At 43.2% G+C, this 71,706-nt stretch overlaps 2 protein-coding genes and 2 long non-coding RNA genes across 7 annotated transcripts in view; 3 read left to right on the plus strand and 1 right to left on the minus strand.

Annotated features, from left to right (window-relative positions):
* The first annotated feature begins 889 nt into the window (after nt 1-889).
* SLC26A4 (solute carrier family 26 member 4) lies at nt 890-29,883 on the plus strand. The gene is made up of 21 exons (XM_081211573.1): nt 890-1,143; nt 2,010-2,183; nt 2,347-2,486; nt 2,881-2,991; nt 4,620-4,804; nt 6,097-6,261; nt 7,727-7,879; nt 8,415-8,497; nt 9,642-9,789; nt 11,706-11,819; nt 14,359-14,436; nt 14,639-14,734; nt 16,835-16,941; nt 19,229-19,298; nt 19,966-20,058; nt 20,823-20,918; nt 22,740-22,970; nt 23,653-23,707; nt 25,724-25,869; nt 27,189-27,269; nt 27,839-29,883. Exons 2-21 carry the CDS (start codon nt 2,023-2,025, stop codon nt 27,860-27,862), a joined length of 2,337 nt encoding a protein of 778 aa, XP_081067699.1. The 5' UTR covers nt 890-1,143; nt 2,010-2,022; the 3' UTR covers nt 27,863-29,883.
* Nucleotides 29,884-35,160: 5,277 nt separating this feature from the next.
* Nucleotides 35,161-35,987, plus strand: LOC308596690. The gene is made up of 2 exons (XR_014012657.1): nt 35,161-35,372; nt 35,619-35,987. It is a non-coding gene; the product is annotated as an uncharacterized lncRNA (long non-coding RNA).
* A 1,649-nt stretch (nt 35,988-37,636) lies between these two features.
* COG5 (component of oligomeric golgi complex 5) overlaps nt 37,637-71,706 on the plus strand; it is a 172,810-nt gene continuing 138,740 nt past the window's right edge. For all 4 annotated transcript variants that reach the window (XM_081211547.1, XM_081211548.1, XM_081211549.1 and 1 more), the window contains exons 1-6: nt 37,637-37,795; nt 38,312-38,451; nt 40,988-41,045; nt 57,570-57,624; nt 57,710-57,779; nt 61,495-61,615. In XM_081211547.1, coding sequence (XP_081067673.1) covers nt 37,717-37,795; nt 38,312-38,451; nt 40,988-41,045; nt 57,570-57,624; nt 57,710-57,779; nt 61,495-61,615 — 523 coding nt within the window. In that variant the 5' untranslated portion in view covers nt 37,637-37,716. The remainder of the gene's footprint in view (nt 37,796-38,311; nt 38,452-40,987; nt 41,046-57,569; nt 57,625-57,709; nt 57,780-61,494; nt 61,616-71,706) is intronic.
* The window catches only part of LOC308596066, a 4,868-nt gene continuing 2,057 nt past the window's right edge, over nt 68,896-71,706 (minus strand). Inside the window, exon 2 of the long non-coding RNA XR_014012298.1 lies at nt 68,896-69,367. This is a non-coding gene — a long non-coding RNA (uncharacterized lncRNA). The remainder of the gene's footprint in view (nt 69,368-71,706) is intronic.

The raw sequence follows: 71,706 nt of genomic DNA on the forward strand, positions 1-71,706 counted from the left end.
ATTCTACATGGTCACTAGGGGAGGTTGTTTGGCCAAAATGAAGTGGCGCAGGGATTTTCATAGAGGAGTCCCTCCTAGACTTGCGGGTGTCTGATTTGCAGTGGCTCAAAACTTAAGGTGGGGTGTGCACCTGCTTCTTAGTGGCAAAGCTTATTTTGGATTTTGACTGAAGATCCTTTTTGTGGACCTCAAAGGGGACATGGAGATAATATGGCACCACTAAGAGTATCTTGAGATATAAAGGCCAGGGCCTTTATAGAATTGACATTTAGGTTCCTGCTTAAAACTCCCCAATTCACTCACACTTTCTGTCAGGTGATCCCAGGGGTGCCACGTTGAATAAAATATGGGGCCTCAGGTAATCCACATAGTCACATGATGTGGCAAAATGTCCTTCAATTTTGGGGCCCCTGATTCCCTCAATTGGGGGGGGGTAAAGGGACCTTGGCCCCTAGGAGTTGGTCCCTATGGATCCAGCTATCTCAGTGTATTAATCTCACCTAGTGATCTGTGATGTGTTTTGTTCTTATTTTATGAACACACTTTTGTTGTTGATTTTACGCTGTTCGCTGCCTTGGTTTTTTTATTTTTGCAAATGAATGAATGAATGAATGAATGAATATGGGCCAGCCCAGAGCTTAACTCTGGAACGCATCAGGGGCAGAGAAAGTCATGTCCCTGAAACTGCCCCTTCAGCTCCGCTTCAGAGGTTCATGGGGTTGAGAATGGGAAACAGGTAACGGGAGGGAGGCAGGCAGGGAGGCGGCTCTGTTTGCCTGTAAATAAAGGCTAAGCGGCTGAGGCTGGGCTGGCTGTATAAAGGCTGCGGGCGGGTCCCACGCCTTGGCCAAAGCTGGGGCTCTGGGGGCGAGCGCAGGTGAGGAGAAGGAGGTGCGCTCGCGTATTTCTTTCAAAGGCACGAAGAAGAAGAAGAAGAAGAAGAAGAAGAAGAAGAAGAAGAAGAAGAAGAAGAAGAAGAAGAAGAAGAAGAAGAAGAAGAAGAAGAAGAAGAAGTTCTGAGGTTCTTCGGCGCTTCAGGACCCGGACAGCGGCGCTGCCTTGGCGCGCAAGAGCGGGCTGAGGCGAAGAGGCAGCTACCTGTGGCGAGCGGTGGGAACGGAGCGCGCGGGAGCAGCTGACGCGGTTAGCGCGGATTTGGCGGGACGCGAAGGGGAGCGAACGGAGCGCGCGGGGCGGAGGCCGTGGTGGTCTGCGGTTGGACTACAACTCCCGTCATACCCAGCTAGCGAAAGCAGCGGTCAGGGATGATGGGAACTGTAGTCCCAAAGCAGCTGGAGACTCCAGTTAGGGGGAGACGGGGCTAGGCTAGACTGTGGCGCACAGAGAGGGAGGGAGGCTAGCGCAGGCTGACACGCAAGAAAGGGGCTGGGGAGATGAAAGAGAGAAAGAGAGAAAGAGAGAAAGAGAGAAAGAGAGAAAGAAAGAAAGAAAGAAAGAAAGAAAGAAAGAAAGAAAGAAAGAAAGAAAGAAAGAAAGGGGTGGGGGAGCTTAAATCCTAAATAGACAAAACAGAATTTCCTTCCCCCCTGGCCCTTTCCTTAAAGGAAGAGGCGCCAGAATATCGTCAGAATGGCTCACCCGTGTCTCTCCATGTGGGGAAGTTGCTCAGGCTGTTCTCCCCACACACACAGAGGCGCAGAATGTTCTGGCTTTTAGGAAAGAAAATAAAAAGAAGCAGAGGCCACAGTGATCAGATTGAGGAGTTCTTTTTTGGGGGTCTTTTTTGGGGGGGTCAGACAGCATTCAGAGCAAAATAATGGGGCTCCCTTGACCAGAAAGAAGGGAGAAGCTGGCTGGAGGCTCCCTGAAGAGGAGCTCTCTGAAGCTCCATCCCCTGGAAGATGCTTGTGTGGCCAGAGGCCGGCTTCACCTGGCTCTCCCAGGTGTGGGCGAAGTTTGCAGGGCATGCTGTCCTTGATGGCTGGCTGCCTCTGGAGACCGTGTGCTTAGGGGACGCTGTCCTTCTCCTTCATTGTTTCCACCTGTAGGCAGGGCAGGGACATGGCCGCAGGTGGTGGCGGTGGAGGCGATGGAGCCCTCCCGGATCTCAGTCGCTATGTGGTGTCCCGGCCCGTGTACAACGAGCCTACCTTTCAAGAGGAGAATGAGAGGAAATTGGTGGTGCCCAAAACACTCCGGGAACGAGTCCAGAAAACGTGCAGGTGACTGACCGGCTGCCATAGATCACGGTTTGGTGGCGGGGGGCAGGGGCAGGTGACACCTAAAAACTGAAAGAATCCTGGATCGAAGGAGGGTGGGCCATGGCAGGGGAGCGGGTGCGTTTCACAGTACGACTCGAGCAATTTAACATTTTGTCCTTGGCAGCTGTTCAAGAAGAAAAGCCATTCAGGTAGCCAAGACCTTGTTCCCTATTTTGGAATGGCTGCCTAAGTACAGAGTGAAGGAATGGCTCATCAGCGATATAATTTCCGGTGTCAGTACTGGACTTGTGGCTACTTTACAAGGTAAGAGAGATCCAGTCTTTCTCCTACTATTATTACGGGGTGAGGGGGGTGGGGATTCGAATGTGATGAAGTTGCCTAAACTCTGTCTTGCAGTTGTGGGTCACCGCCCTGATTTACTTAACCATTTTTTAAAAGACTCGTCAGCAATCTGGAAAAGTTCAGAGCTGCAACTTCATTTGGAGCAAAATAAGTTAGGATCCAGCTGAAAATCTGGCTAACTTGGAAATCGTGGGCTGCAAAACACGAACGGCTCCTATTTGTACATGGAACTTTGTTTAAGATGTGGAATACAGACGTCAATAATACCTGTGTAGAAAGGTACTACTTGATGTAGATATCAAAAGAGTCGATTGTAAGATTAGTCAATACAATACTTTATTTTCTATCGTTTCAGGCTTGGCATATGCACTACTGGTTGCAGTTCCTGTCGGATATGGTCTCTACTCTGCTTTTTTCCCCATCCTGACATACTTCTTCTTGGGAACATCAAGACACATCTCAGTTGGTAATTATATATTTGTCATGTTACTATCGGTCAACTATTAATTACAGAATGTCAAACTTATTCAAAGGTATTGGAATATCTCAGGCAGTAGTTTTAGTGGAACCAGTTTACTAATATACTTTTATGGTGGCATCTTCTTATTGTGTTTGAGTAGACCTTTATACTTATCCATATTTTTCCACAATGTGTAGAATTGTAGACTTGCAAGGGACCACAAGGGTCATCCAGTCCAACCCCCAAAATGCAGAAATATTTTTGCCCAATGTGGGGCTCGAACTTACAAACCTGAGATTGAGAGTCTCATGCGCTACCAACTGAGCTATCTTTCTGCCATGACTACTGGAAATAGCTTTGATGCCTACATTATATGTATGTAATCTCTTATTTTGCTAGTACTGCTCCTTAACAGAGTTTTTTTTACAAGACATCAGGTTCAATGCCAGTTTTGATTCACTTAGGTTCGCACAGGTCCAAATGCAATAGTTAAGCACTTTAAACTCAGCACGATGACTTCAGCGTATTAATTGCTAATTCTATATGACAGACAGCTGTGACAATAATGCAGAAAATACACACACTCAGGGACTCTAGTTTATGATGTGTATGACAATCTGGATCTTAAATCATTTTTTTCTGTGGTAGCTTTGGGTGATAGACAATGTTAGCCATTCTCTGAGTAGTAGTAGTAATAATAATAATAATAATAATAATAATAATAATAATAATAATAATAATAATAATAATAATTTATTATTTGTACCCTGCCCATCTGGCTGGGTTTCCCCAGCCACTCTGGGCAGCTTCCAACAAAGATTAGAAATACATTTAAATGTCACGCATTAAAAACTTTCCTGATGCCTTCAGATGTCTTCTGAATGTCGGGTAGTTGTTTATCTCTTTGACATCTGATGGGAGGGTGTTCAACAGGGTGGGCGCCACTACCGAGAAAGCCCTCTGCCTGGTTCCCTGTAGCTTTGCTTCTCGCAATGAGGGTACTGCCAGAAGGCCCTTGGCACTGGACCTCAGTGTCCATGCAGAATGATGGGGATGGAGACGCTCCTTCAGGTATACTGAGTAGACCCATTGAAATCAATTGACAACTCGAGTCCATTAATTTCAAGGGGTCTGCACTGTGTATGGCTAACACTGAGCAGCACCCTGATTGTTTAAACTGACAAAACATCACCATCATCATCATTTATTATTTATACCCTGCCCATCTGGCTGGGTTTCCCCAGCCACTCTGGGCCGCTCCCATACACATACAGCATTAAACATTAAAACATTAAACATTAAAAACTTCCCTAAACAGGGCTGCCTTCAGATGTCTTTTAAAAGTAGGATAGTTGCTTATTTCCTTGGCATCTGATGGGAGGGCGTTCCACAGGGCAGGCGCCACTACTGAGAAGGCCCTCTGCCTGGTTCCCTGTAACTCCGCTTCTCGTGAGAAAACCGCCAGAAGGCCTTCAGCTCTGGATCTCATGAAACAGTGGTTTTATTATTGCTTTGGATGTTTAGTATAATTTAGTGCTTCTACATTTTAAGCTAATTTTGTTGTTTTATTGTTAGCCGTTTGAAGCACGCTGTTAAGAAATGCTGTGTAAAATATATAAAATTATTCCCAACAGGACCTTTCCCAGTGGTCAGTTTGATGGTGGGCTCAGTAGTACTGAGCATGGCGCCTGACGAAAAATTCCACATGGTCAGCAGCAACATGACAGGGCTGAACCAAACAGTTATAGATATCGCATCAAGAGATGCCGAGAGAGTGATTATTGCCAGCACCATCACTTTTTTGGTTGGCATTCTCCAGGTAAAGCGGATTGGATAAAACTGTCTCAAATGTTGCTGCTTTTATACTTTATGAAAGAACTGATGAATAGAAGAAACAGCTTCATGCTAAACACTCACTATTTCCCTCAACTAGAGCCAAAATGTACTCAAATAATAAAGTAGAATGCAAGTTTGCTTGCCTCACATTTATTGTTCTGCACAGTTTGGGAATGCCAAGCATTTGTATCCTTTTATGTCATGGGATTCGCAGGTGGCGCTGTGGGTTAAACCACAGAGCCTAGGACTTGCCAGTCAGAAGGTCGGCGGTTCGAATCCCCGCGACGGGGTGAACTCCCGTTGCTCGGTCCCTGCTCCTGCCAACCTAGCAGTTCGAAAGCACGTCAAAGTGCAAGTAGATAAATAGGTTCCACTCTGGCGGGAAGGTAAACAGTGTTTCTGTGCGCTGCTCTGGTTCACCAGAAGCGGCTTAGTCATGCTGGCCACATGACCCGGAAGCTGTATGCCGGCTCCCTTGGCCAATAAAGCGAGATGAGTGCCGCAACCCCAGAGTCGGCCACGACTGGACCTAATGGTCAGAGGTCCTTTTACGTTTACCTATGTCATGGGATTAAAGCCTTGCATTTTGTATCTTGTCTCCTGCAGCCAGAAAAAAATGGCTATTTAGTCTTCTTGCATTTCATTTTAAAGGTGGGAAAGCCAGACCATTAAACGAGAAAAGAACTATTGAAAATCTATTTAAAAACAACAAGCAAGGCCTTCATGTAAATCCATACAGCTGGTCACCCTGGTACTTAAGTCCTACACAAGTTGAGACCAGGATACGTGGAGGAATCTTTTCACCAGCTTGCCCATGTACTGAGATGATAACTGGAGGCTCTCCTCTGGGTGACCCAATGAGCAGAGGTGCGGTGGGTTAAAACTGGGAGCAGGGCCTTCTCAGTTGTGGCACCCCATTTTGGGGAGTCTTTCTGCCTGGCACCCACTTGATTGTCTTTGGTGCCACATGAAAACCTTAATATTTTCCTAGACTTTCAATTTTTAAATGGCGAGAACATTCCATGCTGCTAGTTTTATTTAATGTTTTAATTTTTTTGGCTGTTTATTTAGTGCTCATTCTTACTGGTTTTATACAACAGAATACAAATAAATAAATAAATTGCATAAACTGGAGCTAAGAGATTAAAACAGACAAAAGAAGAGTCTTGATCACTCTATGTTAGGTGGCTAAATCCTGAATTTTGTTAGAATCGTGGGCTATTCTAATGCTTTCTAACTGTTCATAAAACTATTCCGTGCTTCTTCTTTTTCCAGCTAGTGTTCGGATTTCTTCAGATTGGTTTTATCGTGAGATATCTTGCTGATCCACTGGTCGGGGGTTTTACAACAGCTGCAGCATTTCAAGTGTTCGTTTCACAGCTGAAGATAGTCTTAAATGTCCCAACCCAAAACTACAATGGGGTCCTTTCCATAATCTATGTAAGTGTGTCTTGCTGAGCTGGGGGTTGCGCTTGACCTGATGAAACAGCTGCTATAGATGACAGTTGAGGGAGGAGACTGTTGGAGCTAGCGTTTCAGCCAAGTGGATGTTAATTTAGCCATTAGATCACTGTATGCATTTATATACAAGTGGAGCCGGCAACAAAATGCTGCAGCATGGAGTTCTTCAGCCAGCCATATCTTCTTTCAGGGTGCTCCACTACATCCCCCCTCCCTCCCGTTTTCTATGCCTCCTGCAACAGCTGGTCATCATTCTGTGACCAGTGAGCCTACTCAATCCTCCTTGGCTGTTTTGGGTTTAGTTTTGGTTTTGCTCTCTTGAGTTTTCCCTTGAATATTTTTTCTTCTACTTCAGACTTTAGGATTTCCCAAACATGTTGATATGTTTTTGGCTACACAGCCATTTGTTTTTTTTGGACCTGAGTTTGCTGTTACCTGATACAAGTGGGACTTACAGCACAATGTTGCATTTTGGAGCACTTGTCTTTGGGATTCTGGTCAACCTGCCATGCCCACTTTGCCCCCTGCCAGCTGAGCATGCTCAATCCTCATTGAACAGTTTTATGGGGTTCTCCATCTTACATTCCCCCCCCCTCCTAATTTTCTTTTGTACTTCTGCAAGCCTTGGGCTTCCCCGCAATACACTGGTACCTCGGGTTAAGTACTTAATTCGTTCCAGAGGTCCATACTTAACCTGAAACTGTTTTTAACCTGAAGCACCACTTTAGCTAATGGGGCCTCCTGCTGCCGCCGCACTGCCGGAACCCGATTTCTGTTCTTATCCTGAAGCAAAGTTATTAACCTGAAGCACTATTTCTGGCTTAGTGGAGTGTGTAACCTGAAGCGTATGTAACCCGAGGTACCACTGTACTGTGATACCACTTGCTTGTGCTTTGGTCTCACCCAAACACAAAGAATGAGTTTGCTATTCGTATATAAGGTGATAAACACACTCATATAAACACAAGAGATTCACAGCACAATCACATACTTGTCTTCTAAGAAGGACGTCTAACTGAGTTCAAGGAGTCTTACTCCCAGGTATAGGGTTGCAGCCTTGGCTCTTGTATCTTTTTAGTATTTGCAGCTGTAGATACTAGTAGCTGACAGATATTAGTTTCTGAGCTTACCTGAACCTGTAATCGTTCTTGTGTCTTGGGTCCCATCTGCACTATTTCATTTAGGGTGGTATAATACCACAGTCATGGCTTTCCCTTATAAAAATATTGGGGGCCCTAGTTTGTTCAGGATACTGAGAATTGTTAGGAGATCCCTGTTTCTCTTACAGAGCTCACAGAGTGGTTTGACAACCAATCACTCTTCCCAGTAAAGTCATAACTGGTAATATACAGCTTTAAGTGAATAGTGCAGATGGGACCTTAGATGAGAATGTGGCTTATTCAAACTGAATGGTAGCATTTCACATTGTCTTTTTTATTTTTAGACCCTTATTGATATATTTAAAAATATTGGACAAACCAACATTGCTGATCTCATTGCTGGCCTGCTGACCATCGTTATTTGTATGGTAGTCAAGGAAATAAACGATCGATTCAGACACAAGATCCCTGTTCCTATTCCTATAGAAGTGATTGTGGTAAGCCAACTACTTTAAGCTCAAGGGATTTGATTGACAGGAGAACAATATCTGTTTTCTCTGTTCGTAGTGTCGCAATCCACCCCAATCTCCAAGCGGTGTGAGATTCCAAGGGTCCCAAGTGCTTACCCAGGGTTTGCGTTTACTTCGGGAATGAGGCACAGTGGAGACTGCGGTGTCTTTATGATATATGGTTTATTTGCACATTAACACCCCTAAAGGGTCTTGGTTCTCCCATAGCTGCAGCCTTGGATTCAAAAAGAAATCAGACATTGTTCTCAAACGTTTCTCTGACTCTCTCTCCAGCTCACGGAGGGGGCCCCACCCGTTTGCCATCTCGCACCGAGCACCGTAATCCCCTTAATCTACTGTAATGGCTCATCACCCAGGCTATCGCCTTGTCAGGAAGCTAGCTATTCCAAGAATTAGAAGCCTTGATTAACACTTGCTGGATCCAGGGATGAGAGGGGTCTGGCAGTCAGTGTAACACCCTGAACTCATTACAACAACATGATGTTATTTCTTTTTATTCTAGACAATAGTCGCCGCTGGCATTTCGTATGGTGTTGACCTGGAGAAAAAGTACAATGCAGGCATTGTTAAATCTATTCCTAGCGGGTGAGTGCAGATTGTTCATTCGGTGGGCAGCTACATTTCAAGGACATACTAATGGCTCAGCTTTTAATAGAAACTGTTTAGCCACTTCATACATAATTTTTTATCTACATAGAATCATGGAATTGTAGAGTTGGAAGGGACCCTGAGGATCATCTAGCCCAGGCATTCCTAAACTTGGCCCTCCAGATGTTTTGGGACTACAATTCCCACCATCCCTGACCACAGGTCCTGTTAGCTAGGGATGATGGGAGTTGTAGTCCCAAAACATCTGGAGGGCCGAGCTGAGGGATGCCTGGGCTAGCCCTTTCAATGCAGGAACATGCAGCTGTCCCAGACAGGGATCAAACCTGCAACCTTGGCATTATTAGCACCACACCCAAACCAGCTGACACAGATGTACTCAAATGTAGGGGAGGGGGGAAACAGCTCAGTCATGTATCAAGTGAAAGTGGAGTCAATTTGACGACATCATGTGCTAAACTCCAGCTGGTAGAATTGCACAATGAATATATACATATGCTGAAACAAAACCAGGTCAAATCTTCACATACCCTCCCCTGCTCTGTGTATGGTTAAATATTAGAAGTAGCTGTAAGAGAAAACGCAGAGGCTGGGGTGTTGCGGCGGGAAAAAGGAGCAGCTTGGCAAATAAATTGTTAAGGTTTCCACCCAATGTGAATCCAAGACATGTTTGGTGTATTTGGCTGGACGGAGAGAATATCATTATTAGATAGTTGTGCTTGTTGGACTACACAGGTGCATATAATTCAGGCAGTAGGGTAAACACATGGAGGCATGGCTGTGGGATAGACAAGTGCCATTACTGCAAGCACATTTACTATGAACAGTTGGTAATGCATTTTATCCGAAGGACTTTCATGTTACAAGTGGCTATTGCCTTTTGGGGCTCTCCAACTAAATGAAGAATATACAACGTATTTTGCAACAAATAATTTTGCAAGTAAATCTTGTGTGTTTACTGCAGGGAGAAGCACCAATGGGTTACATCCCCACCTCCCCAAATTGTTTCATTATAGAGTCAAAAAATGCCATCATAATAATTTGTTAGTCATAGTTGTCATAGTATTTGTAGAAAAAACACAAATGCACACAAACATATATTTTCCTCCTTTTATATATATAGGTTTTTGCCTCCCGAACCTCCAGCGGTCAGCATGTTTGGAGACATGATAGCATCTGCCTTTTCCATTGCCATTGTTGCTTATGCAATAGCTGTGTCCGTGGGCAAAGTCTATGCAACCAAATACGACTATGCTATTGATGGAAATCAGGTATGTGAAACCAAAGTACCTTACTTTTTATAAACTGTGACGCGAAAGCTGAATCTTATTTATGGAGAGGAGTACACTTATTTTTCAGCCATTGTGGTGGTGATTATAGGTGAAGTAACTTAGTGGTTCTATTAGGAAAATAAGTAATTCAATTGTCAGATTTAAATGAGCAGTAGACTATTTCCCATAAGGCGTGCCGGATTCTGCCTCACTTTGTGGGTGCCCGGCGTACACCTATGACATCACGTGCATGGCATGTGTGTGATGTCATGTGGCAGGAAGAGGCAGCCTCTGAAAGGCCCAGTGGGACCCATCACAGCTTCAGGAAGGTCCCAACAAAATTTTGTGTATGCTCAGGCACCCAGGACTCCCCCACAGATGGCACCGGTGTTTCTCATTAAGGGTGGAACTAGATCTGAGAGCAACATGGAATTGGTACCAGTAACAGACCCGTGTTGAACCCTCCCCCAACTCTGTATTATTTGTCCAATCCTCTTTAGAAGTCAGCCAAGTCCGTGACCATCTCTGCCTCTTGTGGGAGAGAGTTCCACAGTATAACTATTTGCTGCATGATGAAGTACATTATTTTCCCTGCCCCCAAATCTTCCAACATTCAGCTTTATTCAATATCCATGAATTCTAGTGCCATGAAGGAGGGATAACCTTTTCTTCTATCCACTTTTCCATGCCATGTACAACTTCATAAACTTCAGTCATGTCACCTCTTAGTCGTATTTTCTCTAAACTAAAAAAAACAAACAAAAAACGCTGCATCGTTTCCTCACGGGGAATTGCTCCACCCATTGATCATTTTGGTTGCCCTGTCATTTTATGCAATTCACTTTCCCATTAGCTGCTAGGAAGAAGTATTTCTTTCTCCATATATTTTTTTTAGATATTCTGCTTGAACCAGATTTCTAATGGAGCATTTATCTTTGCTATCTTTTTTGAGTAGTAAGTAAGAATGCATATCTGAGATGGTATGAAGGCTATTTCTATGGCAATATTCAATATATTGTATCTGGAACTAGGGCAAGTACAAATTAAACAATTGTAATTGCCAAGCATATTTTTTTTTCTTAAGGCAATTAGGGTTTTTTTTTTTATTATTCTTCCCACTGTTTCTTCTTTAACAGCTGTGTCTTTACATTTATATGTCTGTTTCCAGGAACAGCTATGCATAAGCCTACAGAGCTCTGCCATTGGTCAAGTCCTAAAAAGGAACTTGTTCCATAATTCCACACTATTTTATTTTATTAAAGATTTTCTTGATTTACAAAAGTGTGTGCAATGTCTCTCTCTTGTATTCCCGCCCCCTGTAACATTTTTACAAATCAGTTTCATTTGTTGAGACATTAGGAAGAAAAGGGGGAAAGAGGTGGGGGGAGATGGGATGGGGTGGGGTGGCAATGTTTCTATTTTACTTACTATATGTGGGGTTTGGTGTCAGCGTTGCTTGTGCAGGTTCTCTCTTGTTCACTTGTGTTCCTTTGGTGGTGAGAGAGGTTGGGGTTGGCCTAGGGTGTGGTTGTTCGTTTGTGGTTGGCTGTGGTGGTCTTTGTTTTCATGTGTGAGTGGGGTGGGTGGGTGTTTTGGATCAGGTTAGCCATATTGATTTGTACGCTGTTGGATAATTCCACACTATTAAGAGAAATTACTGCACCTCGAATGTACCATAAAAGTTCAGCTACAACTTCATTTGATTCAGTTTTGAAATTGGATTCCCAATTTACAGTTCAAAATAATATTTATGTGTAGGCTCACTGGCAGAGGAAGAGGAGTGCAGGGGGAACGCACCGGCCCCGCCTGTTCTCTGTCCCCGGCGCTGGAGCATGGATCTCTGCCACTGTGTAGGAGAAAGCTTTTTTTTTTTAAGAAAAAAATTGTATTAACACCAAGATCTTCTAACCTTCTAGGAATTTATTGCCTTTGGGATCAGCAATATTTTTTCAGGGGCCTTCTCTTGCTTCGTTGCCACCACTGCTCTGTCCCGCACAGCAGTCCAAGAAAGCACTGGTGGGAAAACCCAGGTAATTCCGCTCGATCAGAATAAACAATAAAGACAATTCTAATCCTTATATTGCTTAGCGCACAGTGATTGTTCGAAATCTCATTGTTAACGATTTTGTGGGTGGCATTTTTGAATGGAAAGCCAAATACCATCTCTTGCGGGGGCGCAATTAGTGCCAGCACCGTCCGTTAAGAGTTTGGGTGTAATCTTCGATACCTCCCTCTCTATGGAGGCGCAGATTACAGCTATAGCAAAGGCGGCATTTTTTCATCTCCGCCAAACTAAGCCGTTGGCCCCTTATCTCTCTCGCCCTGACCTAGCCACTGTGATCCACGCAACGGTCACCTCCAGATTGAATTATTGTAACTCGCTCTACGTGGGGCTGCCCTTGAGACTGACCCAGAAACTCCAGCGGGTGCAGAATGCCGCGGCGAGACTCCTTACGGGGTCTTCGCCACAGGATCACATTCACCCGGTGCTATACCAGCTGCACTGGCTCCCGGTGGAGTACAGGATCAGGTTTAAGGTGCTGGTTTTAACCTTTAAAGCCCTATACTGCCTAGGACCCTCGTACCCATGGGACCGCCTCTCCTGGTATGCCCCACAGAGGAACCTACGGTCTGCAAATAAAAACATCCTGAAGGTCCCAGGCCACAGAGAGGTTAGGCTGGTCTCAACTAGAGCCAGGGCTTTCTCGGCTGCGGCTCCAATCTGGTGGAATGCTCTGTCACAAGAGACTAGGGCCCTGCGGGACCTGACATCTTTCCGCAGGGCCTGCAAGACAGAGTTGTTCCGCCAGGCTTTTGGTCAGGGCGCAGCCTGACTCCCTCCTCTGGCAACCTGCACAGAATTTTGCTTAATGGTTGCCATTAATTTGATTTTAATTAATTTTTATAATGAAATGTTTTTAGAATGTTGGATTATTTGATTATTTGATTGTTTGATTATTTGATTGTTGTTAGCCGCCCTGAGCCTGGCTTCGGCTGGGGAGGGCGGGATATAAATAAAATTTTTTATTATTATTATTATTATTATTATTATTATTATTATTATTATTATTATTAAATGTTTCATTGATTTCCTGGACACCAGCTTCCCTGACATAAAACGAAGGGGGCACATTAAGAGAAGACTATAGCACCTGAATGGTATTACCTTAACTTGCATGCAATAGGAACTCCATAGATCAGTGTTTCCCAACCGGTGTTCCCCGGCACACGAGTGTGCCGTGAGACACCGGCTGGTGTGCCGCGAGATGCCTGGAGGGAGGCGGGCGAGTCGGGCGGCGAGAGGCGGGGCGGCGGCGGCGAGGAGAGGCCGCGCCTCCTGCTGCTGCCTGGCGCTCCTCCTCGCAGCCGGCAGCGCTGCCTGGGCGCCTCCGCGCGACTCTGCCTCGCTGGGTTTGGTCTCCCAGCAGAGACGGGTCACACGCGCACCTCCCTCCCTCCCTCAGCCTGCGCGGAGGGAGAGCCAGAGAGAGGCATCGCTCCTGCGCTCCGAGGCGGATTGAGCGCAGCTGAGAGGAGCTGCCGAGGGAAAAAACGTTCACTTTTGTGCGTCCCTCCTGGCGTGACGCTGCGCGCTGACGTCACGGGGCGGGGCTTTAATGGTGGTGTGCCGCGAGATTTTTTTTTAGTACACAGGTGTGCCGTTGCCCAAAAACGTTTGGGAAACACTGCCATAGATAGATAAATAAATAAATAAATAATATCCCTGAGCCCAGATTAAATACAGTGATGTTGCGGGTGGGGGCAGTCATCTGAATGCTTCGTTGATCACTCAGGTATTAAGTGAGTATGTAGCTTAAGGGGGTTTCAAATGAAAGTTTGTGGGGCCCGTCTCAAGTAGGAACCTGGGTTTTTTTGGAGGATACTGGTGGCGCTGTGGGTTAAACCACAGAGCCTAGGACTTGCCGATCAGAAGGTCGTGACGGGGTGAGCTCCCATTGCTCGGTCCCAGCTCCTGCCCACCTAGCAGTTCAAAAGCACGTCAAAGTGCAAGTAGATAAATAGCTACCGCTCCGGTGGGAAGGTAAACGGCGTTTCCATGCGCTGCTCTGGTTCGCCAGAAGTGGCTTAGTCATGCTGGCCGCATGACCCGGAAGCTGTACGCCGGCTCCCTCGGCCAACAAAGCGAGATGAGCGCTGCAACCCCAAAGTCGGCCACGACTGGACCTAATGGTCAGGGGTCCCTTTACCTTTACCTAATGAGATGACCGCAAGTTCACATTCACAGTCAGTCAGTAGTACTTTAAAAAGAAAGCAGCTGCAGCTAGGAAGGACATTAAAATGCATACAAGACTCTGCTGTTGCATTTGGCATACCCCTATGAAAGAAAGTTTAAAAACATCCACTTTTTAAAAAAATTACCACTATACCACTTAGGTAAAAACTTGCTTATGGTAACTGAATTGCTTTTGAACTTGTCCCTGTGCTCCCCCACCAAACAGCAACAACCCACAATCTATAATAAGAATAAATAGCCTACTAAAGCCTGTTATACAAAAAACATACATTATAGAAACTCTATTTCCTTATTATCTAAAACATCTTTTTCAGATTGCTGGAATAATCTCAGCTGGAATCGTACTGATTGCCATTGTAGCCTTGGGGAAACTGCTTGAACCTTTGCAGAAGGTATTTTATTATTGCACTTGTCATCACACCATTTTTGGGTGCATAAACCTAAGTAATGTTTTAGTCCTCTTCCTGATAAACAGAAAGCATTCCCCTGCTATCTTCCTGTTCCTGCTCACACACAAAGACTAACATGCAAATACACATACTGCCCGTGTTTTCCTTGAACAATACAGGTTAATGTGTCTTTCTTTCTTTGCAGTCTGTGTTGGCAGCTGTGGTCATTGCCAACTTGAAAGGGATGTTCATGCAAATATTTGATGTACCCCGTTTGTGGAGGCAGAGCAAGGCAGATGCTGTGAGTTCTTTAACGTGTGAACCATCAACTCATACAGTGGTGCCTCGCAAGACGAAAAGAATCTGTTCTGTGATTCTCTTCATCTAGCGGTTTTTTCGTCTTGCGAAGCAAGCCCATTGACGGATTAGCGCTATTAGCGGCTTTTAGCGGCTTTTAGCGGCTTATCTGCTGATCGGATCAGCTGATAAGCAGCTTAGCGGCTTAGAAAAAGGGGGGAGGGGGAAAAAAACCAGCAGGAACTCGCAAGACATTGTCGTCTTGCGAAGCAAGCCCATAGGAAATTTGTTTTGCGAAGCACCTCCAAAACGGAAAACTCTTTCGTTTAGCGAGTTTTCCATCTTGCGAGGCATTCGTCTTGCGGGGCACCACTGTATTTTGAATTAAATGCTTACCCTTTGCTTTTCATTTTAATTCACAATAAATAAATAATTAAGAATCTCAAGTCATTGTGGGGTGGGGGTGGGAATAATGTCCTGCATAGAACAAACGCACCAGTGTGCAGTGCTGGATTCCCTGGTTACTATGTCAGGTTTCCAAATCACTGACGGTTCAGGAGACAAACAATTCCCTGTGGCTTCTTCTTCTGATGTTTGTACGTAGACCTAGTTCTCACTGGTGTGGTACAGCAGTACTTGAGCTGCATCCACCTCAGGAGGCAGCAGTGGGGCATTTTGCCTCAGGTGTCAAAACACCTTGGGCCACCCCCGGTGTGTAGGTCCAATCCACTGAAGCAAAGGCCTCCCCTATGAGATTGCCAAGACAATGATAGGCATGCAACGCCAATGGCTGTACACACGCCATGCATTTAAAGCACTTCCCTCTCCTGCAAAGAATGATGGGAGGTGTAGTTCATCTCTCGAAGAGCTACAATTCCCAGTTATCCAAAACACAATACAGTTCCCAGGATCATTAGGTGGGGGCAGTGCTGTGCTTTAAATGTATGGTGTGTAAACAGCTAAAGACAAAACCAGCTTTAGGGACAAGCAATCGGTTTGAGTAAAACAAAAACAAAACTCATCCAGTGTAGACAAGGTAAGTTTCAGCAACTGGTGTTGCTCTAGCAAATGGGAAGCTCAATGTACAGGCTGATATAGCCTGGCCTCCCACTGCTGCTGGGGCTTAAGGGTGTTCTGAAATCTATTCCTCTTAGAGAGCACCCTTCTTCATAAGGAGACCTTAGCTGCACAGTGACTTTTGACACTGGCTTGAATGCTTGGATTTCTCTGCTCTAAAGGGTGGTGAGGGGTGGCTTGACCTCTCCCTCAGACCCCACCAGGGACGTTTCCACACTTGGGTAGAACTGCCATATGTCCGGAATTTCCCGGACATAGCTGGGATTCATCTGCCCAAAACGGTGCCCTGGAGGAATTTTCAAAAAACAACTAAAATGTCCAGGAAACCCCGGGTGTATGGCAGTCCATATTGGAAGTGTTGATTTTTTGGCGATTTTCCTAAAAAAATAGGGGGGAGATTTTGCAAAAAAAATCTGACAAAGTGAGGGTACATTACCGGATTGTCACTATTTGAAATATGGCAACCCTACACTTGGGTTGGAATCCATCCTGAGGGTCCGTCAAGAAGATCCTTTAGAGGAAGTTCTGGGCAGATTCCTTCAGGACTGGTGATGGCAGACTGTTAGATCCCTCAAGTATTCAGTCAATTGAAGGTCCAATTTATCCTCCAATGAGTCACTGTCTGGCTACAAGTCAAGGCTGGGCATGGCACTGGGAGATTCACTTGACTCCTTTGTATAAAACAAAATTCACTATACACAGAAAAACAACCAATTAGTAAGAAGGCTAGATTAGAATCCTTTCTGCATGGTTGATTTCTGTATGGAGGGATATATTATTATTATTATTATTATTATTATTATTATTATTATTATTATTATTATTAGCATGGTTTGCATATTCCCTCTGAAATAACACTCCCTGCCATGCCTGTGGGATTTCCTCCCATGTGAGATTTCCTCCCCCAGCTGCTTCCTCACATCTTCACATTTCTCTGCTCTACAAAAGTCTACTTTCGGTGGTTGGCTGAAATCACCCTGTCTACTAATGGGATATGGTCTGACTTTTCTTGTGTTTTCTTTTCCAGATGATCTGGGTTTTCACATGTATAGCGTCCATCATTCTGGGACTAGATCTGGGGTTACTTGCTGGTCTGGTGTTTGCACTGCTGACGGTTGTCCTGAGAGTTCAATTGTAAGTAACTATTATATAGGCAGGGGCAGTTTCTGCCATTGCACTCCCAAGAAGACAAGTAAATAAATGAATACAAAAGAAGAAGAGTGACACAAGTTACTATTGTTCTGCTATTGCAAGCAAACAGTGTCACTAGTTTTAAAATTGGAAAATGAAAATGAAATACAAATCAAGCCGCACACAGCTGAAATTACTTCCCCATAGCCCGTTACGAATGAGAAAATAGAAAATGCATAAATATATATGATAATTTGGAATAGTGCAGACAGAACTAGGTCAACAGGCTGTAAATAGTTTGAGTCAAAACCACAGTAAGCTCCTGAAAGAAAGCATAGACAGATCTGTTCTGTTCTGGTACCGCTGTTGACATTTGGTCTTCTTTGAAGTGCTCCTAGAGGCTACAATGATAATCGTAGAGAAAAACGCTGAAGAACTTTTACATTCTAAAGAGATGACCCACTGTGATGCATAACAGATTCATTTTAGTACCAGAAATCTTTGTATCAGGGCAAGGCAGTGTGGTGGTGAGGTTGGGGCAGCGCAGCTGCATTGGCAAAGCCAGTTCAGAACTCCAGCGGTGTTGCACAGCTCTGTCCTTGCTGCCACCCTGCCTCATCCTGGTGTTGCTACTGCTGTTGAGAGGGCAGCAGCCCTGCACTGTTCCATTGCATTGACTGCTCTTGTTTAAGAATTCCTGTTGTTAACATATTCTGCTTATGACATAGAGCAGGTGTTGTGGCTCAAACTCCTATCACCCCTCATTGTTGACTGTGCTGCCTGGAAACTCGAGTCCAGCAACACCTGTTAGGACAGCAAGTTCCCCATCTCCAATGTAAATGAATGAAGATTAGGTGGAGTATTTGGGGGACTGGACTGAATTTAAAGCAGTTCGTGCTTAGGCTAGCTCAAAGAAAGTTCAGGGGGTGTCAAAGGAATGGAAGTCAACAATTAGTTCAATTGCTTTGACACACACTTTAGAAACTTGAAGTGGCTTTATTGTTGTGGAGGATGCCAGGGAAAGTATTATTTGAGATAAAGACTGAGAATTATGGTAAAATTGAGAGTTAATTGTTAAAGGATGCTGAACTTGGATGTCTGAGTTGTCAGTGTGGATCGTGTTGGATCCCACCACAGAGCTCAGGAAGGCATACTTCCTTCATGGCAAAAATTATAATGTCCGGTTAATTGATAACTTATTATTACGTAAATACCAGTGGTTTAATGTTCTCCTAAGGGGCACAGAAACATGATACCACTTCTCATTTTAGAATTACAAGTTGCATATTTTTCAGCCAGGCAGATGGCTGTAATGGATGCTTTAAACCAGGCTTCTCAATGTGGTGCGTCCAGGTACTGTTGGACTACAACTCCCATCATCCCAGACCATTGGCTTGCACTGGTTTGGACTGGGCAGGTTGGAGTTCAAGCTGGAGGGTACCAGGTTGTGGGGAATTGTTTTGAAAAAACTCTGAGCTGTGTAAATAAAGCAAAGTATTAGGGCACAGTTTATGCATTTTGCAGAATCAAAGTCACCTTTCTGTATCTTTGGGAAGATTTATCTGTTTTTCTACTTTTAGATGATGTTGAGAATTTTTGTTTTTTAATACTTCTCTACTGCAACAAATTGCATTTTAAGTTGTTTCAAACTGTTTTAATATTGACTTTCATTTGTTGCAACCTGACCTGGGATCTTGGGGTGAATCATTTGTAAAAATAATAACAACAAAGAAAATTTCTGTGTCTGTGAGAAGGGTATAAATCCTTTTTTTTATGGGTTAGCATTCAAACACCTATCCAAAGTGGAAGAATCTAGGGAAAGTGTTACCACTTGTTTTTGCTGGAGGTGTAAACTGGGGCAAAAAAAAAAAAAAAAAGACTCAAGAAACATGGGTGCTGCTCTACGTATTTTGTGCAAACAAATTGGATCATGATCACAGAAGATCAATGCCCTGGTTGAGCTTTAATTCTAAAGTGTTTCATGATCCTCCCTCATATCTGGCTGTAAAGTAAGACAACGTGGTAGTCCACAAACAACAATGAAGTCAGAATAGTTGTCCTCATAAAATCAGGTTTAAGAATCATTCCACTACTAAAATAAGTAAGTCCTTGTCAATTCACATGTAAGGAGTTTTTTTTTAATACTTTCCTTGTCTTGCTATCTAGTTTACAGATTAAGTAATTAATAGCAGTTCAGCCAATGTTTACTTGCAACAAACTGTTCTGTATAATACATTAATTTAACATTAGGTTATGTACTTTGATCAATGTTTTGTTTTGCTTTTGTCAGTCCTTCCTGGGGTAGCCTTGGCAGCATTCCTGGCACAGACCTATATAAGAACATCAAAGAATACAAAAATGTAAGACTTTCTAACAAGTTAATATTTCATCAGATTATTATTTTTTTAGAGTTGCTTGGAGGTTTACTAGTCCTGCAGTGATAGGATGCCAGTTGTTCGATTGTTCAAGTATTATAGTGAGGAAGGGAAGTCTTGCTGGATGGGGTAGGAATGCAGTGATCCATCTAGCTAGCTGAAGTAAGGGCATTGTTCCAAAAGATGAAGTGGTATTGCTTGCATAAACTTTTTTTTGCACCATGATTTGTGATTTGAGTGGAGAAACGTCTATATTCCCTGTGTAAAGAGTTGCGGGGGGTGCCCTCATTCTTCAAATATTTAGAATCCTTCTTCTGCAATAAAGTACACTTTTTTGTACCAGCAACTGTGATGGAATGGCCAACCCATTCCCTAAATGGACCCATCCCCCAAGTTTCTGGTAACCTTTCAGTGGTTAAAACTGCACCTGATGACTTTGCAATAGACCTCTGAGAAGAGATCTGTGGTATTCCAGGAGCCCATGTAGACAGAGGTGAAAGGTAGGCTGACAGGGAAGTAATAATGTTAACAGAGTGGTTAAAAGGGATCAAAAGGGGAAAGGAGTCAATTTAGCAGCCCGGCACTAGCAGAGTGGCAGAAAAACCCACACAAATGCATGCTCATTTCAACTGAAAAATGGTTTCTGTAACAGGTTGTTGAACCAGAAGGAGTGAAGATTCTCAAATTTTCAAGTCCAATATTTTATGCTAACATTGATGGCTTGAGAAGCAGCATCAAATCCACTGTGAGTAGCCTGTGATATTTCTGAACACTTCCTATGTGCAGCAGCCACAATCCAAGTATGGATGGAGGAGAATTTCATTTGGCTTGCATCTTAAGCAAAATGACCTGATTCACACATCTCAGACTAATGTAGCGATTAACGCTTAATTATCCTTCAGACTTCACGCATCTGTGAATTTATATGATATAGTTCTCAGCTCAAAGATGTACCAAAATGCATATTTTGTATCTTTACTATAGATCTCATTGTGACTATCTTTGTTAATGTATGTATGTATAAGACAACCCATTTCTATTCCAAAAATATAATTTCTTACTCATTTTTTAGTCAAATACATGGAAAAATATGATGTGTATTATTTAAATATGAACTTCCATACAGATTTCTTTTTTTAAAAAATCCACAGATTAATGTGGAAGTGAATTGACTTTTGAATAACTACTTGCAAAACTGACACAGACCAGGAATAGTGATTTGTCCATCTCTAAAAACAAGACAGGGCAGAATCACCAGGGACAGTCTGAAGAAACAGGATGTGTTAAATTTGCTGAAGCTAAGCAGGTCTGATCTAGTCAGTGTCTCGATTATGCATACTGCTTTGAATTCCATAATGGAAGAAAGGTGGGATAGCAATGGGATTTTTTTAAAGACAATGCACTTAAGCCCATTGATTTCAATGGATTGTGGCCAGTGTTTTTTCCCCCCTCTCAGCTTACCATTAACACAAATAATAGAATATATTTGTTCAATTCTGCTTTCTGCAGGTGGGATTTGATGCCATGCGGGTCTATAACAAGAGGCTAAAGGCTCTGAGGAAGATACAGAAGCTAATCAAGAAGGGAAAATTGAAAGCGACCAAAGTAAAGTATCATTATTCCCTCTTTACTCCATGGTTCAAACATAAACAACGGGCCTGAAATATAAGCGCTGGTTTTGTATCTGCCTTCCTATTTTGTTTATGCAGCAAGACTGCAGCAAGAAATTGCTAAAATTGCTAATATTGCTAATATCACAGGAAGCAGGAAATCTAAATGGGAGGTGATGGATCAGAAATTTGATCTTGCCAGGAAGATGCTCTGTGACTAGCATAACCTATGCTAGTGTTTTCTGTTGGTATAAAAATGGAGTGTCGTCTGAGAGAGACCAACTCTGTTACCAAATACATTTTCTGGACAACATCTACTCACTACGCTTTTCTTGAGCAGAAAAACAGGGCGTTCTGGCGGAATGAACAGAGACAGAGGGGCAGACAGACAGACAGAGAGCATTGCTACAGTGCTACAAGAGCTGGAGCAAGCAAGTCAGGCAAGCAGGTTAAATTAGAGATCCTAGGATCAGAGCTAGAAGGTAACTCGGCCTATGCATGTCTGCTCCCAGATATGTGAGCATAGGATAACAGTGTTAGACACATATGTAGGTAGCCTGGAACCTCAAGACCCAACTAACTGAGCTGTGGATAGAGTTCAAATAGAAGAGCAGGTCCCTTTTCTAACCCGGCAAGTGAGAGGATCAGCAACCTCAACTTTACTGGCTGGTTCAAGAGTGGAATCTGGTCAATAAATAAAAATAAACAAATAAATCTTTATTGTCACTACACCACCTGTGTACAGTGAAATTAAACAAGCCCCCCCCCCCATACAATGCAATGGGTCTGTAGTCATTTAGGCAGTTAATTGCTGTTTTCTTTGGAACTGGGACAATGGAGGCTGCTTTCAAACATGGTGGTACACAAGCAGTCTGCAGGGAGATGTTAAAAATCCTTGTCAGGACCCCTGCTAATTGATCAGCGCAGTTTTTTACCACTATCCCCAGCACCCCACCTGCACCAGCAGCTTTACTGGGATTCACCGCCCACAATGCCGCTTTCACTTGATGGTCATATAGAATAAGTTGCTGAGAGTTTATAGGCTGGCAGGCAGGAGCCGTGATACTTGATCTTTCTACCTCATAGCGGGCGAAGAAGATGTTCATCATCAGCCTTAACCGTGTTCCTTGTATTGCCTTTGTAGTTGGTTAGATGCTGCAGTCCCTGCCGCACTTGTTTCGTGTTGTAATCGGCTAGGCAATTCTCCACTTTAAGCTTATATTGTTGTTTTGCCACCTTAATGCCTTTCCTGAGCTTTGTTCTTGCCTCTCTGTACTATATATGTTCAATGACAATTCGTTAACTGATGAAATAGAGTCAGGATTGTGCTCATCTACCTGTGCATAGTGGAGACTGGAATACAGTGAAGGATCTACGTTCCTGAGAATTTCAACGTTTATATCTCCATATTTTTTTTCTGGGCACAGAATTTGATGTTAGCTTGTTTGTGTAAATAACAGGTTGTTTCTGACTATGTCATGCTTAGAGGGGGCCCACTGGAATCAATGAATTTAAGTCAATGAAGACTAACTTATGTTGGAAACAGCCCAATGATTTGTTTTCCTTTTTTTCTGGCATGCAGTATAGCAAATGTAATTCTTTTATGCAATTGTGTGTATGATGTGTGCCTATACGCATAAACACAATATGACAGTTAAATAATTGTGGCTTCAATATTGAGTCCCAATGCCCATTCGGGTCATATATAAAGAAAACCTGAAAGACAGTTTAAAATATTTTATTAGGGTGAGGGGAGTCTACAGTTTTGTTTGTTAATCAAAATTTTGCTGAATATACTATGATTTTTTTTAATCAGAATGGTATCATCAGCGATTCTGGTAGGACTAATGAAGCATTTGAATTTGATGAGGACCCAGAAGATCCTGAAGACCTTGATGTCCCAACTAGAGAAGTAGAAATCCAGGTGGACTGGAATGCAGAACTCCCCGTCAAAGTCAATGTTCCCAAAGTGTCTCTTCACAGTTTGATTTTCGACTTTGGAGCTGTCTCTTTCATGGATGTAGTAGCAGTGAGAGTTATGAAAACAGTAAGAATATTTTATCACCTTACTAAAAAAAAAAAGTTTTAAAGAACATAATAATTTGAATTTATGGGATTGCTAGACCATTCTGTGATTCGTGTGCAATATGTGGGTTTTTCTGGCTGAAATGGTTAGTGCTCCTGTTGACCTGTGGAATGGTGAGATGCTCTAATAGCGCAATTGCTCCAGAGTGCCCTTTCTATTGATGTGGAGTATTTAGTTGCCTTAATCCCTGCATGGGATGAAGCAGATAGTGGTGGTGATGGTGTCAAAGAAAGCAATCATACATTTTATAAAAATTGTAAATAGCAGGTGTGTGGGGACTGAACCTCAATTTGTAACTATGAGAAGGAGTGAGGGGCTTAAACTCTTTGTTCCCCACTCTAAAGTTGATCCACAGTAACTGTCTCCTTCCACCTGCAATTTGCAATGGAGGAAAAGCTCTCCTTTCCAGTTGAAGTATGGTCCCCACACCTGCTGTTTACTTTTTGAAAGACCATTCATACAGTTGTGAATTGGGCACACAATTGAACAAGTCCTAATTGCCTGCGTGGCCCTAATAGAGCCATATTTTGTTCTACACTAACTGTGGGCTGAAATGTGGTGTCAATCAGTTCTAGAAACAGGCTACGTATTGAAAATGTCCTTGAGAATACATTTAAGATAACCCCAACCTTTTTCTTTTCAGATTGTCAAAGAATTTGAAAGGATTGATGTGAGAGTGTACATCGCATCACATTTAGGTAAACAGATATCAATCCATTTGCTAATAATGGACTGCGTTCATTCAGAGTAGCAAACAAAGTGCAGAGGCTGCATAGCAGAGTGCAGGCTTTGCATGCACCATCACTGGCCTAGCAATTCCTGGTAGAAAGGACTGGTTTAGACAGGACTCATATGGCAAGGCTGGGAAGGTTCTCTGCCTGAGGCCACTGAATACTTCTGACAGTTGGAGTAAGTAGTGGACTAGTTGGACCAAAAGCTTGACTTGGTTGAAGGCAGATTCACATTCATATAATAGAGAGGTGTGGGTTTCTTCATGATTCTGCATACCGTATTTTTCCGTCTATAAGACGCTCCCATGTATAAGACACCTTATTTTTGCGGCAACAAGCAACCGCCAGTCCACCCTCAGCACTATCCGTGTATAAGACGGCCCCTAATTTTTGACATTTTTTTGGGGGGGGGACCTAGGCTTATACACAGAAAAATATGGTAATTACTGAGTATTTTGCAGACCTAGTTGGAGTGAACAGCATTTTAATGATAAGCCAACAGAAGGGAAACAAGGAGACAGCCTCTACTAGGGACTGGTGCATTGTTAGCTTGGAAAGGGATATTTTCACTCTCAGAACCAAATTAGACATGAAGTCTGGACATCTGTGACTGGATCTCCTGTTGTTTTGAAAAGATTGCTAGCAGCCACCAGTTTGTGGGGAGAGGCAGAATCCAACCAGGACCATGGCAGTGAGAAATGACCAGGGATACTTCTGATGTTTTCCTGATTAAAATAATCTTCAAACTGCTATTTACCAAAGGGTACTCACCATGGGACAAATAGCAGATACACTGACTATCGTACAAGGGGATCTGCAGCCCTTTGCAGATCTTGCACACGATGTCTGCAGCCTATCATGACTGTTGGAAAGGGAGCGGTGTCAGAGGCACATACATGCACCTTTGGTGGAAATGCCTGATACTAACTGAATTTTGGAACTTAATTACTAAGCTCATTGGGGAAATAATCATTAAGGAGATAGACCCTGCAATACAGATTAGGGTTTTTACCATACAGTAAGCCCTCAACTAGGGACGCAGGTGGCGCTGTGGGTCAAACCACAGAGCCTAGAACTTGCCGATCAGAAGGTTGGTGGTTCGAATCCCCACAACGGGGTGAGCTCCCGTTGCTCGGTCCCTGGTCCTGCCAACCTAGCAGTTCGAAAGCACGTCAAAGTGCAAGTAGATAAATAGGTATCCCTCCGGCGGAAAGGTAAACAGCGTTTTCGTGCGCTGCTCTGGTTCGCCAGAAGCGGCTTAGTCATGCTGGCCACATGATCCAGAAGCTGTACGCCGGCTACCTCGGCCAATAAAGCGAGATGAGCGCCACAACCTCAGAGTCAGCCACGACTGGACCTAATGGTCAGGGGTCCTTTACTAAGCTCTCAACTTGCATGGGAATTATGTTTCAGGAATAGTGCCTAAAGCCAAAATCACATATTGCATAGTCAAAACACATTATGTGCAATGGCAAGTGGGATTGCAAAGTTTTTCCCCTGGGTGCCCACCCTTTTAAAAAAAAATTTATTTATTTTTTGCCATGTGTGAAACTGAATGTGCACAAGTTAAATGCATTTAAATTGTGAGTGTCCTGTTAATGCTTATTTTTCTATGGAAAGATTTGTATAAGGGTCCTGTAAAGACCAACTTATTTACTAATCCATATGTATTATTATATGGGGTAGAAGAACATTTATTTTTAGTCTTTGTGGCTTTTGTGTGAGTTTAATTAAATACAGTAAAAACAGCTTGATGCATATAGGATGAGGAGACACTGAAAATACTATGAGAGCTATTGTTTGTTTGTTTGTTTGTTTGGTTATTTATTTGTTTATTTTTGCGGGAGGAGGTTGGCTGTGAACTTATAATTTTGCTAAAAAGGGGGGAAAATTGAATAGGTTCTGCACACAGTGATGTTAGGATAGATCTGAGTATGCGATTTGCTTTTTATTTGGTTGTTGTTGCTGTTTTCAACTCTTCAGAGCACATTATCAAAACACTGGACCACTGTGCATTTTTTGATGATGCCATTCAAAAGGATATGTTTTTCCTGACTGTACATGATGCCGTACTCCACATACAGAATCAGAGCATGCAGAGAGACATCCAGGATCCTATATTTGAAAAGGTAGGGAGCAAACATAACTTTGTTTTCATTAATTTATTTGTACTGGCTTGAAGCCTAACTTTTGTGAGTAGAGAGCTCCATTCATAGAACAAAGCTTTCTTACCTCCTCCTTGAATTGCAGCCCCTCACCCCAATGCCCCTCTAAACCTTGTCCTTTGAATCGGAGGACCCTTCAGGGCAGCAAGGGGTCTGGCCAGGACTCCCACCTTGCATGAGTGCAAATGTCGTTTTATTCATACCTTTGAATCCAATTACAGATAGGTAGCCGTGTTGGTCTGCCATAGTCAAAATAAAAAAATTCCTTCCAGTAGCACCTTAAAGACCAACTAAGTTAGTTCTTGGTATGAGTTAGTTAGTTCTTGGTATGAGTTAGTTCTTGGTATGAGTTTCAGTGTATCTGAAGAAGTGTGCATGCACACGTAAGCTCATACCAAGAACCAACTTAGTTGGTCTTTAAGGTGCTACTGGAAGGAATTTTTTTATTTTGAATCCAAGCCACTTTAAATAAACCTCGTTTTATAGGAAAGGCCAAAATCCACAAGGAACTAGGCTTGTTCAACAAAGAAAACATTAGTTATTATTTATTTTTAAAACCTATACCTGGCTTACCTAAAAATGTGCAAAGTGTTTGTATGATAAATGCGTGCTTTGTATAAGAATGTCATAAAACTTATCTATCTACTCCAGATGGTACATTGAAAACCTTTATGAGGAACCCTTCCTCATTCTGTAATATTTTCTTCTAGTTGGCCTCTAAGGACCAGTTCAATTACAATCTTGTGGACATACCATTGATAGTATTGTCATCACAAGCTACTTCAATATTGTTTGTTATTGCTGTCTCCAAAACCTTGGATTCAACATGGTTTGTTTGTTTTTTAAATAAATGAATCCCTTAGACTTCACCCATAGCTCACCGATATTTTTAGAAATCATGAAAATGGATTCAGCATTTGGCATTATTGATTTTGTGCAAACTTAACCAGGTCAGCAAAGTCATATTTAGGGAATAAAAAGATATGACATCAGAGCTCCTAATAACTTCATCTGAAGGCTTCAGTGGTTGCTTTTTATTCTTTTCCTTTGGGTGAACCCTTTCACTATTTTATATTTGTATTGTTTTACTGAAATTATTCTGTATTTTGTGTTTTTCTTGCAAAACATTCAGGATGCCTCTGGATTTGTGATGCGATATATTCATACAATTAAATAACTAACGAAAAGTATATCAGAGATTTATATTTAGTCCCTTAATCAACTGCATTGTGGTACATTTCCTGTCTACACATTCATAACAACTCTTAACATTTTGTGTCCAGATTTCACTAATGCAGGAGTCAAAGGAACCAATAGAATTTACAGAAACAAACCAGAATGAAGAGCTTGATGTTCAGGAAGAGGTATGTTTTACTTTAGTACAAAGCATAAGTATTCCCCCCCCCCCCTTTTCATAAAATGGTGATAAAACATACAGGGCCTGTTTAGTAAACACACCAGATGACTTTATACCTGTGTACCAAGGGGATGCTAGCTGGTTGCAATATTGCTTTGGTCATACATGATGACCTTGAGGTTTAATTTTGTCAACTGGGCAGGGGAAATGGCTCTGGCTTTATAGCTTGTCTACAATAGCTCATTCATCTCAGAGGCCACGATCTTCCAGGAGCTTCTACATATCTTCTGTTCACTTCTATGGAGCTGCTTATAGGGACGTTTCTGGAGATTGTTCTTACATTCATAGAGTAATTAAAGGCTAACGTACACCACAAACTTAAGCAGGTTTAATAGGAATATCCAACAGAGACTTTTTATGGGATTCTTTGGGGGAAATCATATATTTGTATGTTTGTAATATAGTACAAGTATACAATATAGTGTAAGCGTGTAATATTGTAAGAGTTTTGAAAATCAGAAGGTCATTTCAGAAATAATGTTTTTCTCATTCTTTTTTAAAAAAATTTCTCACCAGGCTATGCGCAGGCTTGCTTCATGAAGGAAGGATATTGAATTTATCATATCTGTGAACTCTGGCAAACCGGAAGCAATATTAAAAGCATATTTATCATTGAAACAATTTACTTTGCACTAGAAGAAAATATTTATCTTATGCTACAAGTGTCTCGGACTCTAATTTTTCTTTTTACATAGTATTCTTGATTAACATTATTTGGTAAATTTGTATCTAAATTACTTGGGAAATGGAAAGATCATTATAGATATAGCAAAACTGGCTCCCAGCTTCTAAGTGAGGAGGACACACACACAACTGTATTTTGTCCTAATTTTATTCCAATGTACGTAACCGAAAACAAGAAGCAAAGAAAGAAAGAAAGAAAGAACGAAAGAAAGAAAGAAGAAAGAAAACAAAAAAACAACTTGATATGAAATTGAAAGACATCATCATCATAGACTTTTATTGCGCTAGCCATAGGCCATGGCATCATTCAGAAAAATAACAAAAGGAAAAACAGCAATAACCATAAAAATCATCAGGCAGCACACATACAAAATAAACCTCGATCACAACTACTAAGATTGTTTGCTGCATAAAATAGAATAGCAGAAGATTCTCTAGTAAAATGTGCCAAATTAAATATCCGAATCCCCTTTGCAGTTGACCGCTATTTTATCTAGTTCTTTACTCCTGATCTTCTTAGCTGCCAATGCATAGAGTGCTACTTTATAAGTTACAAAGTCATCAGTATCGCTCAGCAGCCTTTCCACCCTATTCAGGTGAGTTCCATTTGGAAACAGGGGTTTTATGAATCGGTCTCTTGGGTCTATATATAACGGGCACTGCAATAAATAGTGGCACAGGTCCTCCACACAGGGTTTCCCACACAGACAAAGTCTCTCTTCATTATGTACTTTGCTGTAGCACCCATCCAACACCGCAAAGGGCATCGATTGGAATCGCAAGTGGGAACTTTGACAGGTAACTGGCCCTGGTATGCTCCGTTTTAATAAGTGGGAACCATGGCAAACTCTTGGCAGAAGCCATCATAGTTAGATCCCTTTCTCTTGACCTAAAGAGACAATCTCTTAAGTGCCTCTTGTCCATCTTCATTGGATTTGGAAGACAATTATGGCTGCAATCCTAAACTTTCGAGAGTAAGCATCACTGAGTGCAGTGGGACTCCTTCTGAGCACACATTTGTTTAGGATTACGTTCTAAGGTTCTGTTTGCAGACTACAAAGCAGACTGTGATGTCTATTTCTCAGGGCTACCTTTAGGTGCTACTGCCATAAAGGCAACATTATTTATGACAAATAAAGAATGCAACAATAAGCTCTAGGAATCTTTTTCCTGGAGAGCAACGGTGGGCTCTAAGTTGCTAACACAAAAGTATGCATAAAAATGCTTGGGATACACCAATCATTTATTTCTGAGCTGGTGATCTGATGCCTTTAACTCATTAGTTCAGGATATGCCTTGCAGTCTCAGGTGATGTTCAAATCATTTATTTTCTTGGATGGTTTAAACCAGCAGTGGCGAATCTTTTTGGAAAGTGTGTTCTAAGTCAAATCCAAATTATAAGGCAGTTCCATTTCTAGTTTGTACTGTTATGGTACATACCTAGCGTTCCCATTGTGCTGTTCCATGCGTTGGTGTATTTTTGCCCCTTGTGTACCAACTCATGGAGGGCAACTGCACATATTTACTTGCTCAGATGTGCCACAAACTCTTGGTTCCTGTGGCACCTGTGGCACCCATGCTGCAGTGTGGCTACCCGTAACTTCAGTCTTGTAATCAGCCCTGCCTCTTTTAACCATTAATCAATACAATATTCCAGCAAATAACAAATATTCATTCTGCTATTTAAAAAATCATTTATGATATATCTGGAATGAAATACTACTTTCCTACATGTCCCTAAATGGAGCTACATGAGCAAATAAGCATTTAGGGTGAAGTCTGTTGTAAAGGGCATATAATGATGGTGTTATAGTAGTTCTCGGTACAATTATGCCAACTTAAAATGTTGGATTAAAATTTTGATTTGGTAATACTTTTTTAAAAAAATGTACAGCTAGTAAAAATAACTGGAGATAAACAAAAGAGCAACTAATCACCAGAGCATTCTAACAGCATGTATTTTGTGTTAGTGAATAGTGGGTTTTTTGTGTGTGGTTTGAGGATCAAAATCCAAGATTTATTAGGCCACCTATCACATGTGTATTTAAAAAAAGGGCCACTCTTACAAGTGCCTTATTATGTGAAAACAAATTCCAATTAATGGTTCTGCTGAATTCATTTAACAGCCTGAAGGAAGAAAGCTGTCAGTATATTTCTCAGCAGACCACCATTTCATTAATAAATATGTATAATGTATATGTCTATATTAAAAATAATAAAAGTTTTACAAAATATATTTCTGAGCTCCTGTTTTTTGCTCTTCCCACTTCCAAGCAATGAAACATGAAACATAGCAGGGAACTGGAAAAATTATAGAATGAAAAAATATACTTATAGATGTTCCATTTATAAATAAATAAATATAAAATTTTCAACATGATATGCTCAGGCAAGTAAAAGCTATAGTAAAGTGCAAAAGCATATTTATTCTTGCTTACTATCATGTTTTCATTTTATTGGAAACTGTTTATTAGGATAGTGTGATCTGCCTACGTGTCACTAAAATGGAGTTAACTTGGATAGAGCTTATTTGAATAGATGCGCCAGACAAGATTGTCCTTTCTCACCTTTGCTATTTGTTTTATCCATATAGCCCTTAGCTAAGCTGTAAGAACTACCATAATACTAGAGGTTGTTAAGGTAGGAAGGTGTCTAAATTCAATTTATATGTAGATGATGTAGCCTGGGTTATATATAATGGCACTAATTCTTATGAAACTTTGACCAATGATTATTAGTAAGGCTTCAGGTTATAAAATCAATTTTACAAAATATGGATGGTTTAGCTTTAATAAGAATAATTCTATGCAAACATAACCAAACATTATAAATTCCATGGATAAACACACAATCAGATATTGGGTATATGGGTAATGCAAAATTTATAAACATTATCAGAATATAATCATAATAAATGAATGACTTAAAATTATATAAGATCTCAGTTGATGAAACAAACTGAAAATATTATGGATGGGAACGATGTCAGTGTTAAAAATTATAATACTTTCCAAAATCCTGTTTTTGTTTTTAAATGTAGCATTACAGGTCCTACCAAAGGCACTGAACAATGAGCAAAAACTTTTGTCTGGGACATAAAAAAGCCAAGGGTTACTAAGAAAATGTTGATTAAACCTATGTATAAAATTCCATTCATAAAAGGTTTTTATGAAGTAGCCATGATATTACAATTACAGCATTTCAACAGGAGCAACATATTTCCACAAACTTGAAAAATATCCTTTAGCATTCTAGCAGATTTGATAAAGATGTAATTAAGGCAAAGTCCAATATTATCTCCACTCACTGCAATTATTTATAATGAGGAAATAGAAGATGAAGCCTTATTAGGGAATCTTTCTGTGAAAACTGTGGGCTAATTGAACTGGGCAAACTTATCAGAGATAGGAATCTCAAAATGGTTGATGAGATAAGAAATGAAATACAACAGCTCAACCCTTTAGATATTTGAAGATGGCTATTCTATCCCCTTTCAGTCTCCTCTTTTCCAGGCTATACATACCCAGCTCCTTCAACCATTCCTCATAAGGCTTGGTTTCCAGCCCCTTGATCATCTTGGTTGCCCTCATCTACACATGTTCCAGATTGTCAACATCCTTCTTAAGTTGCGTTGCCCAGAATTGGACATAGTCTTCAAAACATCAAAATACAGAACACATCAGTAAATTCCAAAAAGGACAAAAACCAACAATTTGGCAAACATGGAATAAATTCAATAATGCAAAAACAAACCACAATCTAGGCTTAAGTACATAAATACATAGGAAAACAAGAGTTGGCTGACAAGGAAGTATCTGGTACTGCTCTTGCTGCAATCCAAGCAGTCTGGTTCAGTTCAGAGAAGCTGGTGCCCATATCCTTACACCAGAAGAGGCTGGCGGCAGCAAAACCAAATGTCCGAGAAGGGAATGGTGGCAAGTCTCTTCCCCAGCCTCCTGGATGTACCAACTGCCAATGCAGCTCTTATTGCATTTATTGGAAAAATATCGATGGACCTCAGGCACCAGGCAGGCTCACGAACATCCCTGCCTGTTATTTCCCCTCTGCTTCATAAGGTGATACTGGAAGCCCAAATGCCGAAAGAGGAATGTTTCCACAGCGTTATAGAAAAAAGGGGGGGTTGGCTTTTGCTGCCCAACTTCCCAAGGGACTGTCTCCCCTAAGTCCATGATCGGTCAGAGATGAATGGATGGAGGCAAGATCCATCGAAAGCAAGGCAGATCTTTATTTTCCTGTTGCAACAGAGTTCCCTCCCCCTCCTTGCAAGGAGGTTGGAGAGACCCAGAACAAGGGTGCAAGCCCCTATAAAGACTTTTGAAATTGCCCACCCTTTAACCCAGCAGAAATTTCAAGGGACATTGGGATTGTCTCCCTTTTAGAAATGGGGCTGAATGAAGAATGATCTGATATAAAAACATGAACTCCTAAAGAGAAGATCAGCAGGTGCTTCAAAGTTCTGAAGAAACATGGGGGGGGGGATTTGGCCCAGGGTCCAGGTGGGTGGGTTGCCATGGGAACAATGACCTGCCCTCCTTTGTGACATCTCCCGCTTCTCCCTTAAAAGCCTCCAACTACAGGTGTCCATTGTGGGTTAGTGAGGAGAGACAGAGAGAGAGGTGGGAGTGCAGAAGGAGATTTAGGAGAGGCTTTGGTTTAGGAGAGGCAGGGACTGTTTAAATAGGAGGCGGAGGCAGCAGCAACAATGCGGTCAATTCCAGAAATCCAGGAGGAAGGCAGGATCAGCGGGACAGAGTGGTAAGTTTGTGGGGCCCCATCCTATTCTTTACCCCATCTCCTTCTCCCCAGAACGATTCCCGTAGGTTCATTATCACGTGGTGCTGATAATGCCAAGGTTGCAGGCTCGGTCCCTGCATGGGACAGCTGCACTGCCTGCAGAATCTTTGAGTCTATCTTCCCTAATGGGGGGGGGGGCTGAAGTGGTGACACCCCCCGTGGTGGCGATTCCAGGGTATATGGGAGTTACTGGCCATACACTGAAAGGTTGTCAGTGAAGCAGTTTACAAGGTAAAACCATGTATGTTGACAAGGCCTTGCTCCTGTCAGCAGTCAGGCTGCAGCATCCTGCACTAACTGCGGCTTCCAAGCACAAGGGAAGACCCACGTATAGTGCATGGCATCTAGTCTTGAAGCAATCAGGGCCTGAACTATGGCAGCCAGGCTCTCTCGGTCCTGGAATGGCAGGAACTTGCATCTCCTTTCTCTCCAAGCCCTGAATGCTCTTGGCTGCCTCTTTGCAGCTGTTATGAAGTCCTACAGTTCATTCAACTGCAGAAAGAGGGAAGGAATTGGGAGGGACGTGCCGGCAATTCTCTATTAGGCTCAACGTATTTCTGTTCTGCGTCACCTCTTCTAGGCTCAGGCGAATGAGAAGCTTCATGCAGCTCAAAAAGAGCAATAAAGTGGCCCCGCTGCAGAACAAGGAGCCTCCTGTGACTCCAGGTGAGGAAGCACCTCCCCCACAGACACCATTTTGGGAAGGGCAGGGCAGGAATAGGCTAGGGGGCAGCTCAGGGTATAGGATAGGATTTGGGGGGGGGGGTAGGGGAAGCTAGTAAGAAAAAAACCAAAAGAGCCAGACTGCTGGCTCTGACTCAAGGCTAGAGGGCCACATTCTCTTATGAACCTCATTCGGGGGGGGGGGCTGCAGGCCAAGACTGGCCCCCAAGGCCTGGGGTTTGCCACCCCTGTAGTAGGAGTGTAGAAGCAGGGGAACCAAGGAGAAAATCTTTGCAACAATCTTGGAAGCTGCAAAGGGGCGAACTAACCTGTCCCCATGTCCTTCTCTTGTTGCAGTGGTGCCAAAGCTCTTCATGACTGTTCTGAAGCCTGAGGTTAGTAGCAGGGGAAACAAAAGAGGAGGGAGTGGATCCCCCAGACCCTCTGACTGTGGTCTTTGCCCCCAGTTCTGCAGTGGCATGTGTCCCTGGGGTGTCAGGATGATGCCAGAGGCATGACCTGCCCTCTTCCCTGGTGCTGCCCTTCCACCTCTGCCCTTCAGGAGGCTGCAGGGCCCATGGAGGTCCTCTGGGGCAAGGGATGGGGCCCAAGCCTGAGGAAGGCCAGTCTTTCCTGGCTTGGGCCTCCTTGTGGGCTCCCTTGCACCCGTCAATGGTGGGTTTTGTAGTTTCACCAAAGGCGTCTCATCCAGCTTTCTCTTTCCTCCGCAGAAGGCAAAGCCCAACGACACCGGTCCCGTGTTCGACCAGCTCCTGAAGAAGGTAAACAAATCTCCACACCTTGGGGACTTTTCACTTAGTAGCCTTATGGTTCGTGCCCAAGAAAGACCTCCCAGGCCTATTTGCTGTGCCTAGCAGGCCTTTTTCACTTTGCCTCAGTAGGCAGAGCCCTGACTGACTCCAGCTACAAAAGCTGAGGTGGCTGAACCCTTGGATTTGGGTAATGTTTAGAGGGCTTTCCTGAGAGAGGCTGTTAATTCAGTCTCTCATTTCCATTCTCTTCCAGAGGACATCATTATTGAAGATCTGTAGGGTTTCCGGTTCTGGTCTCTGCCATGGCAACGTCTCTCCCTTCTGGGACCAGACTCAGACGGAGGAGAGGGGGTTACCTGAGGTTGTGAAACCCTCTAAAAACCCCTGAAGGCAGTCGGGGGACAAGGCACCTGTGGACGTCTTTGTGCCTGCTCCTGCTGGTCTCAAGCCCTGCGCCGCTGAGGCAGGCTCCACGGCTGCCATTGCAAGAGGCAAAGCTCCTTCACCTCTTGATATATTGGATCAAAATTAAAGGCGCCTCCAGAGGAAATGTGGACAGTGAGCTGCAATCTGAATGAGACTATCGAGATGGAGGGATGAAATCTGAATGTCCTGCCGTGATAAAAAATGGAGAGAAGAGGGGAGGGGAACTTCTTGTTCTTATTAATTTTATTTTTATTATTTAAAGTCTGCAAGGACTTAACACGTACCCCATCTGGTTTAAAGAAATAAAAGGATCACAAATGGCAGTGTGTGGCGGCTATCAGCTTTCCTGTGCGCCAGCTACGCCGCAATTGAGGCGATCAGAAGCGCGCCCCCTTCGCTGCCTTGACTGGGCTGTGGGCAGGGAGCAATGCCCCCCCCTCGCCTGTGCCCCTGGCAGGGGCCCACCTCACCTTGATATTTTCTTTTTCTTTTATTAATTTTTTATTACAAATTTAAATAAAAAATATTATCCAAAAGCATGTCATCCTTTGTTTTGACAGGTGCATCCCTTGCACCTGTCAATGGTGGGTTTTGTAGTTTCACAAAAGGTGTCTCATCCAGCTTTCTTTTTCCTCTGCAGAAGGCAATAGCCCGACACCAGTCCCATGTTCGTCCAGCACCTCAGGAAGGTAAATGAATCTCCACACCTTGGGGACTTTTCACTTACCGGTAGTAGTGTTATGGTTCGTGCCTGAGAAAGACCTCCCAGGCCTATTTGCTGTATTTGCAGGCCTTTTTCACTTTGCCTCAGGAGGCAGAGCCCTGACTGACTCCAGCTACAAAAGCTGAGGTGGTTGAACCCTTGGATTTGGGTATTTGGCAGGATTAGTTGAGAGAGGCTGTTAATTCAATCTCTCTTTGTCATTCTCTTCCAGAGGACATATTTATAGAAGACCTTGAATGAGGGTGGAAAAAAATCTGTTGAAGAAAGACAGCACCCAGATTTTGGGAGGCATATAAGTGGAGCAAGCAGGAGAACTCTCTCGGTATTTTGAGGGGGAAATCCCCAAAGCAGAAGAGATCTTTGGACAGCTTCAGAACCACCCTCAGTGCCACCGGCTTACCAGCCTAGAAAGACTTAAGGACTGGAACTCCAGCATATTTGGGACTTAACTTTCAAACCATTTGGATTACAAAAACTTAGAAGCCGAAATAGGGACTTTGGAACTATTCTCAATTACCACTGTATGGAGAAGACAAGTATAATTTTGTTTTACAGAAATAAAGTTTGACTTGCATTTTTATTTCTCTCTGTGTGTTCCCCCCCCCTCTCTTCTTTTTGTTGTGGTTGTAACAAAATTTAATTCTGTATTTTACTTGAGTTATTTTTGAAGTTTCTTATTTGTTTTATTTTTCCTTTTAATTTTTTTGTCACTGTACTTTGATTTGCTGTATGGGGGAAGGGGAAGGTTGACGGAAGGGAAAGGGAAATTGGATGCTCAGTCTGGGAGAAAGGAAATAGTCTCACTCTTGGGCTGAGCTGAGAATTGCAGGTGTGACCTTGAACAATTTAAAAATAGTTCTGGGAAGCCGCTGAAGTAGAGATGGCGAGTAAACAGGAAGGAGCAACTAGCAGGAAAGCAGGTAATTACCAGGTTTTAAGCACAGGTTAGATGGCCATCTCTCATGAATGATCTAGTTGAGATTCCTTACAACTCTATAAACCTCAGAATGTATCCTAAGTTGGTATCATAGTGGCTTTGTGATGTGAAGAGGGTCTTAGTATCTCACTGCCTAATTTCACCCACCATGTAAACAAGCAGGGAAGGAACCTGCAGTCCAGGGATAGCACGACACCTCTTCTTCTTTGGTGATCACTTGTAGCCGAGTAAGATTGTCTTCCATAAACACGGTTTTAACAATGAGTCCGTAAGTGACGGTGGGGGCCAATTCTGGACCCACATGTCCTTCCACAGTGGGGACATTGGTTCCTGGGCGGGAGTTAATCATGGTGTGGATTTGCCAAGCGTGCCTTCCTCTTAGCACGTTTCTCCCTTGTGCCCTGAGTTCGAGTGTCTTCAAAGCCCATGACACCCTTGGTAAAGGATGTTCTCCAATTGGAGTGCTCGCAGGCCAGTGTTTCCAAATTGTCGGTGTTTATACTACAGAGCCTAGGACTTGCCAATCAGAAGGTCGGTGGTTCGAATCCCTGCGACGGGGTGAGCTCCAGTTGCTCGATCCCTGCTCCTGCCAACCTAGCAGTTCGAAAACACGTCAAAGTGCAAGTAGATAAATAGGTACCACTCCGGCGGGAAGGTAAACGGCGTTTCTGTGCGCTGTTCTGGTTCGCCAAAAGCGGCTTAGTCATGCCGGCCACATGACCCAGAAGCTGTACGCTGGCTCCCTTGGCCAGTAAAGCGAGATGAGCACTGCAACCCCAGAGTCGGCCACGACTGGACCTAATGGTCAGGGGTCCCTTTACCTTTATACTACATTTTTAAAGATTTGCCTTGAGACAGTCTTTAAAGGCTTTCCCTTTTTAAGTTTGGAATAGAGTGGTTGCTTTGGAAGACAGGCGTCCGCACAGCATGACCAGTCCAACGAAGTTGATGTTGAAGAATCGTTGCTTCAACACTGGTGATCTTTATCTCCATAACGGCGATAACTGAAATCAGGCCGGCATGAGCCCTCAAACTCCGCGCGCGTGAGGGTGGCATCGTTCTATACTTTAGCACTTCTATGTTGACAATCCGATACGGTTCGCATTGGAAACTGAAGCGTTCGATTCCAGGCCGGGAAAGCCCGATGCAGAGACACCCCCGCTGCTCCCGGCGCCTCTTTGCTCTTCCCACTCGCCCACCTGCGGCGGAAGGGGGAAAGAGGCCGTGCGAGAGATGCCCGGAGAAGAAAGGCTTTGTTCCGCCTCTAACCCTTTCCTATCTCTAGGGTTGCCCCGTGAGGGCGGCCGAAGGACGGGGCGGCCGTCGCGGCTTGAGTGCGTCACGGCGGAGACGCTCACCCACCTGTGCCAGCATGGAAGGGAAGAGAGGCGCCGCTGAGGTGGCGGCGGCTGAAGCCCCGGACCCGGCGGCCGGGGAGTTGCTAGGAGACGGTGAGGGGGCAAGTTGGGCGAGAGGAGGAAGGAGGAGGCGGCCGGGGCGGAGGGAGACCCCCGTTGGCCTCGCGTGGGCTTCGGTGGGGAGAACTTCCTGCTGCGCGCGCTTTAGGATTGCGACCAGCGCGCGTTGCGCGGCTTTGCGCCTAATCCCTGGCGCTGCTCTCTTCGAGCTTCGCCTCCTTTCCCACCCTGAAGGGATGCCACCGAGAAAAGCAGCCCTTGACTCTGGACAAATAAGGGCTCAGGGTGTTCAGGGTATTTTACTGAGGGCTCCTTTTTAGGTGGGGACCTGAGTTCCTGCAACTTTGGAAAAAGTTAACAGAGTGCAGCTGGTGGACTGGGCAGAAAGGACCCCCGGGAACTACTTGATTATTACTGTTTGTTTTTCTTTTTCGGTGGAGGTTTCTGCCTGCTCAAGAGCGAAATGATAATAAAAAAGATCGCGGACTATCTGTGTCAGGAAAAGAAGATGCCAAGTCTCCCCTCTCTCTCCTCTTGCGTCTCTTTCAGAATGCTATGCGGACTTCTTGAAGGAAGATTTTGACGTGAAGGCGTACACCTCGCAATCGATTCATCAAGCTGTGATAGCTGAACAGTTAGCGAAACTTGCTCAAGGGATTAGTCAGCTGGATAAAGAGCTGCACTTGCAAGTAAGTGCCATGCGTATCACCCAAATCTGTATATACAGGCAGCTGAGATTCTGAAACGGCATTGGATTGTTTGTTCGACTCTACAGCTTTTAGACCTGCCCAACAAGGAATGTCATACTTAACTAATTGAAGATGCTTTCTGTCAATGAATGTATATATGGAAAAGTGATGGCTAAATTTTGCCTCCTACAGAAAGTTTTCAAATAAACATGCACAGGCAACATTAATATGGTTGGCTCATAGCCAGTGTTATGATGATAATTGTCAGCGTGTAAGCTCCCCAAAATGGGCTGTAGCTATTGTAAGTGTATAGTAATGTATAGCTATACATGTTTGTGTTTGGTAATGGAGAAATAAATGCAAAGTTAAGCTGTGAATGTAAGGTGCCCATCCACACAATGTGAATAGTGATAATTGGTTTGCCTTATATACATTGGGATGATCCAAGTGGTTCATTCAGCCTTAAAGAGAGGCTTCAGAGCTCACTTAACTTTATTGGGCACACAAAACTTTTCCAAGATATGCAATTATATTTGTACTTGCTACATAAACTGCTGAGCCTTTCTGGGATCTTCCTTGAGCACAGAGCGGGGAGCCTGTGCCAGTGCTGGAAAACAGAATTTCTTCTTATGACCCAGCATGCAATCCACAACACCAACTGTATTTGCTTATTAGTATTCTTTTTATAAGAATGCGGTTTGTCCTCTTACATGTAAATGAATCCTAGGAATGTTGTTAACAGAATGCCCGAGTCCTGATGTAAGAGCTGTGCAATGCAATTTGGAATAGGAGAAATATGCTTTGTGATGGTAGAACATGTGATTTAATTGTGGTTATTGTTTGAACTGAGAAGAGAGGAGAATTCAGGATTAGTTAGAATTACCTTTATAGGCAAAATATGGTTATCCTTGTTAAAATATTTGCCAGCATCTTAACAACTAAACATGAGTAGATTCTGTTGAGGAAATTCTGTATTGAATGGGAGAATTGAACTTCACTTTGGTATTCACACTTAATTAATCAACCAGTCAATCAATAGATTTTTATTGTTTATATCCAATAGCCATCACAATACAATATAAGCACAAATCACACAACTAACAGAAATTGAATCGCATAGGTTAAATTTTTGGGTTAACAGTTTATTGCTGGTGACTAGTAACTTATAGTAGGCAATAATCACTCTTTGATTTTGATATAAAATGTCAGTTTTCAATCAGTTTATAACAACTGCCAGAGGTTATCCTTTAACCAATGTGCAGGTGCATTTCTCATAACTGAATATATTTACTCTGAGTCTAGCCAAGGTTGAGTGCTTCTGGTTTAGAATGGAAGCTGTCAGTAAGCAGTGCGGTGCAATATTGATTTCCTGCCAGCTCTAACATATGTCCTTTAAATAGTTATTACCGAAAAGGCAGGCAGTGATCCTTCGTGTGCCGCAAACCAAGTTTGTTTGCCTTTCTGTGGAGTTTGGATACTTTGTAAGGTGGGGCTTCATTGGAAGCCCAGTTACTCTTATGATGCTTTTCACATGCAATATCAAACCAAACACTAGTAGCACTAGTAGCAGCAGGCCATGAATTTGGACGCTTTCCTCCTCCCGCCCCTCGGTCATGGCAAGGAGATTGGGTGCATCTGCTTCCGTTTTACATTTTTAATTAGAATTTCTTGCTATATCTAAATTGGTGTGAGGGAACTCTGCTTATATTATTTATTCATTCCACAAAACTAAAAGGCAAACCTCAAAGCATTTTACAAAAAAGAATAAAACATGACATTATTAATTTAAAAACCAGTTGCAAACTATCTTCAGAAATAATTAAAATCAACAATAAGCTAAAAGCCAGATTAAAACATGTGTTTAAACAGGCTTGCCTAGAAATGTTTTTAGCAGGCACCCAAAGGCACAGTGAAGGCCTGGTGTTCATAGGCAGAAAGTTTCAGAGTGTGGGTGCTGCCACCATAAAAAGCTCAATTTCTTACAAATTTGGAACAAATGATATGTGACATCTGTAATAGATTTGAGCTGCCGAGTGGCCTTATATGGGGTAAGGCAATTTTGCTGGTAAACTGTATATTATATGATGATTTGTTCAAACAAGCCAGGGTCAAACCATGGTTTATAAGCCTCACTTGTTAATTAAACATAGTTTAAAATGAAACCTCTTGGTTTGTATGTAACAATAAACTCTGGTTAGTATAAAACTGGAAGTGGAAGTTTCAGATCTCCTCCTTTGCAATTGTGTTCTAGTCTGAGGCTCGCTGCTGCTTGTATGTTTAATGCTAGTGGTTTAGTGCTCTGTCGTTATATAATGAGTGAAATATTATCAGGGCTGCCCTAAAATTTTATGTCATGCTACTTGCGTTAGAAATGCGAATTAGAAAGGCCAAGATCCAGACATCCATGCAACAAATTCAGCAAACTGAAGGGCAGTTTAAACTTGCATTTCTGAGATAGCATGCTCCATGTCGCATGGCAAACCAGTCTTTGTTTTGGATTATTCTTCTGATAATAGTTGATAGTCTTATTTTATAGGTAGTTGCAAGGCATGAGGACTTGCTAGCCCAAGCAACTGGCATTGAATCTCTGGAAGGTAAGCATGGTTTATTAACTTTATAATATTAACAAAGAATCTCTTATCCCAGGAGTGGGTTTCTTTTCTATTTGCATAGGGGTGGGACCTTGGAAGAGGAACCAAAATTATGTAGTTTGCTTCTGTTCTAATGAATCTCAAAGCTATGCCAATTTCCCAGAAACGATGGTCAGGTTTCATAACTTCTCAAAGTCCCTTATAATATATGAGCTTATTTATTAGCATGCTATACCAAAACTTCCTTTGCCACTCTTCCAGTGAGTTTATGTTGTTTTCCGTACTTTCTGATTACTATCTGAGTGTTTATGTAATATTTTTCTAGTTAGCTCTTGCTAGTTTTTCCTAATGGTGTTCTTAATGTAGCTTAGAAGTACAAGTAAATCAGCCTACAATATCGTTTAAATTAATAATAATTTATATAGTTTACATATCTGTCAAATGCACTTGATTGTATCATTAATCATTGGAATTAACAGCTCTACATTTTTAGGATCTTAATGTGGATATAATACCAAAGATAAAACATTTTTGAAAAGGTTTTTTTCTTCCATTTATCCTTAATGTTTTAATCCAGAGTCTGAAATTTTTATATATATATATATATATATATATATATATATATATATATATATATATAATATATATATATATATGCAGGTTTTGGTGTCTTCGGGTGTCTTCCCGTGTAAGAGTTGGGGTGTCTAGGCGACGTTTCGACGAGGTCTCACTCGTCATCTTCAGGCTGGTGCTTTCGGCTTCTTGTTACTGGAACAGAGCAGGATCTCAGTGTTTGAGTTCCTATAAATACTGTTGAGGGGGTGTGGTGTATAGCCTCCAACGTTCTGGGCAGAGAGGAAGTTCCCAGGTTAGTGTGTCTTTTCTTCTTTTGTTCATTAATTACTTGAGGGATATCTTGAGTGATTTCTTGAGTGATATTCTGAGTACCACTTAGGAGGGTCATTAGGTGTGGATTAGTTGCTAAAGCTTTCGTGTCTTGACCTCTTGAGCTTGTGAAGAGTTTTTTCTGAGAAGATGGCTGTACTGCACTTAGTTGTGCTCTGGCTTGGCTTCGTGTATAGGGGCGAGCTGTGGTTTTGTGCCCTGTGCCAGCCAGATCTGTGTAGGGATTGCAGGGGGGTGCAGCATCCGGAGGTGCCACTATGGTTTGGCTACTGGATGGTGTCTGTAATTTATCTGTGGAGAGGGTCTGGGTTTGGGTCTGGTGTGGTTGATTGGAGATGGCGTTCTGTGTGCCTCTGGTTCTGGTGTCGGTTTTTGTGGGGAGGGCTATTTTCCAGATGTCTGGCAGGCGGGACGTATCGTCACGCTTGTTCATGTTGTGAGGGTGTTTCTCTATCTCGATGGCTTCCATGATTATTCTCTTGTGGTGGTGTTCCATGTTAAAGAGCAATTTGGAATCTGAAAAATTAATTTCGTGTCCTGTTTCTTTCATGTGTTGGTAAAGAGAGGAAGTTTTTTCTTCTTTTTTGACGGCATTCTTGTGTTCTGCGATACGTGCATTTATTCGTCTGTTTGTTTGTCCAATGTACGTGGCTGGGCAGACTTTGCAGGGTATTTCATAGACTCCTTGGTTTTCTAACTGGATTTTATCTTTGGGGTTTCTGAGGATATTGGCTATTTTTTGGTTGGTGCAAAAGGCTGTTTTGATATTGTGTTTATGGAGGATTTTGCTAATTTTATCTGTAGTGCCCTTGATATAAGGAAGGAGGGCCATACCATTGTTTTCTTCTGTGTCTTGGTTTTTGGGGGGTGTTTCTTTTTGGATTAGCTTCGTAACCCTGTTTTGCTGGTATCCGTTGGCGATTAACACATTTGAAAGATTCTGTAACTCAGTTGTCAAGTGGTCTTTGTCAGCCAGGCGTTTGGTTCTGGAGATGAGAGTCTTGGCTACGGAGTTTATTTGTGCAGGGTGGTGGTGTGATTGTGCATGTAAGTAGCGGTTGGTGTGTGTTTTTTTCCGGTAGATAGTGTGTCCTAGGGAGCCATCAGGTTTTTTGTAGATTAGGACGTCAAGGAAGGGAAGTTGGTTGTTGGCTTCTATTTCCATAGTGAATTGTATTTTGGGGTGTAGGCTGTTGAGATGTGTGAGGAAGCTATCTAGTTTTTTCTTCCCATGTGGCCAAATTACAAAGGTGTCGTCAACATACCTGAGCCAAAGTTTGGGTTTGTGTTCTGACTTGTCTAAAGCATTGGTTTCAAAGTGTTCCATGTACAGATTTGCGATGACCGGTGAGAGGGGTGATCCCATAGGTGCTCCTTCTATCTGTTTGTATCTTTGTCCATTGTGGATGAAGTACGTGTTGGTTAGGCAGTGGTTGGTCAGGTCCAGGATGTATTCGGGGGGATTGTATTTGTTTTGAATGGCTGTCAGGGCTTCATTAATGGGCACTTGTGTGAAGAGAGATACAACATCGAAGCTCACAAGTAGGTCGTCGGGATGTAGGTTTTGCTTCTTTATTGTTTCTATGAACTGGAAGGAGTTTGTAACGTGTGAAGCGATAGATTCTGCATAGGGCTGAAGTTGCTTAGCGAGAAATTTAGCGAGATTTTGTAGAGGTGAGCCTATGGAGCTGACTATTGGTCTGAGTGGTGTTCCTTCTTTGTGTATCTTGGGGAGACCGTAGAGTTTGGGGCATCTGGATGATTTTTCTCTGGGGATGATTCTTAGCTGGATTTCTTCACTGATAGGAGAGGCTTTTATTTTGGATTTGGTGGTTTTTTCCAGATAGGTGGTGGGATCTGTTTTTATAGGTTGGTAGGTAGGGTCTTGGAGTAGATTTGATAGTTTTGCTTGGTAGTCCGATGTGTTCATCACAACAGTGGCATTACCTTTGTCTGCTGGGAGAATGATTATGTTGTTGTCTTTCCTCAGGTTGGTGAGTGCTTTCTGTTCTTCTTTGTGTAAATTGCTTCTGGGTGGTTTGCTGGATACCAGCAAAACAGGGTTACGAAGCTAATCCAAAAAGAAACACCCCCCAAAAACCAAGACACAGAAGAAAACAATGGTATGGCCCTCCTTCCTTATATCAAGGGCACTACAGATAAAATTAGCAAAATCCTCCATAAACACAATATCAAAACAGCCTTTTGCACCAACCAAAAAATAGCCAATATCCTCAGAAACCCCAAAGATAAAATCCAGTTAGAAAACCAAGGAGTCTATGAAATACCCTGCAAAGTCTGCCCAGCCACGTACATTGGACAAACAAACAGACGAATAAATGCACGTATCGCAGAACACAAGAATGCCGTCAAAAAAGAAGAAAAAACTTCCTCTCTTTACCAACACATGAAAGAAACAGGACACGAAATTAATTTTTCAGATTCCAAATTGCTCTTTAACATGGAACACCACCACAAGAGAATAATCATGGAAGCCATCGAGATAGAGAAACACCCTCACAACATGAACAAGCGTGACGATACGTCCCGCCTGCCAGACATCTGGAAAATAGCCCTCCCCACAAAAACCGACACCAGAACCAGAGGCACACAGAACGCCATCTCCAATCAACCACACCAGACCCAAACCCAGACCCTCTCCACAGATAAATTACAGACACCATCCAGTAGCCAAACCATAGTGGCACCTCCGGATGCTGCACCCCCCTGCAATCCCTACACAGATCTGGCTGGCACAGGGCACAAAACCACAGCTCGCCCCTATACACGAAGCCAAGCCAGAGCACAACTAAGTGCAGTACAGCCATCTTCTCAGAAAAAACTCTTCACAAGCTCAAGAGGTCAAGACACGAAAGCTTTAGCAACTAATCCACACCTAATGACCCTCCTAAGTGGTACTCAGAATATCACTCAAGAAATCACTCAAGATATCCCTCAAGTAATTAATGAACAAAAGAAGAAAAGACACACTAACCTGGGAACTTCCTCTCTGCCCAGAACGTTGGAGGCTATATACCACACCCCCTCAACAGTATTTATAGGAACTCAAACACTGAGATCCTGCTCTGTTCCAGTAACAAGAAGCCGAAAGCACCAGCCTGAAGATGACGAGTGAGACCTCGTCGAAACGTCGCCTAGACACCCCAACTCTTACACGGGAAGACACCCGAAGACACCAAAACCTGCATTCCTGTACCCGTGAAAATCTACGAAAGCAAATATCTCACCTCTACGGGGAGGAAACCTTCCAGCTGACAAGAACCTACGAGAAACTAGAAATCCAAAGAGCCACCATCTTATGTGATCTCTTGTTCCTACGCAACTGCCGAGACAACAACTTAATTCCCACATGCTTCCAACTTAAATTCCACTCTAAAACCCCAGCTACCGAAAGGATCCTGAAACGAACTGAACTATCCCTAATCAGAAACGAACTACATAAGAAAAGATACCTACTAAACCAAACCAACAAAGATCTGCTCACTCTTCACCTCAAACTTTGTAACAAAATCCACCCTGCACTCTGGGACAAATGCAAACAACTAGCCGTTTGGAGAGCTGAAACGGAGTCCGCACATAAGACAGACACACACACCAACAAACTCCACAAACTAGAGAAACGCCAGAAGCCCAGCCACCCTCCACAACAACCCATGAAACAAACAGTACATAACATATCAGACAGGATCCTCACCTCAACTGAAACCAAAGTACTCTCCAAAGGTTTCAACTTTGCAGTCGCCCCGAGACGCATCCCCACGGAAAACATCATATGCGGAGTCGAAGCTAGCCTAACCAAAATCAACCCAGATGAAGCCAATAAAATCAGACTTGAAGTCACCAACATCCTCTGCTCCAGCAAACCACCCAGAAGCAATTTACACAAAGAAGAACAGAAAGCACTCACCAACCTGAGGAAAGACAACAACATAATCATTCTCCCAGCAGACAAAGGTAATGCCACTGTTGTGATGAACACATCGGACTACCAAGCAAAACTATCAAATCTACTCCAAGACCCTACCTACCAACCTATAAAAACAGATCCCACCACCTATCTGGAAAAAACCACCAAATCCAAAATAAAAGCCTCTCCTATCAGTGAAGAAATCCAGCTAAGAATCATCCCCAGAGAAAAATCATCCAGATGCCCCAAACTCTACGGTCTCCCCAAGATACACAAAGAAGGAACACCACTCAGACCAATAGTCAGCTCCATAGGCTCACCTCTACAAAATCTCGCTAAATTTCTCGCTAAGCAACTTCAGCCCTATGCAGAATCTATCGCTTCACACGTTACAAACTCCTTCCAGTTCATAGAAACAATAAAGAAGCAAAACCTACATCCCGACGACCTACTTGTGAGCTTCGATGTTGTATCTCTCTTCACACAAGTGCCCATTAATGAAGCCCTGACAGCCATTCAAAACAAATACAATCCCCCCGAATACATCCTGGACCTGACCAACCACTGCCTAACCAACACGTACTTCATCCACAATGGACAAAGATACAAACAGATAGAAGGAGCACCTATGGGATCACCCCTCTCACCGGTCATCGCAAATCTGTACATGGAACACTTTGAAACCAATGCTTTAGACAAGTCAGAACACAAACCCAAACTTTGGCTCAGGTATGTTGACGACACCTTTGTAATTTGGCCACATGGGAAGAAAAAACTAGATAGCTTCCTCACACATCTCAACAGCCTACACCCCAAAATACAATTCACTATGGAAATAGAAGCCAACAACCAACTTCCCTTCCTTGACGTCCTAATCTACAAAAAACCTGATGGCTCCCTAGGACACACTATCTACCGGAAAAAAACACACACCAACCGCTACTTACATGCACAATCACACCACCACCCTGCACAAATAAACTCCGTAGCCAAGACTCTCATCTCCAGAACCAAACGCCTGGCTGACAAAGACCACTTGACAACTGAGTTACAGAATCTTTCAAATGTGTTAATCGCCAACGGATACCAGCAAAACAGGGTTACGAAGCTAATCCAAAAAGAAACACCCCCCAAAAACCAAGACACAGAAGAAAACAATGGTATGGCCCTCCTTCCTTATATCAAGGGCACTACAGATAAAATTAGCAAAATCCTCCATAAACACAATATCAAAACAGCCTTTTGCACCAACCAAAAAATAGCCAATATCCTCAGAAACCCCAAAGATAAAATCCAGTTAGAAAACCAAGGAGTCTATGAAATACCCTGCAAAGTCTGCCCAGCCACGTACATTGGACAAACAAACAGACGAATAAATGCACGTATCGCAGAACACAAGAATGCCGTCAAAAAAGAAGAAAAAACTTCCTCTCTTTACCAACACATGAAAGAAACAGGACACGAAATTAATTTTTCAGATTCCAAATTGCTCTTTAACATGGAACACCACCACAAGAGAATAATCATGGAAGCCATCGAGATAGAGAAACACCCTCACAACATGAACAAGCGTGACGATACGTCCCGCCTGCCAGACATCTGGAAAATAGCCCTCCCCACAAAAACCGACACCAGAACCAGAGGCACACAGAACGCCATCTCCAATCAACCACACCAGACCCAAACCCAGACCCTCTCCACAGATAAATTACAGACACCATCCAGTAGCCAAACCATAGTGGCACCTCCGGATGCTGCACCCCCCTGCAATCCCTACACAGATCTGGCTGGCACAGGGCACAAAACCACAGCTCGCCCCTATACACGAAGCCAAGCCAGAGCACAACTAAGTGCAGTACAGCCATCTTCTCAGAAAAAACTCTTCACAAGCTCAAGAGGTCAAGACACGAAAGCTTTAGCAACTAATCCACACCTAATGACCCTCCTAAGTGGTACTCAGAATATCACTCAAGAAATCACTCAAGATATCCCTCAAGTAATTAATGAACAAAAGAAGAAAAGACACACTAACCTGGGAACTTCCTCTCTGCCCAGAACGTTGGAGGCTATACACCACACCCCCTCAACAGTATTTATAGGAACTCAAACACTGAGATCCTGCTCTGTTCCAGTAACAAGAAGCCGAAAGCACCAGCCTGAAGATGACGAGTGAGACCTCGTCGAAACGTCGCCTAGACACCCCAACTCTTACACGGGAAGACACCCGAAGACACCAAAACCTGCATTCCTGTACCCGTGAAAATCTACGAAAGCAAATATCTCACCTCTATGGGGAGGAAACCTTCCAGCTGACAAGAACCTACGAGAAACTAGAAATCCAAAGAGCCACCATCTTATGTGATCTCTTGTTCCTACGCAACTGCCGAGACAACAACTTAATTCCCACATGCTTCCAACTTAAATTCCACTCTAAAACCCCAGCTACCGAAAGGATCCTGAAACGAACTGAACTATCCCTAATCAGAAACGAACTACATAAGAAAAGATACCTACTAAACCAAACCAACAAAGATCTGCTCACTCTTCACCTCAAACTTTGTAACAAAATCCACCCTGCACTCTGGGACAAATGCAAACAACTAGCCGTTTGGAGAGCTGAAACGGAGTCCGCACATAAGACAGACACACACACCAACAAACTCCACAAACTAGAGAAACGCCAGAAGCCCAGCCACCCTCCACAACAACCCATGAAACAAACAGTACATAACATATCAGACAGGATCCTCACCTCAACTGAAACCAAAGTACTCTCCAAAGGTTTCAACTTTGCAGTCGCCCCGAGACGCATCCCCACGGAAAACATCATATGCGGAGTCGAAGCTAGCCTAACCAAAATCAACCCAGATGAAGCCAATAAAATCAGACTTGAAGTCACCAACATCCTCTGCTCCAGCAAACCACCCAGAAGCAATTTACACAAAGAAGAACAGAAAGCACTCACCAACCTGAGGAAAGACAACAACATAATCATTCTCCCAGCAGACAAAGGTAATGCCACTGTTGTGATGAACACATCGGACTACCAAGCAAAACTATCAAATCTACTCCAAGACCCTACCTACCAACCTATAAAAACAGATCCCACCACCTATCTGGAAAAAACCACCAAATCCAAAATAAAAGCCTCTCCTATCAGTGAAGAAATCCAGCTAAGAATCATCCCCAGAGAAAAATCATCCAGATGCCCCAAACTCTACGGTCTCCCCAAGATACACAAAGAAGGAACACCACTCAGACCAATAGTCAGCTCCATAGGCTCACCTCTACAAAATCTCGCTAAATTTCTCGCTAAGCAACTTCAGCCCTATGCAGAATCTATCGCTTCACACGTTACAAACTCCTTCCAGTTCATAGAAACAATAAAGAAGCAAAACCTACATCCTGACGACCTACTTGTGAGCTTCGATGTTGTATCTCTCTTCACACAAGTGCCCATTAATGAAGCCCTGACAGCCATTCAAAACAAATACAATCCCCCCGAATACATCCTGGACCTGACCAACCACTGCCTAACCAACACGTACTTCATCCACAATGGACAAAGATACAAACAGATAGAAGGAGCACCTATGGGATCACCCCTCTCACCGGTCATCACAAATCTGTACATGGAACACTTTGAAACCAATGCTTTAGACAAGTCAGAACACAAACCCAAACTTTGGCTCAGGTATGTTGACGACACCTTTGTAATTTGGCCACATGGGAAGAAAAAACTAGATAGCTTCCTCACACATCTCAACAGCCTACACCCCAAAATACAATTCACTATGGAAATAGAAGCCAACAACCAACTTCCCTTCCTTGACGTCCTAATCTACAAAAAACCTGATGGCTCCCTAGGACACACTATCTACCGGAAAAAAACACACACCAACCGCTACTTACATGCACAATCACACCACCACCCTGCACAAATAAACTCCGTAGCCAAGACTCTCATCTCCAGAACCAAACGCCTGGCTGACAAAGACCACTTGACAACTGAGTTACAGAATCTTTCAAATGTGTTAATCGCCAACGGATACCAGCAAAACAGGGTTACGAAGCTAATCCAAAAAGAAACACCCCCCAAAAACCAAGACACAGAAGAAAACAATGGTATGGCCCTCCTTCCTTATATCAAGGGCACTACAGATAAAATTAGCAAAATCCTCCATAAACACAATATCAAAACAGCCTTTTGCACCAACCAAAAAATAGCCAATATCCTCAGAAACCCCAAAGATAAAATCCAGTTAGAAAACCAAGGAGTCTATGAAATACCCTGCAAAGTCTGCCCAGCCACGTACATTGGACAAACAAACAGACGAATAAATGCACGTATCGCAGAACACAAGAATGCCGTCAAAAAAGAAGAAAAAACTTCCTCTCTTTACCAACACATGAAAGAAACAGGACACGAAATTAATTTTTCAGATTCCAAATTGCTCTTTAACATGGAACACCACCACAAGAGAATAATCATGGAAGCCATCGAGATAGAGAAACACCCTCACAACATGAACAAGCGTGACGATACGTCCCGCCTGCCAGACATCTGGAAAATAGCCCTCCCCACAAAAACCGACACCAGAACCAGAGGCACACAGAACGCCATCTCCAATCAACCACACCAGACCCAAACCCAGACCCTCTCCACAGATAAATTACAGACACCATCCAGTAGCCAAACCATAGTGGCACCTCCGGATGCTGCACCCCCCTGCAATCCCTACACAGATCTGGCTGGCACAGGGCACAAAACCACAGCTCGCCCCTATACACGAAGCCAAGCCAGAGCACAACTAAGTGCAGTACAGCCATCTTCTCAGAAAAAACTCTTCACAAGCTCAAGAGGTCAAGACACGAAAGCTTTAGCAACTAATCCACACCTAATGACCCTCCTAAGTGGTACTCAGAATATCACTCAAGAAATCACTCAAGATATCCCTCAAGTAATTAATGAACAAAAGAAGAAAAGACACACTAACCTGGGAACTTCCTCTCTGCCCAGAACGTTGGAGGCTATACACCACACCCCCTCAACAGTATTTATAGGAACTCAAACACTGAGATCCTGCTCTGTTCCAGTAACAAGAAGCCGAAAGCACCAGCCTGAAGATGACGAGTGAGACCTCGTCGAAACGTCGCCTAGACACCCCAACTCTTACACGGGAAGACACCCGAAGACACCAAAACCTGCATTCCTGTACCCGTGAAAATCTACGAAAGCATATATATATATATATATATATATATATATATATTTGTATTTTTCTATTGTGAACCGCCCTGGGGTCTTCGGATGCAGGGCAGTAAACAAATTTGATTAATAAAAATAATACTAAAAGGCTGGGAATGTTTAAACACTGAACTCTGACACAGTACGTAACTAATGAGCAGAATTTAGTTGAACAATAGTTCAGGTAAATCACTATCCCTTTGTTATAATGCTGCAAAACTACATTTTTAAAAAATCACAAAACTGGAAAACCTTGAAAGGCCTGAAATCATAGTATAGTGGACTTACGGAAAAAGTTTATCAAACTATTGGAGTTTTAATTGCATCGTTTTGTTACTAGTTGTTAACATACCGTCGGGTTTCCTTTTGTCACTTCCTTAACTCGTCAGCAGGTGGAGCTGTTCATATAATGCTGTCTAATAGTCACTTGTGGCTAAATAGAAGTGTTGTTTACATCGAAAACCATTGAGAACCTGAATGAACTGCAGATTTGGGTAATTAAGCAGCTTTTCAATCGAAAGAATTAATGGAGTAAAGAAATAGAGTTTTTAAAAAGTTTTTTAAAAAAGAATTTTTTAAAAAAATGTATTTATTTTGACTACATTAGACTAACACGGCTACGCACCTAAATCTACACACACACACACACACACACGTGTACGTTGATATTTTACCATTTGGAAAAAATATTGCACTACATCTCCTTTTATTTCAGTTATTCACATTTGCAGTTCATTTGAGTCACTGAATTCACTGAAGCTGCAAGCCTAGATTCACCTTTCTGGGAGTGAGGCCCATTGAACTCAGTGAGACTTATTTGGAGTAGGATTTCACTGTGCCATTACTTGTGTGTAAACAGCACTTCCATTTGCTGGGCATTATTATGTGAACGCTTTAATGTTGATTTCCCTATGCAAGTTTTTAAAAGTGCGCTTTAGCAGGCGCTGATATTTATGGTAGTATACCGGATTGCAGATCTGTGAAAAAGATTTGCTTCTTTATGATGAAACAGAAACGGACAGGGATAGCTTAGAAAAAGCGACTGATTAATGTCATGTAGCATTCACTGAGTTTTCTTCTCCCTCCTCTCTCTCTCTCTCTCTCTTTTTGGTCAGCTATTTATGGAAACGAGTGCTTTATGTTTGCTTGACGCTGTGGAGGAATAAATGATAATATGTTTTACTATAATGTTGATTGTTTCTGTTTTTATTCTTTTTTGCCTGGTCCCCTCCCATTAACTGGAAAAACCCAAGAGATGCCAGGTTATTTATAGTTGAGCAGCTTATAGCACCATTTATAACAAAAACTAAATTTTCAGTTTTTCTGTTATAGTCTGAATTAAAGGTAAAGGGACCTCTGACTGTTAGGTCCAGTCGTGGCCGACTCTGGGGTTGCGGCGCTCATCTCACTTTACTGGCCGAGGGAGCTGGCGTACAGCTTCCGGGTCATGTGGCCAGCATGACTAAGCCGCTTCTGGTGAACCAGAGCAGCGCACGGAAACGCCATTTACCTTCCCGCCGGAGCGGTACCTATTTATCTACTTGCACTTTGATGTGCTTTCGAATTGCTAGGTTGGCAGGAGCAGGGACCGAGCAACGGGAGCTCACCCTGTCGCGGGGATTCGAACCGCCGACCTTCTGATCGGCAAGCCCTAGGCTCTGTGCTGCCACTAGAACACCCACTTCTCCCCGGGCAGAGAAGCCAGGCGGTGTTGCTTTGCAGAACTCCCTGGCTCCTGCTGAGTTTGGCGAAAGCCAGGGCATTTGGGGGGGGGGCAGCTTTGGGGAGTTGGAGGTGGCCGTCTCTGGTTATACATGATGCCTTTTATGTTCCTAAAACAAGAAAGTGATTTTCAATCTGTAAAAAGTGCTGAAAAGAACATTACAGTATTGCATCCCCCCCCCTTTTAAAAAAATACCCCATTGGAAAAAAACACGGCTTCAATATTTCTGGAAATGATTCCTCAGCCACGCAAGAAAATCCGGGCAAATTGTGTGGTTTTGGGCATAGAGGAGGGAGATCTGTGGTCAAATGCCAGTTTGCTGAGGGACCTTGTACCAGGGCCTTGCTTCCATCACCAAAAGAGGTTTTCTTGGAGGGAACTTGGGATAGGACCGCCTTTGTGGCAGTGTCCTGCTTATTGAGTTCTCTCCTGAAAGAAACTAGCTCCATCCCTGATGGTTTTTAAATGGAATTTCATTTCAGGTTGCAAAATGAAAATGAAAAAGACAAGCCAAAAAAAAAAAAGAAACCAGTTGTTTCAATGCCTCCAATCTGCTTTTTAATCTTTTGGATTATACAGTGGTACCTCGGGTTACATACACTTCAGGTTACAGACGCTTCAGGTTACAGACTCCGCTGACCCAGAAATAGTACCTCAGGTTAAGAACTTTGCTTCAGGATGAGAACAGAAATTGTGCTCTGGCGGCGCGGCAGCAGCAGGAGACCCCATTAGCTAAAGTGGTGCTTCAGGTTAAGAACAGTTTCAGGTTAAGAACGGACCTCCAGAATGAATTAAGTACTTAACCCGAGGTACCACTGTATCCAGTTCCTTGTTTTCAGTGCTTTTCAATGAGTATGGCTCATGCTGGATGTAAGATGTTTATTACAGCATTTTAAATGGTTCGGTGGGGCCCTAGGCAGTCTCAAAGCGTTAAATGAAGAATCTGCCATACAGTGTAGATACTGTCCGGTGTTTGACCACAAGAAAGATTGATGTGTGGATAGAACGATGTTGGCTCATGTGTTGTTCCTCATGCTCCTTGGGGGAGAAGGTCGCTTTAAAAAAATTAAATTAAAACTTTCATACTTTTTATGGACACAGCTCTTGAAGCCTGAAGACTCCTTGAAGATTCTGAGATTCTGAGCAGAGAGCAACCCTAATTTGATTATGCCCCCTGTCTAATGAAATAATGCATAATATTTTATCTGAATCCTAACTCCTTGATGTATAGATGACTAAGCCTTGACAAATGTGTGGGATGACAAATTCTTGTTGAGACACCCTGGCATGCTGAGCCTACAGAGATACATATATAGAACTGGACTCCTACATGAGATTGAACAGATAATGTAACGTTCTGAGTTGCAGCATGTACCTTTACAACAAAAGATCAGCACTGCTTCAGATATGCCAAAATTTGGCTGTTCTGTTTGGGAGAAAATTGTGATGCCCCCTTTGATAACATAACTCCATAGGTACATAAGTGCCCTAAATATGAAAAGGATTGGTCTGCTAGGCTGTTATCCTAAAACTACTTATACTGAATTCAGTAGAACTTCCCAAGTTAAAAAAAAAAAGGGGGGGGAGAATCAGCTGGTAAGGTTAAAAAAACAGTTGATTTTCTGGCATATTAGCAATGTCATCTCAAAAATTCTGGGATTTCTGGAGTGAGAAAATATTCTTAGTGATGTTGAATACAAATATACTGAGTCGTGGTGGTAGGGAGTTCAGTATACAGTACTCTGTACGTCTTTAATCAGTGTTCTCAGATTTTCTCTTAGTACTTATTGTGTAATAGCCTTGATTGATTTTCTAGGAAGTAATGAATTCTAGGCAATAATGGATTCTAAACAGATTCTAAATGTAGCACAATACTATTAGTAGCTATAGAGATGTCAAGAGAACTTGGCACTTTCGAGTAACCGGCTTCAGATTTCAGCCTGCCAAGTTTCAGCTTGGATTACTAGAGTAATTGCTAGGCTTGTTTTATAGATGATATATGAGAGTCCTGGGTTCAAATTCAGACTTGGCCATAAAGCTCACTGGGTAGTGTTTGGTGTCTTGTCATTTGTTTACTTGACCTCCTTCACAATAGTAGTTTGAGTGATTAAGGGTGAGAGACCTGTTGGTCATCAGGCAATGGCTTTTTCCACCTGCCTTGCTCCACCCTCCAGCCCTGGCAGCCTTTCCCAGACCATGACTTTAGAAACAGCAGAAGCTACTGGAGTTCAGGGATATATATATTTGTAAAAATTGTAAGTTGTGTGTCCTTATTTCTCAATTTGATCCTTTTTCATGGTTTTGTGGTGTTTTGTGCATTGTGATTTGCTGTTATTTTTATTTATTATAAATTAGTAATTCTTTATTGTAACTGATAGGTGTAAACTGTTTATTTTTTGCTCATGTTTAATTTTACCGTTTACTATTGGGGTCACAAAGAGTCGGACACGGCTAAATGACTAAACGACAACAACAGCAATTGGATTCTAATGGATTATTGAATATTGCTTCATTTGATATGTTTATTTTAAAGTTATTGTGACTTTTATATTGGATCAGATACTTGTTATTAATATTTGATGTTTTATTATTATTTTTATATGTGTTGGAAGCCACCCAGAGTGGCTGGGGCAACCCGGCCAGATGGGGAGCGTATAAATAAAAAAATATCGTTGTTGCTGCCATTGCTATTATTAAGGCTACAATCCTTAATGTACTTGACAGAAAATACATCCCATTGAGTGGTACCGTATTTTTCGCCCTATAAGACGCACTTTTTCCCCTCCAAAAATGAAGGGGAAATGTGGGTGCGTCTTATGGGGCGAATGCAGGCTTTCGCTGAAGCCTGGAGAGCGAGAGCGGTAGGTGCGCACCGACCCCTCTCGCTCTCCAGGCTTCGCGGACCTCTCCTCAAGCAGCGGGAACGTTCCCACTGCTTGGGGAGAGTTGCCGGCATCCCGAAGCCTGCAAGCGCTGATCCCAGCACGTGCAGGCTTCGCGGATCTCTCCCCAAGCAGCGGGAACGTTCCCACTGCTTGGGGAGAGTTGCAGGCATCCCGAAGCCTGCAAGCGCTGATCCCAGCACGTGCAGGCTTCGCGGATCTCTCCCCAAGCAGCGGGAACGTTCCCACTGCTTGGGGAGAGTTGCAGGCATCCCGAAGCCTGCGCGCGCTGATCCCAGCACGTGCAGGCTTCGCGGATCTCTCCCCAAGCAGCGGGAACGTTCCCACTGCTTGGGGAGAGTTGCAGGCATCCCGAAGCCTGCAAGCGCTGATCCCAGCACGTGCAGGCTTCGCGGATCTCTCCCCAAGCAGCGGGAACGTTCCCACTGCTTGGGGAGAGTTGCAGGCATCCCGAAGCCTGCAAGCGCTGATCCCAGCACGTGCAGGCTTCGCGGATCTCTCCCCAAGCAGCGGGAACGTTCCCACTGCTTGGGGAGAGTTGCAGGCATCCCGAAGCCTGCGCGCGCTGATCCCAGCACGCGCAGGCTTCGCGGATCTCTCCCCAAGCAGCGGGAACGTTCCCACTGCTTGGGGAGAGTTGCAGGCATCCCGAAGCCTGCGCGCGCTGATCCCAGCACGCGCAGGCTTCGCGGATCTCTCCCCAAGCAGCGGGAACCTTCCCACTGCTTGGGGAGAGTTGCAGGCATCCCGAAGCCTGCGCGCGCTGATCCCAGCACGCGCAGGCTTCGCGGATCTCTCCCCAAGCAGCGGGAACGTTCCCACTGCTTGGGGAGAGTTGCAGGCATCCCGAAGCCTGCGCGCGCTGATCCCAGCACGCGCAGGCTTCGCGGATCTCTCCTCAAGCAGCGGGAACCACCGCTGGGCTCCCACGGCTTGCAGAGAGCTGCCTGTTTGGGGGCTGGGGTCGGGGGACGCTCGGGCTGCCCCAGCCCCGCGCCTGGGGGGGAAATATTTTTTTCCCTTTATTTCCCCCCCAAAAAACTAGGTGCGTCTTATGGGCCGGAGCGTCTTATGGGGCGCAAAATACGGTACTTGCACTTGTGTATAAATGGTTAGGATGAGGCTGTAAATGTGTTAAGAGCAATACGTTTTATTTTATTTATTGTCTTCATTAGTTGCTCTCCCCCCCGCCCCCCCCCGGAAGATGAACCTCAGAGAGACTTACAAAAATGAACATTAAAAGCAAGGGTAAAAAGAAGGATAAAACAACTTAAAAATATACAAGTAATAGAAATAGAAAACAGATCCAGCTCTACCTAACCCCACTAAATTATAAATAGAAAATTGAAATCCAAAGGTCTGGGTGAATAGTAATGTTTTTACCTGGTGCCCAAGAACAAATAGTGCACCTCCCTCAGAGATGAATAACACAGGGTCTGGGTTGGTTCATATGGAGAGAGGTGGTCCTTGAAGTATTAGGGTCAAAGCCAATTGTACGCAGAAACTAATTGGTCACCAATTTAGTTGGGCCAGAATTGGTGCTATGTACTCAGACTACCTTGCCTCGGTGAGCAATATGTCCGCTGAATTCTGCCCTTAGTAACACCGTTTCTAAGCCATCTTCAAAAGCGCTCCTACTCATTGCAATAATAAAGCACTTTGTACGCCAAAAAACGGTATAGGAAGGATTAAAGATCAAAGTTGCCACTACCATTTTGAGTTCCTCGCTTGGTTTTAAAATGTGGCGTTTTATTGGGAAAAGGTGCATTCTCTCTGTCAGCTGTGTGTTTTGAAATACTGCTTTTGCTCTCTTACTCAGGTGTTCTTCAAATGATGCAGACCAGAATCAGTGCATTGCAAAGTACTGTTGACAGGTATGCCATCCCTATAACAATGATTTAGTAGTTTTAAGTCTTCTGCACTCCAGTGATTTCTAAAACATATTTCGTTTTTCATCAGAATCAGAGCCAAAATAATCGATCCTTACAACAAAATCGTGTCCCGTACGGCACAGTTAGCAAGGCTTCAGGTAAGTTTACAATCATCTTTAATCCCTTACCCTCCAGGAATAACATTTCTTTTGATTGGAGAGGGGGAAAGCGGTTCAAAGAACTATCTACCGATTCTGTCAAAAGGACGGTTTTCTTCTTGTAGGCAGGAATGCAACACTGCTGAGAATAGTAGATGCGTTGTTCAGAAGCATTTCAGGCAGTGTTTCTTTGCAACTTTGCAACAACGAGCCGATATATGAACAAGATTTAATGGTGGCCAGAGACAACTCTGTAGTTTTTCTTCTGACTGAGTGTTGCTATGGTTACTGGTTGGAAGTGGTGGGGACGGGACTCCAAAGACAACACTCCCAGAATAAATAATTGAAACCACGGAATACGTGCACTTTATAAATCCTTGTGGAAAGGAAAAATAAGTTCTCACAAAGCAAATTTACGCTTGGCACAAACTTTCTTCCATATCTGTAATTGCTCATTTCAGCTGAGGTAATTTATATGGGGTTATCTCCTCTTGTGTCTCCCTGGTAGCATCCTTTGTCTAGGGTTATGTAGCTGCCTTCTCATGCTGGGAGCAGTCCTTATTTTTTTCTTTACTTGGCAAAATGTTTTAAAAATTGATTGACTAATCAGCAATGAACTTGGACGGATTCCTCAGCTGCTGCTGTTTTTCAAGTCTTGGATAGTTCAAAACAAATTTTCAAGCTTTCCCCAGCTTCATATGCTTTTCACCAAGTTGGGTTTTTTTACCGCAACATGTGGACACAGTTCTGACTATTTCAACCAAAACTCTAGTCGGTGCTTTTCTGTCCCTCATGCACAAAACCATAGTTACCTTCATAGAGCAGAATGTTTCCTGTTCGCTTTAAAATAAAATAAAATTACAGGCCTCTTGAGCATTGAACCCAATAGATATTGTGCTGAGTTGACATTGACAGAGATGCCCTTTGGTGGTGCAGAGGTAGCAAAGTTTGACTATATGCTTATTTGGATTTAACAGAATAATTCGCAGCTTGTATAACAAGCATAACACACTCTCTGTTTTAATTTAGCCACTCAGCTGCAGCAGCCCCCAAATCTCTTCTCTAGACAATTGCCCTAACATTTAGGTTTTGCTTGATCTACTCTTTGACATGTTTTGGCACTTCTAGAACTCCTGAAAATTGTAATACGTATTTTCCCCTGAAATTGCAGGCGTTTTACTGTGCTCGAACTGTGTAGTGATTAAGAGCTTATGTCAGTTAACCATATTCCAGGCTGTGTCTGTAATGAGTTAAAATAACATTTTGAGTTGTGTGAAAATATATTAAAAAATCCGCACATGCCTCTTTTTTTTCCATCTTCCAGCAGCATAGATAGTGCTCTCAACAGATTACATTAACAGTCAAAATGTCGGAAGTGCATGTTATATAATATAGAACTGTTATGAAATTGAAGGGAATATTTGTCACTAGGCAACTTTAGATGAAGCACAGAGCTCAGATGTAATTTCAGGGTGTGTGTTTTTTTTTTAACATGAGACTTGTTCTTTACCGAAAGTTGCCTCGTCTAGACCACAAATCCTACCAAGGCATCAGATTTCGAATCACTTGTTCTAATAGGTTGTTCACCTTCGAATGTTTTAGGACCATGATTGTACAGTGGTACCTCTGGTTACGAACTTAATTTGTTCCAGAGGTCCGTTCTTAACCTGAAACCGTTCTTAACCTGAGGTACCACTTTAGCTAATGGGGCCTCCTGCTGCCGCTGTGCCACCGCCACACGATTTCTGTTCTCATCCTGAGGTAAAGTTCTTAACCCGAGGTACTACTTCCGGATTAGTGGAGTCTAACCTGAAGCATCTGTAACCCGAGGTACCACTGTAGTTTGTTAAAGACTGCTGGTGTTCTTTAATTCAATGCACAAAAATACTGCATATCATGGAATATCTAATGTAGAATCTGAAACCACACAAAAAAGGGTTACTTTAAATAGCTTTCCGCCGATTAGTTCATTTACCAAACAAGCATGCATAGTACTAATTGGACACAGGAACCGTTGGAATAGATACTCTTTGAAACTAGATCTAATCTTTATGATACAGTGGTGCCTCGCAAGACGAAAAGAATCTGTTCTGTGATTCTCTTCGTCTAGCGGGTTTTTTCGTCTTGCGAAGCAAGCCCATTGAAGGATTAGCGCTATTAGCGCTATTAGCAGCTTTTAGAGGCTTTTAGCGTCTTATCTGCTGATCGGATCAGCTGATAAGCGGCTTAGCGGCTTAGAAAAAGGGGGGGAGGGGGAAAAAACCAGCAGGAACTCGCAAGACATTGTCGTCTTGCGAAGCAAGCCCATAGGAGATTCGTTTTGCGAAGCACCTCCAAAACGGAAAACTCTTTCGTCTAGCGAGTTTTCCGTCTTGCGAGGCATTCGTCTTGCGGGGCACCATTGTACTCCATTAACCAGTGGTCATGTCACTCACATATCATAGAATAGATATTGGTAGAATAGCAGTTGTGGATTTATGTTTGGTTCTCTTTCTACACATTTTAGGTCACCAAGCAACCTGCATTAATTCAGGTTTGGGGAACCTAAACCCAAAAAATGTTGTTGCTCTCATCAGCCACATCCAGCTGGATATGGGATGATGGCTATTGTATTCTAATGGCATCTGGAGAGTCATGGGTTCCCCCGAATTAGTTCTAATTTCATTTGAACTGTGAGAAACCTGTGGCCCTCTAGATATTGTTGGACTCCATTTCCCATCAGAGCCAACCAGCATTAGGAACGATGGGAGTTATAATCTAATAACGTCTGGAAGCTGCCATGTTGGCTGTCCCTGGAATAAACCTAGCTGAAACTTAACATAGTTTCTGGTTTGGGAAGCAGTTGGATGTGCTGGGGAGGAGATGGGAAGCAAAAGTAAAACTAAACTATGGTTTAGGATTCCATCCAAACCAGATATAAATGTCCATGCCATTGAGTTCCCAGTTTAGGTAAAATTTATGATCTATTTTTTCATATTTATGAACTTGGACGTCAAAAGCCACACATTTATACCCCTGGTTTATTCTTATAAACCTGCGGAAAGTTGGCTATAACTTAGTATGTTTGATGGAGAAATAAGTAAATTTTGTTTTGAGAGATTTTGAGTAGGGACTTTATTAGCACTGCATTCAGATATCATTATAAACCAGGCACTTACAATAATTGGTTTCAGGAAATAAAAAAACCAAGATTGAATTTAAATGTGATTACTGTCATTTTAAAGTTTGTACACTGTATATATGTATACTTCAGGCTCCTGCATAAAAGGATTGATAATGTGTTTGTTGTGCTGATTTGTGAAAATTTGCATGCAGAATTAGATCCCGCTCCCTAGAATTGGTTTGGGTTGGGTTTTTTTGAAGAGAGACTTGCACATTTTAAGCCTTTGCCTGCTGCTTTTTGAAGTCTGTAGCGAGACTCTCCATGGTTTTAATACAACAGAATTGCAGTCTTTATCTGTAGAATTCCCTCACTGTGCATTTGTGACTATATGCCCTTCCATCCCCGCAGAGCAGCTTGTAGTTACAACCCTCTGTGGCGTGTTTTTATGATAGTGTATTCCAGATGATATCAAACCATGAACGGAACCATAATGTGATCATACACGCCTATCGTCAGGCCAGAAATGTGCGCTGTGTTTCCACAGCTGGTACTTAACAACTGTATAATAATGTAACATATTGAATATATTCCTAAACTGTGTTTCCTATCAAGGCTTCCTGTGACTTGCTGCGGAGAATAATGCGCATCTTGTATGTCAGCAAGAGACTTCAAGGCCAGCTACAGGGAGGAAGCAGAGAGATAACAAAAGCTGCTCAGAGCCTCAATGAGCTTGGTGAGTTGACTTGGTCATTTTTAGTGGTGCTCTATTTGCTAATGTGAAATGCTTTTTCCTTAAAAAAAAAATGGTATGGGAAATGTGCCGTATTTTTCCGTCTATAAGACGTCCCCTATTTTGGGGGACTCAGATTTAAGAAAATGGGGGAGATGTATCCGCATATAAGACGTCCCCTAATTTTTGACATTATTTTTAAGGTAAAAAAACCTAGTCTTAAACACAGAAAAATACGGTAGTTTCCTTATTTCTTACAGGGGTAATGGACTATATGGAAAAGACAATTCTTAAGTTGGGTTTATTCAGCAATAATGAAAACACCTATGGTGGTGACATTCTCAGTTTTCTAGAGGTGGGAATTTGATTGATGCGGACCGGTTTCAGATATTTTGGAGCTGCCTTTATACGTTTTAAGCTCTGTTTTTATATGTTACATTCAGAGATTGTTGTCCACAGTCAGCATGATGAGTTTTCAATTACTGTTGCCTCAACACTGACTAGATCATGGCTGAGGTCTGGAAAACTTCATGTGCATGTACCTAAAGCACTTCTGTCTGCACACACAGGGATTTGCTTTTTTTCTGGCTGCAGACCAGGGGCAGAGGAAGGTGGTGGGGGTGGGGGTGGGCTGCCCCGGGTGTCACCATTGAGGGGGGGGTGACAAAATGGCGGGCGGCACTCACCGCGGGCCTGCAGCGCGTCTCTCCTGGAAGTGATGCGGTGACTTGGGCGCCCGCAGCCTCCGCGCTGCCCCAAACGGTCCGCCCGCCACCTCCCCCTCAGTTGTAGGGCAGCTGAGTAGGAGGGGGCAGGCAGACTCCTTGGAGGCCCCATGGAGTGTCCTGCCCCAGCTCGCCCCGTCCTGCAGGTGGCTGGCTCCACCCCTGGGGGCAGGGAATGTGTGCTGCCCCGGGCGCCTGATCTGCTTGCTGCAGACTCCGCTGCTGCAGACTCCTGTTTTGTGTTGGGTGCTGCCCAGTATGGGTGCTTGGGATATGGGGTGGGGGACCTACTGTGAGGAGCAGGCGCACACGGCTTTCTCGGTAACTGCTCCAAAACCATCCTTTCACTAAGATACTGTATTTTTTGCTCCTGACCATAAGACGTACCTAGTTTTTAGAGGAGGAATGCAAGGGGGGGGGGATTCTTTAAAGGGAGCGCTGATCCGAGCCTGTATGCATCCCAGGCTCTGCTAAGCGCTCCCTTTCACGAGCCGCCTGGAGCATATGTGCGGTGCTTCCCCCACCTCCCGCAAAAGCCCTCAAGAGCCACACACACGTTCTGCGAGGCTCTTTAAAGAGAGCGTGGCTCTTGGGGGCTTTCGCGGGAGGTGGGGGAAGGGACTGAGGGGCTAAGCCAGAAGCTAGAAGAGCTAGAGGGAGTGCTGCGCAGTGATCCCTCTTGCTGTTCTGGCTTCTGGGGTAGCTGCGTAGCCTGCATTCGCCCCATAAGACGCACACACATTTCCCCTTACTTTTTAGGAGGGAAAAAGTGCGTCTTATAGAGCAAAAAATACAGTACATCTTGCCTCAGCGCTACACTTTTTTGAGACGCAATTGAAGACATACCTCTTCAGTCAGGCCTTCGGAGGTTAGGACATGGAATGGGTTGAGGTTAGTGTATGGTACTCGTTTATCTTACAAAATTAAATTCAGCATAAACTTAAATAACAGAAGATAGTGTATCCGTGCCTTAGTTGGTTTTATATATATGTACTGCTGTCTTTTTAATGAGTTGCACACTGCTGTTAGGGTATGACTGCTGAACTAATCTTGGAGTTCTTTAAACCTTACCCTCTGTTTTGGATGTTTTAATTCAACAAAGTTGATCAGCAGGGGGAGGAAATGGAAGATGCTGACTTGCTTGCTTGCCTGACATAGCATCCCTCTCTGGTGTTATAGCTGCTCAAATTGTGGTTTGTGCCACCTTGGTAAAGTAGTTTAGATTGCAGTGAACTGATCATCATGAAGAAGCATCTGTGGGCAATTTGTTTTTTGTCTTTAATCACCTTTATCGATTATACTTACAATGCAATAATGTGTGCTGTGTGAGTTGGATCTAAGTGAGCCTTCTGTAAAACAGAAAGACACTTTTGCATGTGTAAGGTAGCCCTCTCCCCGAGTTTTGCCAGTTCTTGCAGTCCTGCTGCACCGCTTTATCACATCCCAGGTGGTACTGGAGGGTCTCTCAGTTCCGAAGTCGATTTTGAGGAACCACAGGGGGTTGAAATGAAGAGGAAGGCATGGTAAAGTACTTGATTAGAACTCACTTTAATATATTTCTTGCACCAAACAACCCTTTATCTCTCCAGAGCGATCATATAACTTGCCTGTATCAAGTGATGCACAAGGGTGCACTCTTGACGTAATAATCGCCTTGCTTTATTAGATGAAGGTTCAGGATTTTGTTTTCAACCATGGCCAAACCCAATGCTTTCAGAAAGTCCATACAGAAGGCATAACGTGGCTGACCACCTCCCATGGTTTGTTTCCGGTCTTTGACAATCGCAAGGTGTATTACAAGCAAGTTCAATGTCTTCCTTGAAATTGGCCAATATTTGGTTCTTTTTCAGCTGTCCTAGTGCAGGAAAGCTTCCATTTGATCTGAAAGCACCAGGTTCACGTGATTAAAGGGATGGCCCCCCTAGTGTCTCATGGCCTCTCCAACCCTTATGTGTGGATGTGTGTAGTGGGGAAGACTATGAATGGAAACTCTTCGTTATCAGGCTTCCGGGATGCCTGGAAAGCCTGCATAAAAAGGCTTTGCTGAAGTCATTGTGTAGATGTTAAGTGGTGGTGGAAGTAAGTTGTGTGGCATCGGAGGCAGCAGTGCAGCCCAGCTCCTCCTTAATTGCAGCAAACTCCCTTCAAGTGTGAAGGGGGCAAATGCTTCTACTGCTCCTATGTCTCATATAACCAATGGTTCTGACCTGCTGCACAAGTATCCTACTTAAGTTGAGCAAAAAATTAGCAGGTAAGGTGTTTCTGGTGTAGCACACAGCAGTGCCAGGATCAAACCCCTTATGAATTGCTGTGCAAGAATCACAGCAGGTAGGTAAAGGGTAAAGGGACCCCTGGCCATTAGGTCCAGTCGTGACCGACTTTGGGTTTGCGGCACTCATCTCTGCTAGGTTGGCAGGAGCAGGGACCAAGCAACGGGAGCTCACCCCGTCACGGGGATTTGAACCGCTGACCTTCTGATCGGCAAGTCCTAGGCTCTGTGGTTTAACCCACAACGCCACCTGCATCCCTTTATCACAGCAGGTAAAGGTAAAGGGACCCCTGACCATTAGGTCCAGTCGTGACCGACTCTGGGGTTGCAGCGCTCATCTCACTTTATTGGCCGAGGGAGCCGGCGTACAGCTTCCAGGTCATGTGGCCAGCATGACTAAGCCACTTCTGGCAAACCAGAGCAGCGCACGGAAATGCCATTTACCTTCCCACCGGAGCGGTACCTATTTATCTACTTGCACTTCGTGCTTTCAAACTGCTAGGTTGGCAGGAGCAGGAACCGCGCAACATGAGCTCACCCCGTCATGAGGATTCGAACTGCTGACCTTCTGATCGGCAAGTCCTAGGCTCTGTGGTTTAAACCCACAACGCCACCCATGTCCCTTTATCATAGCAGGTACTAGGCAGCAAAACAGAAATCGGCTACTGGTTCTCAAGGTGCTTAACTGATTGAATTCCTTTTCCATTGGGTCAAGGTTGTACAATAACTAACATTACAATCCTAACCACCTCTACTCAGAGGTAGGCCCCAATGATTCACTGGGGTTTATTTCAAGGTAAGTGGGGTTAGGATTGCAACCTCCAAGGCAGTGTTTTTAAACTGTGATGTTCTGTATAAGCTGGGGATCTTTTCCATAGCACCCCATAACTTTCTTACTTTTCTTTCCTTCCCTTCTGCTCAAAATACCACACCCTTCTCTCCATTCAGATGTTTCACATTCACAAAACTCCTTAGGATGGATTGTAAATAAAAACAAGAGGGTTACTCATCTAGCTGTACAGTAAAATGTTCATTATAGTTTTGTTAGATTGAAGGAAATAACAGCAAGCATACCATGTAATTATCGCAGCGTTGTGCAAAAATGAAGCTTATGCTACTAGCTGTTCAATGAACCGAAACTACGGCGATGCCTGTAATGTTCAATGATTATCACATGAATAATATTTGCTGGCTTAGCTAGTGTATTCTTTGTGCAGCTGAATTTTGGATATGATTGGTATAATGACCCAAAGGGATTTACTGCCAATTAATGCATTTGGTGGAATGTGAGTTTTCCGTTCAGCCTAACTATAGAAAGACGTTTAACCAGAGGATGGGGTTGGGAGAACCAAGCCTGAGTTACTAAATGAATCATATTGGTATTCTGTTTCATTATCAAGCAGAATTTTGGCTTTCCTTGCAGAATTCTTATTTATTACTAATAAAATAATGAATCCAGGGTTCCTGAATATTTTTGTGGGGGGGAGAAGGTGAGCATCTTAGTAAAAAAACAATGAATCCAGCCTCAGCTTTAATAATTCAAAATCAGTATCCCTTTTCCGGATCCCAAATCAGTGATTGCATTACGTGTGTGTGCATCCGTACTTTTCCCGTTTCTCTTTGAGAGAAGGTTTTGTGGGGGCAAACTTCAAGAAGTCAAGAACATGCATTCTTGGGTCTGCACTCCCACCAGTTTCCAAATGATATACATGTACCTATAAATGTTTGTGCGTGCTTTTTAAAATTTGCCAAGGTCATTGTGTGCCATGTTTTCCCCTTTAATTGAGAGTAACGGCGGAATCCCAATCATGTCCACTCAGAAGTAAGTTCTATTGGATTCTGTGGGGCTTACTTCCAGGTAAGAGGGGAAGTTAGGGTTGCAGTCTAAAGCAGCTTATGTTCAAGAGGAAACATACATCCTTTGTGTGATCCGTGGAGTAGTTACTAAGCTATCCTTAGTGTTCAGGTTAGTTGCAGCATACTTAAGGAAAGTTTTGGAACAGGGCCAAGCTGCATGTTAACCATCTTTGGCCTGTGATGAGAAAATACACTGACGAGAATTGAAAGTGCATTGAGGATAAACAGAGGTCTGAGAAATTTAACAGGACAGTGCAAGCCTATGCATATCTACTCAGATGTAAGTCCCATTGAATTTAATGAGGCTTACTCCTGGGTAAGTTAAATGTGTTTGTAGGAGAGGGCTTATTTTGGATATGATTGTATTACGTATTCTGTGTTCTCATTTTGTATTTTCGTGTTGTGAACTGCCCTGTGATCTTTGGATAAATTGTGGTATGCAGATTTAGTAATTAACAATAAATAGAATAATAAGTTGGCTGACATCCTATGCATGTTTTTATAAGGTTATACAGTAGTACCTTGGTTCTCAAACTTAATCCGTTCCGGAAGTCTGTTCCAAAACCAAAGCATTCCAAAACCAAGGCAGCTTTCCCATAGAAAGTAATGCAAAATGGATTAATCCGTTCCAGACTTTTAAAAACAACCCCTAAAACAGCAATTTAACATGAATTTTACTATCCAATGAGACCATTGATCCATAGAATGAAAGCAGTAAACAATGTACTGCAGTCACACAATCAATCAATCAATCAATCAATCAGTAGCTGAACTGGGTTCCACACAGTCACAAAAACAAAACAAAAAACCACAAAAACAAAGACGCAAAAGAAATAGCAAAAACAGACAAACCTCAGCGTAACACTCAAATTGGAAGTGAAACACTCAAAACGGAGCATGTTTGGCTTCCGAAAAAGGTTTGCAAACCGGAACACTTACTTCTGGGTTTGCAGCATTCTGGTTCCAAGTTGTTCAAGTACCAAGGCGTTTGAGAACCAAGGTACCACTGTATCTCATTAGACTTACTTCAGAGCAGAAATGCATAGGATTGCCCTGTAAGACCCCCACCCTCTAAAAAAACATAATAGTGCCCCCACATTGGGAATCTAAAAGGGAACTAAAACTGTGTGAGCTGGAGTCCAAAGTGCTTACACTTTATAGCATGGGACGCGGGTGGCGCTGTGGGTTAAACCACAGAGCCTAGGACTTGCCAATCAGAAGGTCAGCGGTTCGAATCCCCGCAACGGGGTGAGCTCCCGTTGCTCGGTCCCAGCTCCTGCCCACCTAGCAGTTCGAAAGCACGTCAAAGTGCAAGTAGATAAATAGGTACCGCTCCGGCGGGAAGGTAAACGGCATTTCTGTGCGCTGCTCTGGTTCGCCAGAAGCAGCTTAGTCATGCTGGCCACATGACCCAGAAGCTGTACGCTGTCTCCCTCAGCCAATAAAGCAAGATGAGTGCCGCAACCCCAGTGTCGGCCACAACTGGACCTAATGATCAGGGGTCCCTTTACCTTTTTACACTTTATAGCAGGGGTAGTCAATATTCCATATGTTGCACTACGGTTCCCCTCATCTCTGACCATTAGCTATGTTGATTGAGGCTGCAGGCAATTGGGAGTTCCAACAACAAATGGAAGGTCCCATGTTGATCATCCCTGCATGTTTTTATAAGGTTATACGTGGTTTAGGAGAATCTTATGCTCCAAGATTATACATCCTTTCCCACTTGTGTATGGCCATTGCCGGCTGAGATAAAATGAATGCAAGTATGCGCCTAAGCTGTGGATTTGAGAACCATGGTTACGTCCAGGTTCCTGCAGCGAAATTGAAATTTGAAACTGAAACGGCTTCCAGCATAATGCAGTGTTAGTATTTATTAGCTAAGTGCATGTACTTGGCACGACTGTATAAGATATAAAATAAAAGGCCCACTGAGTCTAAAAATAACCCCTATAATTTAATTAAGAGAACACAAGGAAAGGAAAGGGAAAGGAGGAGGAAATCATGGAGAAGGATTTGAATAAAGTAATCAAGAGAATGCAAATTGGAGCAATTATGTGTTTGAGAAATTTCTTTAAAAACGAGGGATATATCAATTACTAGCAGGTAATGTGTTTTCAGCATGTATGGCTAAAGAGGATTTTTAAACATCAATTCAAAACTTAAAAATTATGGCTTGAAAAGAAGAGGGGAATAGGGAGGAGAGTAACAACAACAACAATTATTATTTATTACTGTTGTTGTTAGCACTTATTAGTTGCTTTTCTTTTACAAAAAGTAATCCAAAGCAAGTTATAGAATTAGATTAAAACCAAAATGATTAAAAGCTAAAAACAGAACCTTACATAAAAGGCAGGTCTGATGCATGCTGCTCACAGGATGAGGCCGCAGATATCTAAGAACCTCCACATGAAGGGCTCAAAACACTATGGTGTGTTGTAGGATCTTTAACAATAAATGGAGCCAAATGCATTTGGTATATTCCTTGAATAAAATCTGGTGGCTTGCTAGTATTTCACAGGCCTGGGCATAACTTGTTTCATTCATGGTCGTCTTATTGACAGGAAGCTCTGTATCATGCGCACAGTAGCACATTGGCAGCATCGTTTAGGCACGGACGTCTCCCCAGTTGCATGCAACCAGCACACTCCTGCTGACGCATGCGCCGTTTTCCTTGCCGAAAGGGGGCAGAATGGAATGGGGGAATGCCCACTTGCTCTTGTCCCGGGAACAGAACCCCTGCATAAGAGGGATTCCCCTGTGTCACGGTCCAGTTCACGGGTGAATGAAGTCCTGGCTGGGGACATCGGGACCGGGGCCAAGATGGGAAGGTGAGATCAGGAACGGGAGTCCGGAAGCCAAGAGTCCGAGGGTCACAGAGCCGGGAGTCAAGATGCCAAGGGTCTGGATTAAGAAGCAAGGAGTCACAAAGTCAAGGGTCCGAGGATCAAGAAGCAAGGAGTCACAAAGTCAAGGGTCCGAGGATCAAGAGGCAAGGGGTCAAGGAGCCAAATGCAGCAAGGCAGGAAACGTGTTGCTGTGGCAAAGAGCCGAAGGGAAATGCTGACCTCATATCCATTCCTGGCTCTTGCCACCAGGTGCTGTGAGTTACCAGTTGGCCTCACCTGTGCAGCCGCGCCTTGCCTCTTCAGAACAAACTTAGGAAGGCCCCAGTCCTGTGAAGTCCTGCTGGTCACAGGGCCTGGCTCCTGCACGCACTCTTGACACCCTGTCTTGATGCCATGAATATAGCACATCCCGAGATTCCCATTAAGACCATTACAATGCCGGTTAATTTTGATCTTTGACTAGCCTTGATAAATCTTCTGGCGCCCTTTCAACAAGCAAGAGCAGTGTCCTCAGACCTCATCAAACTTACCTGTTTGAATACAGGACTGTGTCCAGGCACCAGACTTGCAAAGAAGCCCACAATATGTACTAGATCACAAGCGTTATGGCTAGCTCCCCTCACACTTGCCCATATCAGTCTAGTGTGCTTAGCTGTAGTGGGAGGGGAAGAATGTCCAGCTATTATTACAATTCCCTGCCGGTTCATTTTAAGGTGAATTTGACTTGTTGCAAGGGGTGGGAGGTGTGATTACTAGTGAACCATACATCTTAAAGACACCACAGTCTCCACTGACCTTCATTGTAAGAAAACCGAATCCTGGGTAAGTCCTGGGACTTCTGAAGTCTCTTGCTGCTTCGACATTGGGGTATAAATGCTATATATCACCCTATGCACTAAGCAGTCAAATGTTATGGTACCATTGATTACAGATGGTTGTTTGTCTGTTTAATTATTGTATTTTTAATATGTTCTGTATTGTTTTCAAAGGGCCACCATGTTGAGGTGTGTTTTTTTTGAACCATCTCAAAATTTCACACATCCAGAAAACCTTTGGGATTCTATTTCTCAAAGACATGCTCAAAAGAATTATTATTATTATTATTATTTCTTCACATGTTCCAGGCAGGTTTTTTTAAAACCTATGTACAACCCGAGCGTAAGATGGAAGGGCTCACAGCATTAACACTCCAATAGATCTTGGTTCCCCATCAGGTTTATGGCACGTTTCCCAAAGCCATCATTTTTGGTTTCAGCACAGAGAAAGCCCCAGCTCCCAGGTCGCCTCATACACAGACTAACCCAGGCTGTTGTTGTATTTGCCAGATGGTGGCACCTTCAACCAGGCAAGGGACTGGGGTAATGTCTACCCACTCCTGGAGAGCATCATTGCCCTGTTGTTCCTATGGCAACATTCAAGCTCTTCCCTCAGGCAGGTGGAGGTGCTTAACTGGGCCCGCCCAAAGTGAGCCCAAAGTATGACTTTCCTTAATTGGATTACCAGGATCCCTGGAAGCTAAGAAGCAAATAGAAGTACCCTAAATAGTTTTCCCTGTCCCACTGACACTTTCTATCAATGATGTTATGGAAAGCTGCAGTTGTCGGATCAAAATACCTGTGCACTTATCAGTGTAGTAAAGCACCAGAAATTCATAGATCCTTTTTAGCCCTTTAAATTTTAGGTAATGGGAGAGAAAGTAGCTTCTGCGTTTTTCAGTTAGTGAATTTGGTTTAATCCAGGACTGTGCCAGTGTAGCATGTTAGTTCATTTCGAGCAAAGTAGAATAGTATTTAAGACCAAAGTCATATCACTCCAGTGTTTGTCCTTCACACAAGCTATTTATGTACATGAAATCACTCAGAATATAATCCATAATAGAATTTTGAGGAAAGTGCCTCCTGGTGTAATTTTGTATGATATGAAATATCTATTTTTCCCTTTAATGCACAAAAAACAAGCATTTATAACCATCACTAAAAAAAAAAAAAAGGTTGTTGAATAATGGTTCTGTGCTGGAGAGCAACTGGGACCTCGGGTTGTGTGTACTAGATTATTTTTTTAGCTTTCATGATTGCTTCAAAATGTGTTTATTAGAATAGGGTTTATTCACTCCTCTGAAGAGCCTGTTTGAAATGGTGGAATGGAATGGAATCTTACAGGCTATTGCTCATATGCTGGAATGTCACAACTGAAGATTTTAAATTGCTCTGTGTAAGCAAACATTTTGTCTTTTTAGTGGCTTAACAATATTTAATCATTTGAAATTGCCTTGAATCCAAATGAGATGTATTACCCAAGTGTGTGTGTGTGTGTGTTGTCTCAAGCGATAGGTGCTAAAGCATATTGTATGAGACATATCTTTGCTAAGATAATTGCAAGAATAGTATTCTTTCA

The sequence above is a fragment of the Podarcis bocagei genome, assembly GCF_964188305.1.
Source record: "Podarcis bocagei genome assembly, chromosome: 10".
NCBI lineage: Eukaryota > Metazoa > Chordata > Lepidosauria > Squamata > Lacertidae > Podarcis > Podarcis bocagei.

Coding starts and splice junctions, on each gene's coding strand:
- SLC26A4 (XM_081211573.1), top strand. CDS start 2,023: ATGGCCGCAGGTGGTGGCGGTGGAGGCGATGGAGCCCTCCCGGATCTC. Junction 2,992..4,619: donor ATCAAGACACATCTCAGTTG/GTAATTATATAT, acceptor TATTCCCAACAG/GACCTTTCCCAGTGGTCAGT. Junction 23,708..25,723: donor GTACATCGCATCACATTTAG/GTAAACAGATAT, acceptor TCAACTCTTCAG/AGCACATTATCAAAACACTG.